This window comes from Balaenoptera ricei, chromosome 1 (genome assembly GCF_028023285.1).
Source record: "Balaenoptera ricei isolate mBalRic1 chromosome 1, mBalRic1.hap2, whole genome shotgun sequence".
Classification (NCBI taxonomy): domain Eukaryota; kingdom Metazoa; phylum Chordata; class Mammalia; order Artiodactyla; family Balaenopteridae; genus Balaenoptera; species Balaenoptera ricei.
The window spans coordinates 116255515-116327603 of NC_082639.1; the positions used below are offsets into that span (position 1 = coordinate 116255515).

The window sequence follows — 72089 nt, forward strand, 5'->3', positions numbered from 1 at the left end:
TGCCGCCGAGCAGCTGGGCCCGTGAACCACAACTACTGAGCCTGCGCGTCTGGAGCCTGTGCTCCGCAACAAGAGAGGCCACGATAGTGAGAGGCCCGCGCACTGCGATGAAGAGTGGCCCCCGCTTGCCGCAACTAGAGAAAGCCCTCGCACAGAAAAGAAGACCCAACACAGCCATAAATAAATAAATGAATAAATAAATAAAAAATAAAAAATAAAAAAAAGAAAAAGAATATGCATGTACCCTTAGCTTAAAACTTCCCAATTTTTGCTGTTCCAGGAGACACTGCTTTGGGAAATATCCCCCGTGTTCTCCTTTTTGCTGCAAGTAATAATAAATCCTTCCTTCTCCCAATCTTTTGGCTTGGTTGTATCTTTTGGCTCGACACCCACCAAGAGGCAAAGCCAGTTTTCAAATAACACAAAGACTAATCTTCCCTCAGTGTACACAATAGTTTCTTCCCTGTAAAATCCAATATATATGAAAAAATGTAAAAATACTTTGCATTATTTGTCAAACAGTCAGATGCAAGGCTCAGATAATTATAAAATATCTGGCTGGACAGTCAAAAGCATTGCAAAGGCAGAACAAGTTCTTTATTATGGAAGCCTGTCCTGGGTATTACAGGACACTGGGCTGCCTTCTAAATGCTAAAAATGTATCCTGCACACCCATTACTGAGACAAGCAACAAGAAACTCCTCCCAGCTTCCAAAAGCTACTTACTAAAATGCAAATATCCTTGGCTGGGCTAAGACCTCTTGTCCTTATCTGCTAACAGCCTAAAAGGGGTTCCTTTAAGAGAAAGTTGTTTCCATTTTTAACTGTGTAATTCTGTAAGGAAGCATAAAATAAATCTAGCCTGCACCGCACATGGTTTGAGGGCTGACTCTGCAAGACTGGGGTTTCTCTGTCTAGAACCACACCTGAGAATGATCTCAGGACCCCCACAGATCAACTCCTCCCCTCCAGCCCCCCAGCCTGTGAGTGCAGATAGGGTCTGCTTGAAGCACAATTGCTCCTGTGTGATCTGGGCTGCACCCTCTGAGGACAGTTTTTGCTTTCTGGACCAGTAGCCTTTCCAAATCTTTTCCCTATGGACAGAAGGAATCTCTTTCTCTGCTGCTCTCAAGTCCAAAGGCTGTAACAAAATGATCATAATAACAGTAATAACTATCATATACAGCATTTACTATCTGCCAGCCTCTCTTCTAAATCTTTCACTATATTAACTCATTTAGTACTCTCAACAAGTGCTGTTACTGTCTCCATTTTACCAGAGAGGATGCTGAGTCACAGAAAGACTGAGTAACTTGACGAGAGTCACAAAGCCAATAAGTGATCTGAGCTGAGAATCAAACTCCAACGCTTGCTCAGAGCCTGGATGCCTAATCAGTCTTACACTTAATCTCTTTAAGATATACCTGGATAATAATTTTTTTCTTTTAATTTTTAAAATTTAATATAATAGTCCAGCATTAAAAAAACAATTTTTTTTTTAAACACCATCATTCTTCCTAGGAATCTTCCTCAGCAGGCTTATAATTCTGTTCTCTCTACTCTGAAGGAAAGATCAGCTCACTTAACGTCTTTTAACTGTTGGAAGGCAGGAAGGCAAGCCGGAGGACCTCTGGGTCTCTTGGCTGGTACATAGTATTTATAAGGCAAAGGTCCCGGTCAATTTGCCTGAGTGCACCTTATGGTTCAGACTGTTTCTTAACTACAAGGCGCTGCAGAGATGCCTCAACTGGAAGGTGAATAGCTGGTTTCACATCTCAAAGACAGGCAGCTTGATACCCCAGCTGCCCACAATATACTCTATAAAACAGTAGGAATTAGGTTCAGTCAGTGGTCCAGGCTGGAGGAATTTTAGGAGACCTACTCAAGGATTTTCTCTGTATTTTATAGGTTTAGGGGATACCTCAGAATTGTATCACTAGTTAGGAAATCTTTTCCCAGTCTATTGCATTTTTATGTTCATTCAGTACATGACCATGAACCTGACCCAGACCCTTTGACTTCTAGGCTTCCACTGACGACCTTTAATTGGCTATCTCATAGACCTGTCTATAACCAATCTGTAGAATATTGTCTATAAATAGTCTGTAAGATATTAGTTCTATCTATATCAATTTGTAATATCCAAATAGTATGATCACTTTTGAATTTGAGCTATAGCATATTTTGTTATTAAAATCAGGTGTCAGGGGACTTCCCTGGTGGTCCAGTTGTTAAGAATCTGCCTTCCAATGCAGGGGATGCGGGTTCGATCCCTGGTCAGGGAACTGAGATCCCACATACCGCGGGGCAACTAAGGCCACATGCCGCAACTAGAGAGAAGCCCGCGTGCCACATCGAAAGGTCCTGCGTGCCACAACTAAGACCCGAAGCAGCCAAAAATAAATAAATAAATATTTTAAAAAATAAAAAGATAAAGTAAAATAAAATCAGGTGTCGGAAGGATATTTTACAACTAGTCTCCATTCAAATCCTTATTTCTGTGAAAAATTCCACCAATTCTGCCTTCCACGATAGACAGAAGTTAGTCTCTAAAAATGCAAGGGAAAGTATCAACCTTGGGATTATTTCCTGAAGTCTCATTTTTCTTTTTCTGGGGGAAGAATCTCTGTCCACACCTAAAGTTTTAGCTTGCATAAACCCTTTCTCCATCTCTTCCTGAGTGCATTTACTTTGGGAGTCCTAGGAGTTTCTATTTATTCCTTGATGATCCACCCAAAGCAGGTAACCATTCAAATCAAGGCATTTTAAAAGTATTAAAGCCACTGATGTTATTGTGAAAATTCACCAGGCAGTCAGCACCAGCTATTCAGAGCTCTTTCCTGAGCAGACTCCTGTTAAAGGTGGCAGGAGCTGGTGTCCTCCTCGCCCTAAGAATCTAGAGTAAAAAGGCAAGAATCTCTCTCTCTTCTCTCTTCTTTTATAGGTACATCAATGAAATATACATAACTAGTATGTCAACAGTGCTCACAGCATTGTGGCTGTGGATTGAAATGTCATTTCCAAAAACAAGAAAAAATTGTAGGACTGCATTTTCTACAATTTCTAGAGGTGGGATTAGATCAATGATTTTCCATCTGTGGGTGGGTCATGGATCCTTGGACTCCATGAAATTTTTGCATGGGGACTATGAACCTATGTCAACTTTAAGGACAATCTGTAGATTGGATGAATAAGGATACATATTATATAGAAGTGGTCATGAGTGTGGACTCTTCAGCTAGATTCCCATTGTAACTTTTCGACTTAGCAGTTGCATGTTCTTGGACAAGTCACTTAACCTCTCTGTGCTTTAGTTTCCTCATTCTTTAACTACATAAAGTTGGTGGGATGAGCAAAGTAGATAAGGCATGTTGCATACTTAGCCTTGTACCCAGTCCTCAGGAAGAAATCAGTATTTATCGGGTACATACACACTGTGAGCAGACAGCTGTTTTGCTGTTTCACCATTTCATATCCAATTTTATATCAACCTTGCCTGATACTGGAAAACACAGAGAGGAAAAAGCCAGTAGATTAGCTTTTCTTCTGCTTCCCAGTTTTGGAAGGCACAAAGGCTCAGACACACTATGGACTGATCCCTCCTTTGCCATCATGTCCCAAATCATCAAAGTTCCTGGCAAAAGTCTTTTACTCTGGACACCTCACAGTGGATAGGCCCTATAGTTCATGCATGGCCAGTTGAGTTTCATTTCCCCACTGCTACAAAGTGAAGAATAGATTAAGCTTTCTGAGAACCAGTAACAGGTCAAAATTTGGGGATAGAGATGCTGTTTATGAGTGTTGAACACATGAGTACCCGGGTTCAAAGTTTGTAGTAAGAAGTGAGGTTAAGACACAATCTATTGATCCCAGCGATCCTGACATTGACAGGTAGGATACAAGAATCAACAGCACATTCCACCCAGACAGTGGATAAAAAATTTGGAGAACTTTTTCTTTTTTTTTTTTTTTATAAGATAAAGGATGTGTGGAATTCAACTGGTGCATCAACCAGTTATGGCAGAGTGGAGTGGAACTATGGTTTAATCTTAAGTGTTGTCCCTTCTGAATTCTCATTTTGTTCCTTTGGGTACCTGGGCTTGTATACTATGGGAATTAGGGTATAGTTTATTCTTTCTGAGGTTGATATTGTTGATTTTGTTGTTGTTGTAGGGGTTGATGGATGCATGGTTTGTTTTGTTTTCTGAGCTTTAATGAACTACTTTTGTTGAATCTGCTGATCTTTAACATTACTGCTACCAAAATACTACCTTAATTTCACTGCTGGACACTGAAGCAAAAAAGGCTTTAGGATGGTGGAGGAAATGAAAGTAATGTCTCAACTCCAAAGCTTATACTCTCCAAACTAGGAAATATTACGTCCTGTTGAATTTCAGTCTACCTCCCATTCAAGCAGGGAATAACTGAAGGAGGAAGCTTTAAAATAGATTATTTGAGTCGCAGTAAAGTGATCGTCTATGAAGGACGATTTTATTGTAGAATCGCTGTCCTAGGGAAAAAGAATATCGGATAACTCCCCTGGATAAACTCAACAAAGTGGTGAAATAGCTTCTGTCTTTGTCTCTTCCAGGATCTTGGTATATTCAAATACGTATTGCCCTCTGACAGTGCCTCAAAAATTGCATATTCCCCATTTCTTTCTCCGCCCCCCCCCCACCAGCAAACAACTTTTTCTTATCATGCTCCCTTCTTCGTGACTATGGAGAGGAGTGAGATTGCTTACATGAATTATACTGGCGTTAAGATACTGGTTATCAAATCAAGCATCCTGTGTATTTGCTGATTGCCTTAACCCTGTTGAAATGCATGTTTCTCCTGAGTCTTTAATAAATAATGGTAATAAAGGAGGGCAAAGGTAGATTTACTGAGCAGCTTTTACATACCAGATGCTGTGTAATGCACTTTACACATTTATTATCTTATTAAACCTCATAATAAAGACATGACCTGGATACCGTTATTGTCCTTATTTTACAGGTAAACCTTAATCACATAAATACTAGGAGTATTTGAATTCAGATCTTTAAATACTTACGCTTTCCAAAATAAATCGCTGCTTTCTTTAAAGATCTGTCACTAAAACATTGCATGACCTGGGACCAGTCACAATCTTTCTTATATGAAACTTTCTATTTATGAATCTGTAACCCCATATTCTCTAATTTCATAGAAGTTGGAAGCTTTGGTTAGATCTTTACGTGCAGTGACTTTATGTTTAATTCATTAGACTTAATTCAAGAGTCTGTGAGGAAAAGCATGGCATGATAGACTGGGGCCTTGCTTACTTTGTACTGCCTCTGCCTACTTCAGAGTTTTGGCAAGGACCAAATAATAATACTGCATATGAAAAATCTTTGTAAAGGGCAAACCATTGTAGATATTTATGGGGTTATTATCTCCAGTATCACTATCAATACCAAATCCTGGAAGAAGGTAACCAACTCTGACCTAGATTTAAAAAACAGAAGAATTAGGCAAAGGTGTCCTGGAGGGAGGAGAACAGATGCGGATTTATAGGAGAAAGGGTGATCGTGCTGGAGATTAGAAAGATAAAAATGGAAAAATGCTGGGAAAGAAAATAAAATAAATTATATGACTGAGATCCCTGTAAGTTAAGGCTTAACGTCCGCCTTCCTGTGTTGTGAGCCCCATCAGGACCCCATGGGAGAGAAGGAGTCTCTGAAAATATCTCTAATTTGGCTGGTTGGATAGTGGATCATCAGGGAAACAAATGAAAATTTGTGGCTTTGTGAACTAATGTTTCAGCAGAAAATTAGGTAACAAGGGGGTTGGTAGCTCTGCAGAACCACAGCAGAATTTCAGCAATTGCTGGCCATACTTGTAGACATGCATAAACAATATATCATCATAATTAAGAGTTTTACTCTGGGGTTAGATTTTTAAAATATTTTGAGCCCCAAATTAGCCATTTAATAGGGAATACCCTAAGACAAGCTACTTCACCTCTCTAAGCTCCAATTTTCTTATCTATAAAACGTCAAAAGACCCCGAATAGCCAAAGCAGTCTTGAGGGGAAAAAATGGAGCTGGAGGAATCAGACTCCCTGACTTCAGACTCTACTACAAAGCTACAGTAATCAAGACAATATGGTACTGGCACAAAAACAGAAACATAGATCAATGGAACAAGATAGAAAGCCCAGAGATTAACCCACGCACCTATGGTCAACTAATCTATGACAAAGGAGGCAAAGATATACAATGGAGAAAAGACAGTCTCTTCAATAAGTGATGCTGGGAAAACTGGACAGCTACAGGTAAAAGAATGAAATTAGAATACTCCCTAACACCATACACAAAAATAAACTCAAAATGGATTAGAGACCTAAATATAAGACTGGACACTATAAAACTCTTAGAGGAAAACATAGGAAGAACACTCTTTGACATAAATCACAGCAAGATCTTTTTTGATCCACCTCCTAGAGTAATGGAAATAAAAACAAAAATAAACAGGTGGGACCTAATGAAACTTCAAAGCTTTTGCACAGCAAAGGAAACCATAAACAAGACGAAAAGACAACCCTCAGAATGGGAGAAAATATTTGCAAATGAATCAATGGGCAAAGGATTAATCTCCAAAATATATAAACAGCTCATTCAGCTCAATATTAAAGAAACAAACACCCCAATCCAAAAATGGGCAGAAGACCTAAATAGACATTTCTCCAAAGAAGACATACAGACGGCCACGAAGCACATGAAAAGATGCTCAACATCACTAATTATTAGAGAAATGCAAATCAAAACTACAATGAGGTATCACCTCACTCCTGTTAGAATGGGCATCATCAGAAAATCTACAAACAACAAATGCTGGAGAGGGTGTGGAGAAAAGGGAAACCTCTTGCACTGTTGGTGGGAATGTAAATTGATACAGCCACTATGGAGAACAATATGGAGTTTCCTTAAAAAACTAAAAATAGAATTACCATATGACCCAGCAATCCCACTACTGGGCATATACCCAGAGAAAACCGTAATTCAAAAAGACACATGCACCCGAATGTTCATTGCAGCACTATTTACAATAGCCAGGTCATGGAAGCAACCTAAATGCCCATCAACAGACGAATGGATAAAGAAGATGTGGTACATATATACAATGGAATATTACTCAGCCATAAAAAGGAACGAAATTGAGTCATTTGTTGAGACGTGGATGGATCTAGAGACTGTCATACAGAGTGAAGTAAGTCAGAAAGAGAAAAACAAATATCGTATATTAATGCATGTATGTGGAACCTAGAGAAATGGTACAGATGAGCCAGTTTGCAGGGCAGAAGTTGAGACACAGATGTAGAGAATGGACATATGGACACCAAGGGGGGAAAACTGCGGTGGGGTGGGGATGGTGGTGTGCTGAATTGGGCGATTGGAATTGACATGTATACACTGATGTGTATAAAATTGATGCCTAATAAGAACCTGCAGTATAAAAAAACAAACAAAACAACTAATACTAAACTTTCATTGGGTTATTTGTATGGAAATATGTTAATAAAAATGTCTCAGACATTACATGAAATTTCTAAAAATCTTATATTTGTATTTGTATGGAAATATGTATGGAAATATGTTAATATAAATGTTTCAGACATTACATGAAATTTCTAAAAATCTTATATTTGTATTTGTATGGAAATATGTATGGAAATATGTTAATATAAATGTTTCAGACATTACATGAAATTTCTAAAAATCTTATATGTTCTGGTATAATGTTACAAGTAATAATCCTAGTTATTACTTTAAAATGTATATCTCAGAAATAACTAATTTTCTTGTCAACTGCATTATTGTAAAGAAAAAAAAATGTCGATAACAATGGTACCTCCTTCATAGGGTTATTGTGAGAAATGAATGAAATACCAGATGTATTTATCATAGTGCCTGGCATATATTAGGTGCTGAATAATTAACTGTTGTTGTTTTATTCTGCTCTCCCTGGCACCCTTTTCTAAGTTTGAAATGACATAGCTGTACATTGACAGTTTAAGAAAGTTCTGTGCCTGTGTGCCTAGCTCTATGCCTCTTTACCACTAGATTCCAGATGTGTACACAGAGGTGGGATGGAGAGTGCAGTATGCGGGTAAATACAAAATTGCCCTATTAGGCACCACCCTGAATATTATCTACAGAGAAGGAAGCAAACCTAGGTGCAGCTGATGGGTTAATGAGATATGAAACAGAGAACATTTCCTTCTCCTTTTTAGTTTCAAGCTTACTCTAAGGCTCTAGGTCTCTCCAGGCCAGTTGGCAGCTGGCAGCCACAGAGGAAATGCCTACTGCCATGGGAACCCCTGCCCTGCTGTGGATAGCTCTGTTGCTCTTCTGTAAGTAGAGATCAGTTACCTGCCCCTGAAGGGGCCAAAATGGATTGAGGGAGCAGCTGGAGTGGGAAAGTTGATCATTTTACTGTGACTTTTTCTAGGCTATGTGCAAACCGTGGGGAATTTCCCAGGGATTCTGTAAGGAAGGCAAGCTGGATAGCAGAGGAAGTGGGGCTGAACGCCATCTAAGGGGGAAGCTGGACTGAAAGTCTGGTCCTTACTATCATGCTGGCATCTTCCAGAGGGCAAGGGAGGAAAGACAGAAGCTCCTTCTTTCCCTGAGTCAGATTCCTGGAAAGATGGTTGGCCCTTAAAACTTCGTGGATGTAGACCTCATCACCATTTCCAGATCCCAGTCTTTAGGTGTCCAGAAGGCTGGGGATAGACACTAACGTATCCTCTCTGGACTTTTTGCAGCTCCAGATGGCATATCAGCAGGTGAGTCCTCTGTCCTTGTTCCCTCAGCATTTCAATGTGTCTGGGACTTGCCCTCCCTTCATTCTTTCCCTTCATCCCATCATCTATTTTCTAATGATTATTAATCTGCTCTTCCCTGTCCAACCCACTTCTACCTTGCATAATCTTCCTTTTTTCCCCCATTCAAAAGTTTCCCACATGCCACTTCATTCTCTCAAGTCACCCTTTCCTCTTTAATGCCAACAATCATGTCTGTTGAGCATCTAAGTGTCTCAGCCACTCCTCCAGCCACTATCATGTAAACTCGTTCAATCCTTTTTTTAATTTATTTTTTAATACAGCAGTTTCTTATTAGTTATCTATTTTATACATATTAGTGTATATATGTCAACCCCAATCTCTCAATTCATCCTACAACCCCCCCCCCGCTTTCCCCCCTTTGTGTCCATACGTTTGTTCTCTACATCTGTGTCTCTATTTCTGCCTTGCAAACCAGTTCAGCTGTACCATTTTTCTAGATTCCACATATATGCATTCATATACGATATTTGTTTTTCTCTTTCTGACTTACTCACTCTGTATGACAGTCTCTAGGTCCATCCACATCTCTACAAATGGCCCAACTTCGCTCCTTTTTATGACTGAGTAATATTCCAATGTATATATGTACCACATCTTCATTATCCATTCGTCTGTCAGTGGGCATTTAGGTTGCTTCCATGACCTGGCTATTGTAAATAGTGCTGCAATGAACATTGGGGGTGCATGTGTCTTTTTGAATTATGGTTTTCTCTGGGTATATGCCCAGTAGTGGGATTGCTGGGTCATATGGTAATTCTATTTTTAGTTTATTAGGGAACCTCCATACTGTTCCCCATAGTGGCTGTATCAATCTACATTCCCACTGACAGTGAAAGAGGGTTCCCTTTTCTCCACACCCTCTCCAGCATTTGTTGTTTGTAGATTTTCTGATGATGCTCACTCTAACTGGTGTGAGTTGATACCTCATTGTAGTTTTGATTTGCATTTCTCTAATAATTAGTGATATTGAGCATCTTTTCATGTGCTTCTTGGCCATCTGTATGTCTTCTTTGGAGAAATGTCTATTTAGGTCTTCTGCCCATTTTTTGATTGGGTTGTTTGTTTTGTTTTTGTTTTTGTTTTTTGTTTTTGTTTTTGTTTTTTTAATATTGAGTTGCATGAGCTGTTTATATATTTTGGAGATTAATCCTTTGTCCGTTGATTCGTTTGCAAATATTTTCTCCCATTCTGAGGGTTGTCTTTTTCATAGTTTCCTTTGCTGTGCAAAAGCTTTTAAGTTTCATTAGGTCCCATTTATTCATTTTTGTTTTTATTTCCATTACTCTAGGATGTGGATCAAAAAATATCTTGCTATGATTTATGTCAAAGAGTGTCCTTCCTATGTCTTCCTCTAAGAGTTTTATAGTGTCCAGTCTTACATGTAGGTCTTTAATCCATTTTGAATTTATTTTTGTGTATGGTGTTAGGGAGTGTTCTAATTTCATTCTTTTACATGTAGCTGTCCAGTTCTCCCCGCAACACTTATTGAAGAGACTGTCTTTTCACCATTGTATATCCTTGCCTCCTTTGTCATAGATTAGTTAACCATAGGTGTGTGGGTTTATCTCTGGGCTTTCTATCCTGTTCCATTGATCTATATTTCTGTTTTGTGCCAGTACCATATTGTCTCAATTACTGTAGCTTTGTAGTATAGTCTGAAGTCAGGGAGCCTGATTCCTCCAGCTCCGTTTTTATTTCTCAAGTTTGCTTTGGCTATTGAGGGTCTTTTGTGTCTCCATACAAATTTTAAGATTTTTTTGTTTTAGTTCTGTAAAAAATGTCATTGGTAATTTGATAGGGATTGCATTGGATCTGTAGATTGCTTTGGGTAGTATAGTCATTTTCACAATATTGATTCTTCCAATCCAAGAACATAGTATATCTCTCCATCTGTTTGTATCATCTATGATTTCTTTCATCAGTGTTTTATAGTTTTCTGCATACAGGTCTTTTGTCTCCTTAGGAAGGTTTATTCCTAGGTATTTTATTCTTTTTGTTGCAATGGTGAATGGGATTGTTTCCTTAATTTCTCTTTCTGATCTTTCATTTTTAGTGTATAGGACTGCAAGAGATTTCTGCTCATTAATTTTGTATCCTGCAACTTTACCAAATTCATTGTTTAGCTCTAGTAGTTTTCTGGTGGCATCTTTAGGGTTCTCTATGTATAGTATCATGTTATCTGCAAACAATGACAGTTTTACTTCTTTTCCAATTTGTATTCCTTTTACTTCTTTTTCTTCTCTGATTGCCATGACTAGGACTTCCAAAACTATGTTGAATAAGAGTGGCGAGAGTGGATATCCTTGTCTCGTTCCTGATCTTAGAGGAAATGCTGTCACTTTTTTCACCATTGAGAATGATGTTTGCTGTGGGTTTGTTGTATATGGCCTTTATTATGTTGAGGTTGGTTACCCCGTGCCCACTTTCTGGAGAGTTTTTATCATAAATCGGTGTTGAATTATGTCAAAAGCCTTTTCTGCATCTATTGAGATGATCGTATGTTTTTCATTCTTCAATTTGTTAATATGGTGTATCACACTGATTGATTTGCATATATTGAAGAACCCTTGCATCCCTGGGATAAGTCCCACTTGATCATGGTGTATGATCTTTTTAAAGTGTTGTTGGATTCTGTTTGCTAGTATTTTGTTGAGGATTTTTGCATCTATATTCATCAGTGATATTGGTCTGTAATTTTCTTTTTTTGTAGTATCTTTGTCTGGTTTTGGTATCAGGGTGATGGTGGCCTTGTAAAATGAGTTTGGGAGTGTTCCTTCCTCTGCAATTTTTTGGAAGAGTTTGAGGAGGATGGGTGTTAGCTCTTCTCTAAATGTTTGATAGAATTCAGCTGTGAAGCCATCTGGTCCTGGACTTTTGTTTGTTGGAAGATTTTAAATCAGTTTCAATTTCATTACTTGTGATTGGCCTGTTCATATTTTCTATTTCTTCCGGGTTCAATCTTGGAAGGTTAAACCTTTCTAAGAATTTGTCCATTTCTTCTAGGTTGTCCATTTTTTTGGCATAGAGTTGCTTGTAGTAGTATCTTATGATGCTTTTTATTTCTGCAGTGTCCGTTGTAACTTCTCTTTTTCATTTCTAATTTTATTGACTTGAGTCCTCTCCCTCTTTTACTTGATGAGTCTGTCTAAAGGTTTATCAATTTTGTTTGTCTTCTCAAAGAACCAGCTTTTAGTTTTACTGATCTTTGCTATTGTTTTCTTTCCAATCCATTTATTTCTGCTCTGATCTTTATAATTTCTTTCCTTCTGCTAACTTGGGGGTTTTGTTTTTTCTTTCCTTAGATCCTTTAAGTGTAAGGTTAAATTGTTTATTTGAGATTTTTCTTGTTTCTTGAGGTAGGATTGTATTGCTATAAACTTCCCTCTTAGGACTGCTTTTGCTGCATCCCATAGGTTTTGGATCGTCATGTTTTCATTGTCATATCTCTCTAGGTATTTTTTGATTTCCTCTTTGATTTCTTCAGTGATCTCTTGGTTATTTAGTAACGTAGTGTTTAGCCTCCATGTGTTTGTGTTTTTTACGTTTTTTCCCCTGTAATTCATTTCTAATATCATAGCACTGTGGTTGGAAAAGATGCTTGATATGATTTCCATTTTCTTTAGTTTACCAAGGTTTGATTTGTGACCCAAGAGGTGATCTATCCTGGAGAATGTGCTGTGCGCACTTGAGAAGAAAGTGTAATCTGCTCTTTTAGGATGGAGTGTCCTATAAATGTCAATTAAATGTATCTGGCCTATTGTGTCATTTTAAGCTTGTCTTTCCTTATTAATTTTCTGTTCGGATAATCTGTTCATTGGTGTGAGGTGTTAAAGTTCTCCACTATTTCTGTGTTACTGTTGATTTCCTCTTTTATAGCTGTTAGCATCTGCCTTATTTATTGAGGTGCTCCTATGTTGTTTGAATATATAATTGTTATATCTTCTTCTTGGATTGATCCCTTGATCATTATGTAGTGTCCTTCCTTGTCTCTTGTAATATTCTTTATTTTAAAGTCTATTTTATCTGATATGAGTATTGCTACTCCAGCTTTCTTATGACTTCCATTTGCTTGGAGTATCTTTTTCCATCTCCTCACTTGCAGTCTGTATGTGTCCCTAGGTCTGAAGTGGGTCTCTTGTAGACAGCATATATATGGGTCTTGTTTTTGTATCCATTCAGTGAGCCTGTGTCTTTTGGTTGGAGCATTTAATCCATTCACATTTAAGGTAATTATTGATATGTATGTTCCTATTACCATTTTCTTAATTGTTTTGGGTTTGTTTTTGTAGGTCCTTTTCTTTTCTTGTGTTTCCCACTTAGAGAAGTTCCCTTAGCATTTTTTGTAAAGCTGGTTTGGTGGTGCTGAATTCTCTTAACTTTTGCTTGTCTGAAAAGCTTTTGATTTCTCCATCGAATCTGAATGAGATCCTTGCTGGGTAGAGTAATCTTGGTTATAGATTCTTCCTTTTCAACACTTTAAATATATCATGCCACTCGCTTCTGGCTTGTAGAGTTTCTGCTGAGAAATCAGCTGTTAACCTTATGGGAGTTCCCTTGTATGTTATTTGCCGTTTTTCCCTTGTTGCTTTTAATAATTTTACTTTTTCTTTAATTTTTGTCAATTTGATTACTATATGTCTTGGTGTGTTTCTCCTTGGGTTTATCCTGCCTGGGACTCTCTACGCTTCCTGGACTTGGGTGGCTATTTCCTTTCCCATGTTAAGGAAGTTTTCAACTATAATCTCTTCAAGTATTTTCTTGGTTTCTTTTTCTCTCTTTTCTCCTTCTGAGACCCTTATAATGAGGATGTTGGTGCATTTAATGTTGTCCCAGAAGTCTCTTAGGCTGTCTTCACTTCTTTTCATTCTTTTTTCTTTATTCTATTCCACAGCAGTGAATTCCACCATCCTGTCTTCAGGTCACTTATCCGTTCTTCTGCTTCAGTTATTCTGCTATTGATTCCTTCTGGTGTATTTTTCATTTCAGTTATTATATTGTTGATCTCTGTTTGGTTGTTCTTTAATTCTTCTAGGTGTTTGTTCTTTAATTCTTCTAGGTCTTTGTTAAACATTTCCTGTATCTTCTTGATCTTTGCCTCCATTCTTTTTCTGAGGTCCTGGATCATTTTCACTATCATTACTCTGAATTCTTTTTCTGGAAGGTTGCCTATCTCCACTTCATTTAGTTGTTTTTCTGGGGTTTTATCTTGTTCCTTCATCTGGTAAATAGTCCTCTGCCTTTTCATTTTGTCTATCTTTCTGTGAATGTGGTTTTTGTTCCACAGGCTGCAGGATTGTAGTTCCTCTTGCTTCTGCTCTGCTTGTGTTGGAGGGTCTCCTGCAGGGGGCTGGGGAGGGGGGGTGGATGGTGGCTGTGTCTCACCACAGGGACAAGGACACTGGCAGCAGAAGTTCTGGGATGCACTCCTTGGCATGAGTCCTCCCAGCATCCACCATTAACCCCACCAAAGAGCCTGTAGTCCTCGTTCATTTCTTACACCATCATCGCTATTATTATTATTGCCATTTTATAATTGAGGATGCTGAAACTCAGATTAAGTGATTTGCTGGAGGTTACACAGCTAACAAAGGACTGGATTGTAACATAAGTCCCTTGAATCCAAGTCTTTCAGCAGCATCATCTCTTCCTCATCACCACCTGGCTGCTTCCGAAGTTTCTGTTCAAATTTGTACCACATCTCTTTGTCCCTGAAAGCCTTTTAAGACTGATCCTCTTGGTGCTTCTCACTACCATCCAGAATTGACATATATTTTTAATTCCATATTCACTCACAATTAAATAGTCATAAAACTTTAAAGCTGGGAGAGATCATGTATTTCATCTAGTCCAATACCTTAATTCATCCATTATTCACTCATTCATCAACTCAATAAATATGTAATGAACACTTACTATGTAATAGTCACTGTGCTGAGTTATGGTTGAACATCACAGACATAATCTCTGCCTGAAGAGACTGCAGCCTTCATTTACAGATATTGGAACTGAAATCTAGAGAATTAGAGGGAGCTATCCTACATCACATAGTAAATTTGCTTGTTTGTTTTTGAATATCCTGAATTTGTGTCTTATGTTTCTCCTTAGGTTGGGAGCTTTGTGGGGTCACAACACCCTTTTCTCCTTCCTTTAATCCTAGGAATCAGGGCAGTTTCTTATTACCAGTGGTATAAGTAAGGGTAGACTGGTCATTGATTGTCTGACTATTGGTATGTCTGTACTTTGGAGGCTGTACAGTTTTCAATGATATTTTCCCCCTTCTATATCTCTTTCCACAATCTGCTCTTCTCAAAGCCATCTGGAAATCTAAGGTATCCTTGAATCCCCCATGGAACAGAGTATTTAGGGGAGAGAATGTGACTCTTACATGTAGAGGGAACAATTCCCTTGAAGATGACTCCACTTTGTGGATCCACAACAAAAATCCTTTGGAAGTAAAAACTTCACGTTGGGACATCGTGAATGCAAGCATCCAGGACAATGGGGAATATAGATGCCAAAACAAAGGAGTTATCATGAGTGAACCTGTGTACCTAGATGTCATCAGTGGTAAGTTCAGGGTTATGGAAATATCAGTTCTCTCATGTGAGGAATGGCCCATCCGAAGATGGGGAGAAAGCAAGTTATTCCAAGGCTTAGGGCACCAAGGTGGGACTCAGGGTCTCTCACCAGACCTGTCCATCTCTCTTCTTCTACCTCTACTCCTTCTGTCTGCCATTCTGCCTTCTTTCAAGATTCTGGCAATCTCCCAGTGTTACTCCTCTACTCTATTTCCCTTCTGACTATCTTTTCTACATAGGTGCAGATGCGTGTTTTATGGTCAAATGGCATGTTGGATATGTGAACATTGCAAAGAGCTGTATATGTTAAATAGGATCAAAAGGTTGATTTAAAGATTTGCTCTGCAATTTCTATGTATCACAACCTGAATATTAAGTTGCAATCTTCATTTTGAAAGATCTCTCTGTACATTCCTCATGTCCTCTGCTTTTACTTCAGAACAAATCTTATGTTTGCTTCATCTTTATCACTCTTCTACTGTCAACAATTAGTGCAGCATGTTCAGGCACATGTGGGTTAGTTCGTAAATGTTGAATGAACAAAGCAATGATTTTATTTGCATGGCTAGCTCATTGTTATATTTTGCTTTATATTTTTAAAGAAAAAAATATTTTAAAGCATAAACATACTTTGTATTTTTCTCTAGTAAAAAGAGATGTTTCAACAGCTGTATACAAATTCCAAATAGAAACTAAAGCAGTGTAAAATATCTTCTTTATTTCTTTGGAGTAGATTCTAGAAAAGTCCTCAAGGATTGCTCCTAAATAAAATATGCTTGTGCAACCTAGCCACATTTCCACTGAAGAGTCTCCTTTGGTGAATACTTTTCAGTTCTTAAAATGACATTAGCCATGCAACCTGACTCATATTTTACTGACTCATTGACAAACGTTGGTTGAGAAACTACCAACTCCTAAGTATTGTGTTAGGCACTGGAAATACGATGTAAGGAACAGACATGCCTCAGACCTCTGAAGTATAGAGCCCAATGAGGAAAAGGACATCCAATCAGTAATTACACAAATAACTAATTAAAAGTGTGATACATGTTCTGAAGAAGTCAGAGGCTAACTGTGACTAATAGAACTGGGAAGCACCTATAAGGTTAGAGAGGACAAAACAGACACTCTCCTAGGCTAAGACTCCCCAGGCAGAGTAGGTTTATTTCCCCCTTACTGACTAAATGCAACAATGGAGCTGAGTGGGATAATGGGTTTCAGACCTTCTACGGGTGGGCTCATTAGAAAGGTCAGCGATGTTGTGGTCCCAGAATTACTTTTCAGGAGGAGAGAGGATTTATCAATAGAGGAGACAGGCTGTAAGCATTATTTTGTGTTTCCTTTTTATTGACCTTATGAGCCAAGAAATGGGTTAATGATAAAAGTTTCTGACACACACTCTCTGCATGACCTCTTTTATCTATTTTTTTTAAATTTTATTTTTATTTATTACTAATTTTATCTATCATTGTTGAATAAATGACATAACAAATGCTCTTCAGACTGGCTGCTCCTTCAGGCCTCTGCTGAGATGGTGTTGGAGGGTGAGCACCTCTTCCTCAGGTGCCACGGCTGGAGGAATCTGAATGTCTACAAGGTGACTTACTTCAAGAATGACAAAGCCCTTAAATACTGGTATGAGAACCACAACATCTCCATTACCAACGCCACAACAGGGGACAGTGGCACCTATTACTGCATGGGCACAATTCAGCAGATACGCTATACTTCTAATCACCTCATCATTAAAATTCAAAAAGGTAAGTTGGTGAAGGAAAAGGAAGGAGTCCATAGAAGGGGAAAGGAGAAAGAATATTTGAGCCTAAAGTGATAGCAGCTGTAGAATGGGGGCCGCTGTGATTCCTTGGAAAGTCTATTAGACTTGCAATGAGGGCACCAGGGGTAGAGTGTATCCCTCAGTCTGTCTTAGATTCCTTACTTGTTCAATGGCAACAGTGATACCTGCTCACATTGAATTTTTATAAATATTAAATGTAATATTTGTGAAATGGATTGTTAAATACTAGCCAAGCAAAGTCATCTGTTGCTCCTGGGGAGAAACTTATATTTATCAAATTGAAAGAGAGTTTCAAAGTTGAAGGAACAAAGGCTATAAAGAGCTTGAAGAGTCTATTCTAGCCTAGGAGGGATGGGAAAGGAAACCAACAAGTCAATAGGTTGTGTGCCTGTGAATTAGGAGATGAGAGAGAGGGCTTGATGAGGAAAGAATAGGCAGGTGGGCTGCCTCTCTAGCCAGTGAAAAAGGCTGCTCTTTCCAAACTTCATATAAAAAAGTGAGCCTTTGAAATATTTGTCTTGCAATGAAGAAATCAGACTTTTGCTTGGTGGACTTTGCCCATGTTAATATCTTAAAAAGCATGAGACCAGAAGCCAGAATTAAGCTCTAATGGTTGCTCTCTGTTAACTAATTTGAGACCTGTTATTTTATTGTTGCTGGGCTTCTAGTACCCTTATTTGTAAACTAAAGGATTTGGACTAGACTCCACTAGAATCACTTGGGGAACTAAAAAAAAAAAAAAAAAATTGGTGTCTGCATATCATCCCTTGAGATTCTGATTTAATTGGTTTGGAATGAGGCCTAGGCATCAGTATTTAAAATCTCTTTCAGGTAATGGTAATATGCAGCCAGTGCTGAGAGCCATCAGTCTAAGTGATCTGTAAGTAATTTCTGGCTGTAATATTCTAGGGTTCTATAATTCTAGAGCAATCACAAAAAATCAATACTTTGCAAATAGGGTAACGGAATCACAAAACAGTGGGATTGGAAGGCAACTTAAATATGATCTAGTCCAATATCTTCATTTCACCCAACAGACATGCAATAAATGATGACTCATTGATTGATTGATTGAGAAATAAGGCACTGGTGACCCCCTGCCCTCATTCTGTCTCCTTTCCACCTCTGAATCATATGTGGATGTTGGTCTTGTCAGCTCCAAGGAAGTGGCCATCTTTCCTATGACCCTTCCCCTTGGGCATACTGGCTAGACAAACCATTAGACAGGGGCTGTGGGGGAAATACTCAGGACTCCCTAGGGCTCCAGGGAGCACAGACTGAGGAACCCAAACTCATGAGTGTTTTCTCTCTCCTCCTGGATGCCATATCATGCTAGAAAATGAAAGACCATGTTGGGTCCTTCTCTTAGGGAGGATGACACCCTTAAACTCATTTTTCAGTTTCTAATATGAGTTATGTTTCTTGTTGCATCTAGATTCCACTCCAGCTCCCCAAAGCAAATATTTCTGGCTACAATTTCTTATCCCATTGTTGGTGAAGATTCTGTTTGTTGTGGACACATGTTTGTTTATCTCGACCCAGCAGCAGTTCACATTTCTCTTGAAGATTAAGAGAACCAGGAAAGGCAACAGACTTATGGACCCACAGCCCAGACCAGAACCCCCAAAGAACTGATGTTACTGCTCAAGAAATATCTGCAATAGCAATTTCTTTCTGGCATTAGCAATTGCTTCTTAATGGTTAAACACAGCTCACAAGGTACCAAGTGCTCAAGGCTTTACAGAACTGCTTCATTAAACCAATCAAAACTGGTCAAGTGACATGTAATAGTAAGTGCTCAATAAACATCAATTAAATAAGTAAAAGAATGAATAGATTCATTTATTAGTATTAAAAGAGACGTACAACTTGAATAAAAGAAGTATGAAACCACGTAACATGACGTTCCTAAGTATTTGAGGCTTGCTAATTTCTTTTCTGCTTCTAGAGGCAAGAACCATGAAGTTCTAGATTAGAAATGTTCTCTCTTCTAATGTTCTCTCCATTGTAAGTCTGAGCTAGGAATGAGAAGACATGGTAGGATGCTGATGAAGTTGATCATTTTTATGCTCTCTCTTCAACTTAGTATCATATGAACTTCTAGTTCTTGGCAGAACCTGGGGCAGGCTTGAGCCGTAGGTCTCTGGGGATGAGGCTCAGTCTAAGATTTCCCTGTGATTGTTTCACTCCTCTAATATCTCCCCAATTTAAATCTTGTATACCCTCTTGCAACACCTGAATTAAGCATCTTAGCGAAATTCTAGCAAATAATAATCATAACTCTCACTCTGAAAACAGTCCAGGACTGAATAAGATCTCAGACAAAGACACAATCTTTGATCTCCCACCCACACCCCACCTCTGCTTATGGAGACAGTTATAGTGGGGGCCTGGGGAAAGCATCAGGGAGGAGAGGCAACATACTATCAGTACTGACCAAGAGTTCACAACAGGCAACGGACGATCAGAGCACCTTTAGTTTACCTGTGTTTTCGAACAATTGATAACGTAACATAAGGAAGAAGTGAAATAGGGGGGAAATTTGTAAATATCCATGAGACTGACAAGGCCCATTTTCTCTGAAGGATGTTTGGGGCCATAAAGCAGAGAATAATTATTAAAGCTTTTTAGAAATATATATAGGTATTTGGTGTTGAGGTGGGGTAAATTTTCCCCTTGACCTCTCTTGAGTTTTTGTGGCTGAACTAATAATAAAATCTACACAAGACAAATTAGCAAGAGAAATAGTAATACTTTTTAATTCATGTGCACAGAGGTCTCATAGAAATGGGACCTAAAAAGGGGTCAAAGTAGGCAGCTTTTATACTTTTTAGACAAAGAAATGATACATTTGAGAGGAATTGACAGGACAAAGAAGCTTAGGTTTGGGGTGCTCAATTCATGAAGAATTTAAACAGAGTTTGGGCTTGAGGTGGTAAATAAAATAAGTAACAAGGTTTGTTTATATAGGCTTCTAAGCCCTGAATTCCCTCTCTCTGGCAATAAGGGTGTCCTTCTACCTCCAGATGCAAGGAGTATACCTCTCATGTGCGAGATTTATTCCTACTTTCAGGAAGACAGAAATATATATGGAAAATGAAAAAATAGGAGGATATATCCTTTTTCATATTCTTTTCCATTATGGTTTATCACAGGATATCGAATATAGTTCCCTGTGCTATACAGTAGGACCTTGTTGTTTATCCATTCTATATATAATAGTTTGCATCTGCTAATCCCAAACTCCCAATCCATCCATCCCTGATTCTTAAGTAACTTTAATTCAAAATAATCGATATGTCATTGTGGCATATTTAGGGGCAGCCCACCCTGAGTCCCAACACTGGTATGAACCTCCTTAACACTGTCCCTTTTTTAAAAATCATTTCAGAGAGACAGGAAATGACCAGATTCTCAGGGAACAGCCTTGGTACTTGGCTTTGTGTAAAGAAGCCTGATGAGTGGAGAAGAGATTTTTCCTGCAACCATAGGCCAGGAAAAGTCCCTACAGGAAGCTCCTTGGTGTTGTTCCTGGACACTTCCCTACCTTTAAGGAAAGACAGGAGGTCTGTTAGATGTTACAGCCTTGAGACCACAGTCTTACAGAACATTCATTAACAACATCTTGCCTCACAGTGTTTTACACACAGTTATGCATCAGGCTAGACAGCAAGTTACTTACTCCTTTATATGGTCTGAGGCCAAGTGACCCAGAGTTAAGAATTGAGAGAGACTGAACATGGATAGAAAGTCGAGGCTTTATAAGCTTCAGATACATCTTCTGAGGGATTTTCTGAGTCTCTGAGTGACTTTTACCTCTATTTTCACTTTTTCACATTTTCACTTTACCTCCAATTCACTTTTACCTCCATTTTCATCCTCACTCCCACCTTGCAAGGGCTATGGACAGAGCACAGACCTGGAAGTTCGAGCTGTTGTTAATCAGCTATGTGACTGGGGCAAGTTCTTGCCAGTCTCTGAGATTCCATTTCTTCTTTGCAACAAGGGGCGTTTGGATTAGGTGGTCTCTAAGCTCCCTTTGAGCCCATTTTGTCCTTCATTACGTGGGAACCCAGTTCTATGTGGTGACCTCCCAGCACAAAGGCTCAGAACACATTCCCAAAAAAGCTCCAGTGTGAATTTCTCCTTCATCCTCTACACACTGGTCTCTCCCTTCATTGTGCTCTCCCATGTATCTAAATTTCAGGTTCATATGAGACTTATGTCTACCATTTATTTCCACCTTTTTTCTTCCTGATATTCATAAATCTGTTCCATAGGGAATGTGGAACACACAGTGAGGTCTTGAGTATTTTGTGGACCCCCAAAATATGGCATTTATAAAAGTGTTTTTTATTTTAATATACATAAAGTCTATCTGTGCCAGAGAGGAAGTATGGATGTTATACAAATGATTAGAATAGAAATAATTCACCCCAGCTTCACCCTTGGGGTTTCCTCTGTTACCTCCAATATCTTACCAGATTGGCCTAGGCCAGTCCATAGAGCAAATTTCTTTCCCATGATTGCTGTTCCAAATTGTCTGCTACAAAATGTCACAAACTCCTAATAATTAGCATTGGTTTTTGGAAATCAAGTTGGTAGCTCCCTACTAGTGGCCAATGGAAGACAAATTTCCTTGGCTACCTCAAGAGTGGAAACTCAGACAAAAGATACACCTTGTATTTTGGGAAATTGAGTACTTGAAGAAGAGCTCTGCTCTTTCTCTCTTCTCATTAAATGGGAAATGGGACAACAAGAGCATCTCCTTGAAGTCAGAGATGGAAGCTTTATGCTGAGAATGGCAGAGGTACTCGCCAGCCTGGGTGACCATAGAAACTCATAGAGTAGTATTGTCTCCCTGCCTTAAGTTGTCTACCCAGCCATGGACAGTTAGTTACCAAGCCAAAGTCCCTATCTGGTGCCTTATCAGAAACTGACACTGGTCATCAGACCATTACCTAACAGCTTTATCTAGACTAAGCAGAACACAACGCAAAAAAAAAAAAAAAAAATTTAACTCTTTTTTGGCTATCCTTGGCTATCCTAACAGAAATAAACTGACTCTATCTTTTCTAGAAATCTGGTCACAAAGGCAAAGATATCTTTTATCTCTGGTCAGATAGCACACACCAGTGTTTCTTGGCAAAGCTAGACATGTTAACTTGACTTAGAAGATTTGTTAATTTCCACTGGCTTGTCCTATCCTCAGCACCCAGCTAACTTCATGACACTCTTACAAGTGAAATCTTGCCTCTGCAGCGTCACCCCATGGGATCAGCTGGATTCTGGAGACTGCAAGAACTGGGTTTGAAACTCAGGTTATACCTGTTCTTCAGTATAGAAGGCCAGAGTGGAGTGGAAGGATGAGGGAGAGAGGACCTTGGCATACGCCTTCACCTTCTGTGATGCTCAAACACGAACTGCTGTTTTTTAACTCAGGTTTTAAGTTGGGAGTATCTAAGAAGAAATTTCTAAAGATTAACCTCTGACAGCTTAGGAACTTACTGAAAAATTTTTTCATTAAGTCAAGCTTCAGATTTCTGCTCATTAATAAATAATTTCAGAAGTTGTAGTTAAAGTGCTTACATTTATAACACTATTTCAAAGATTTAGGTCTACCCTGCAAAAGGAACTATGATTTTGCTTGGCTTCTTCCAGTCTCCATCCTCTTTCACTCCTGCATTGGAGATATGAAAAGCATTGAACTGTTCAGCATGCTCTCCTTTCCAAATTGGAGTTTTCTCACCTAGGCATCTTGGGACTATGGACAACCCACCTCTGTGTGCTAGTAGCTGATGATTGCTTTCCCACATTTGTACTCCTCATTTCCAGGAACGGTCAGTTAGGGCAGTTCTATCCACTTGGAGAGTGTTGGGTTTGTTTGTTTGTTTGTTTGCTTTTTGGCCTTCTGAAGAGTCCTCAGGCTGTGATGAGATATTAATAAGAAGCAAAAACAGATTACAAGAAAACCTTCAACGTCCACAGAAAAGGACATGCATGTGTCTCCACACTTATTTGTTACAATTTTGCATAAATTACTCACACACCCTTAACAACAACAGAGGTTTTTCTGAGGTGGTTTCCAAACACTTTGTTCATTAGCTTTTTAGAACCTTGATGGATTTTGTGCTTTACTGGAGTTGTATAACCCAATATATTCTCAGGGCATATGTAGATGTGTACATGGGTGTGTAGCAGAACATAGGTATGAGTGACCCAGGCAGGTAAATATTTCCCCTCTATTATTAAGTGTATGCTAAGTCATTTTCTATCCTCTCTAAAGGAGGGCACAGAGAACCATGACTAGCTCAAATGGAAGCCTCCAGTTTTAGCACCCAATTCAATTTAGTCTATTCTTCTTGATCCCATACTTAAAGGTATTATTGATAGAGCATTAAAATTAATACATATTTACAAAATGAAAGAAAAGGCCTTCAACAACCTCCTCACTGAGAGGAAGAGGGGCTTTTACCCCTGGCTCTGCACAGAGCATCTTTGACCTTCTTGTTCCTCAGGCTGTACACGACGGGGTTCAGCAGAGGAGTGATGACAGTGTTGGTCACTGAGATGAGTCTGTCCTGCCCCAGGGAACTCTGGGACTTAGGCTTCAGGTAAATGATGGAGGCACAGCCATAGTGGATGATGATCACTGTGAGGTGGGAGGCGCAGGTAGCAAAGGCCTTCTTCTGATCCTCAGCTGAAACAATCTTGAGGATGGTGGAGATGATGAGGACATAGGAGATGAAGACCAGGCCCATGGGTAGAATAAGGACAAAAACACTGACAACAAAGTTAATGATCTCATTGACAGTGGTGTCTGTGCAGGTCAGCTTCAGCAGGGGTCTCATGTCACAGAAGAAGTGAGAGATGACAAAGGCATCACAGAAGGGCAGGCCAAAAAGAGACGTTACCTGGACAATGGCCATACCCAGGCCAATTCCCAGGGACCCAGATGCCAACTGGATACAGGACTCTTTAGCCATGATGACTGAATACTGTAGTGGGTTGCAGATGGCCACATAGCAATCATACCCCATGGCTGTGAGCAGGAAGCAGTTATTGATACCAAAGGTGAGACAGAAGGAGAGTTGAGTGGCACAGCCTTGGATAGAAATGGGCTGATGAGGACTCAGGGGGCCAGAAAGCATACAGGGAATGATAGCCACAGAGTAGCAGGTCTCAGAGATGGACAGCATGCTCAGGAAAAAGTACATGGGAGTATAGAGGTGACGGTCCAGGTGAATAGCAGTCACAATAATGACACTGCCAAAGAGAGTCAGCAGGTACAAAGTTAGAAAGAGAACAAAGAAACCAAGCCTGTGCTGCCAACTAAAGCTGAGGAAACCTTCAAAAAGGAACTCAGTCACAGCAGTGGAGTTTGGCTTTAGCAATGAGGGAGGTCTAGGTTTAAAAGAGCTGGGCAAAGGAAAGAAATGTGTGATGAGTTAATCCTGAAAGACAGTAGGCTGGACCAAGGCCTTCAGTAAAGGGTATGTCCATCCTCTGAGCAATGCCCAAGACCTCAAGGGTCATCAGTGTTCAGCTGTTGGTCACTTGCTCAGAGCCATCACCTTCCCCCCACCCTCTTCTTTGTTACTATGGAAGTGTTACCCCAGGACCCTGGGGTTGATGGCAGAGATAGATCTGAGAAGGAAAGTACAGACACATCAAAAGGCAAATTTGTAGAAATAATTACCTAGCCATTGAAGAGGTGAGTCCAGGTCCATGAAGAAGCCCAGTTCTATAGTTCCTCCTCCAATACTCTTGATTTAGCCCTCTAAGCATCCAGTGAGGAACAGTAACCTAAGTGAAAGACAAAAGATACCTGAGGCTGATAACCTTTCAACACTGTCAAAATGCACTGTCAATATCAAATGTCCCATGAAGGTCCTAGAGTGGCTTCTCCTCCCCAGAACCCTAGGTCCTAGGCTTCACTTCCCTAAGCCCTGCACTAAAATCTACTGTGATCATGAAAGACTCAAAAAGGGAGCACTTCTAGATATTCTAAGGCCATGCAGGTATTTAGCTTATTTCCATGAATTCTAGCCAAAGGCAGGAGAGAGGCTGGAATAAATCTGAGGATATCCCTTCAAGTCGCTTCAAGTAGGGAATGGTATTCCTAGTGTGAGAGCAAAGATAAAGCTCATTTAATCAGTGAAGGGCCAGATGTTCTGTTTTTCACTTTAATTTTGCATATTCCAAGTTGTGATGAAGATAGAATTGAGCTTATTCCACGTGAGCTCAGAATTGGAGACTGTACTGGAACAGAGTTAACCTTGCCCTTAAACCCATATCTACTCCTGATTACCCAACGTGTTTAACCATTACCTCCATTCAGGAAGCTGAGAACCATCCTAACTATCTCCCTTCCCTTTTCCATCCTGAAGACAGTGCTTCCTGAAATTCTCTCCACTCTGCCCCCTCCTCTCCATACTTTCTACCAACACCCAACTTCCGACCACCATCATCATTCTCTATGATGACTGCAATGGTCTCCTAAATAATCCCCCTCATTTCAGTTGACCTTAGTCCAAGTCTTCCTTCCGAATGTTGTCATAAGATTGCTTTATTTTTCTTTTTTTTCCTTTAACATCTTTATTGGACTATAATTGCTTTACAATGCTGTGTTAGTTTCTGCTGTATAACAAAGTGAATCAGCTATATGCATACGTATATCCCCATATTCCCTCCCTCTTGCGTCTCCCTCCCACCTTCCTTGGTGGTTGCAAAGCACTGAGCTGATCTCCCTGTGCTATGCGGCTGCTTCCCACTAGCTATCTATTTTACATTTGGTAGTGTATATATGTCAATGTTACTCTCTCACTTCGTCCCAGCTTCCCCTTCCCCTTCCCTGTGTCCTCAAGTCCATTCTCTACGTCTGTGTCTTTATTCGGGTCCTGCCCCTAGGTTCATCAGTCAGAAAGAGAAAAACAAATACCGTATGCTAACATAACATTCTTTTTAAAAAAAGTCTGCTAATGGAGACTTCTTGCATAAATTCCTTCAGTAGCCCCTCTAAATTTTAAGCATAATATTTAAACTCATTTATAAATTGAATATAGTAATACTCCACAGAGTTGCCATAAGTATTACATGGGTTAATGTATTTGAAGAGTTTGACATGCACTTGATACATAGGAAGCCCTTAATAAATAGTAGTTTTATTTGTACTTCTTCTTTTTTTTTTTTTTTTTGGTCACGCTGCACAGATCTTAGTTCCCCAACCAGGGATTGAACCTGGGCCCTTAGCAGTGAAAGTGCTGAGTCCTAACCACTGGACCACCAGGGAATTCCCTAGTACTTCTTTTTGTTTTCCACATATGAACCAGTTTAAATATTTAAGAGAAGCGGGAGGAGATAGACAGGCTTCAGCTTAGCATTCTAGGATGTGTAAAGAAGTCTGTGATTATCCTAGCCTTGATTTTATAAATTTTATCATTTCCCTTCCAATTGTTCATATGGACTTTTTCATGCTCTTTAAAAATCTTTCTTGAGATACATTGATCAGAACAATGCACTGTTACATGTACTATATCAACACAGGTATGAATCAGGTAGAATAAGACTTTCATTTTTGCTTCTAATCCCCTTCTTGAAGATGCCCAACATTTTACTTCTCCCTTAGATCACAGTAGCCCACCCAGCTAATATATCTAACACTAATCTTCAGTGACTTCTAGATTGCATTTCTGGATTATAAGTAATAGTTTGGAATCCACCACTATAAAATCACAGTTTTCATTATACTTGCACACTTGATTTGAAAGTCATCCAGGTTATTCTTTTTTTTTTTTTTTAATGGAGTTAGCATAGTCTCCTCAGTCCCTTCTAGTCCTGTGACTGATTTTTTTTAAATTTTATTTATTTATTTTTGGCTGTGTTGGGCTTTTGTCGCTGCATGCAGGCTCTCTCTAGTGTCAAGTGGGGGCCACCCTTCGTTGTGGTGCAGGGGCTTGTCATTGCGGTGGCTTCTCTTGTTGCGGAGCACAAGCACTAGGCACGTGGGTTTCAGCAGTTGTGGCTCGTGGGCCCTAGAGCGCAATCTTAGTAGTTGTGGCACACACACTAAGTTGCTCCGCGGCATGTGGGATCTTCCCGGACCAAGGCTCGAACCCATGTCCCCTGCATTGGTAGGCGGATCCTCAACCACTGCACCACCAGGGAAGCCCCCATCCACATTATTCTTATAATTTAATTCCACTTTCTTGGCCAGAAGATCTTACTCATGCTGGTAGCCTACAATATTTCTGTTTCCCTCCTCCTCCAGACCATTAATCAGCTCTAACTGTTGACACCCTAAAAAACTGTACCCCAGCACCATCATGTGGGAGACTCTAACAGACAGAACAATCAGTAAAGGGCTGCAGAGTGGGATGGGGAAATGAGAAACATTGGCAAGGGTAGGATTACTCATCTAGGGTGTAGGAAGGAAACATGAGAGACCAAAAAATAAGGCGAGTACAGATGGACAGAAACCTCAAAATTCATATAATGTCTTTGACTTTAGAATTTTTACTACCTTTTATTTCTTTCAAATAAATGACCCCCCCACCAAAAAAAAAAAAAGTGAAACAAAGCCTGCCCGTGACTTCATCATGGATGAATATACTATTTACATTTTTCCTCCAGTGAAGAGAGCTTATTTATCTCATCATTCTGTTTTTGTTTGTTTGTTTGTTTCCTGTGAATAGTAAAATTTTGCTTCAAATCCAAACAAAACCATTTTTTCAATAGTTCAATGTGTTGAATAGTCACAAAGTATAAGTACTGTGCTAATACTAGGACAACAAAGATGACCAAAGAATGGTCCTTGTCCTCATGGAGCTTAGATTTTTGAACAGCCTTTTGTAAAGGACCCAATTACAGGCCTTTGAAGTCTTATGTCCCTCTTTTCTACGTTAGTTTACACATCCACATTTCCAAAATCATAGAAATCACAATATTCTCTAGGAGAGATCATGTTCCTCCTTGTATAGACTTATCACTGGCTGTGTGATAACTGAATATATACTATAATAAACATTCTGGCATATCAGGAGGTGAAACTCACCAAGTGGCCTAATTCTTGGGTCTTCTAGAGAGCTGTATTCATTCCTGAGAGTCATAATCCCCACTCTGGGAATTTGCCTACAAATTAGATATGGATTTTTACGAATAGTTATGAAATGTTTCCCTGATCATTATCAGTGTCTTTCCTGATAAATATTTAAAACCTATCAGTTATCTAAATTTAGACCACATTGTAAAAATTTGCTATTTTAGCAAATAGTCTACATTTTTTTTTTTTTTAATCTGAAGGCCACTAATGTCTTACTGAGCAGAGCTATGGTTTAATAGGAATTTCCCCTTCACTGGCAAATCTTTAAATACCTCTTGGATGCAATATATAAAAGAACTGGACAGGAAGGAACAATGCCTATCCCAGTCTTCCAGTGTCTGAGATTAGAAGTGAAGGACAAAGTCACATTAATTTCCTCTAGATTCTCACAGCCCCTCCTCCTGGAAGAAGCTCCTCACTGAGTCACAAAGCAGTAACTCTGGCTTAAGGTTTCTTTATAAGGTGCAAATTGTCTGTTCCAGACTCCTGGGTCTCCTTCCCAAAACAGCACTGACTGCTCCCTAGTGATCAATATCAGAAGACACAATCCAAACAGCAGAATATTTGGAGACCCTATTACTCAGGCAGCTCATTTCCTAATCCAGAGATTAATGTTTTGGAGGGAAGAGTTGCCCTGACCATTACCAGGGCTCCTTCCATCCTGCTACCCTTCCTATTCCTATAAAGTTGAAGGAAAGAACTAGTTCTCCTTCATCCCTAGAATGATGTTATAAAGACTGTAAGATGTAGATACAGCTTCTAAGTAAGAGAAGAGTTGAGGGGCAAAGATTCCAGAAAGAAAGAAAGAAAAGATATGTGGAAATGTTAGCCTGACACCCAATTCTTTGTAGTTTCCTTGAGGAACTGTAACTTGTTGTCTGTATTCTTTGGTTAAAAGACTGAAAAAATGGCAGTCTCCATATGCTTAAGGGCTATACCCTAGGCAAAAGGGTAAAGTGGAAATAAGTTAACCCTCACAAACACTGAATCCAGCTCAATTTTACTTAATCTCTATTTGTATTAATTTGCTCTTGCCTTTAGACTAACTACCCAACAGAAGATAAAATAAAACCTTCTCTAGAGGAAGATAATATAATGTACAGCCTCAATTTATTTTTACAATTTACAACTTTTTTTTTCATTTATAACAGAGGTAGGCAAACTACAGCCTACTGGCCCATGAGCCCACCAGTGGTTTTTGCACAGCCTGCAAGCTATATAATGGTTTTTACATCTATAAATGATATAGAGTGTCCAGGATGTGATAAAAATACAACAAACATACCAGGAGAAAAGACCAAAAGGCTAAAGATCAAGAAGAAAAAAAAAAAAAAAAAAAAGCACTCAACAGAAACAGACCCATAACAAAAATCACTGTATTAAAATTATCAGATACAACTTTAAGATAAATAGATTGTAGCAAATTCATCTAAGGTGACCCTCAATGAGTCACACCCATGTATAATACAATCCTCTCCTCTGAACTGTGGGCAGAACTGTGACTTGCCTCTACTACTACTACTTGCCTACTTGCCTCTACTACTTGCCTCTACTCTAAGAACAGTAGAATAAAGCAAAGGTGATGGATGTCACACATAATACATCTATAAAAATTCACCTCAGCAAAGAGGAACAAGAGATAGTTCCTTGCTGGCTCTGAAGAAATAAGCTACCAAGTTTTGAGAGGGCTTATAAGAAGGCCATTTGGCAAGGAATGTGGACAGCCTCTAGGAACAGAGCAATCTCAGTTGGCAACTGGTAAGAAAACACAACCTCTGTCCTATAACCACAAGGAACTAATTCTGCCAACAACCGTGTAAGCTTGGAAGAGTACCTGAGGCATAAGAAACCCAATTAAAAGGTCTAGCATACGTGTAATTGGAGTTGCACATGGATAGGAGAGATAGAATGTATCAGACACAATATATGAAGAAATCATAGCCACATGTTTTCCAAACCTGAGGAAAACATCAGATACGGATTTGAGAATCACTCTGAATTACACACAGGATATATACACATACGCCTACACACAAAAGGCATGTAGGCATATCATGTAAAACAACTAAAAAAATAAAGATAAAAAGTCTTTACAGTAGCTAGAGGAAAAAAGATACATTATTTTCAAGGAATAACAATAAGACTATTATACGACTTCTTGGTAGCGATAATGGAAAACACAAATCAGTGGAATGCCATCTTCAGGGTGCTGAAAGAAAATAACTGTCAAACTAGAATTCTATATTCAGGGAAAATCTCCCTCACTAAAAAAGCAAAACAAAGACATTTTTAGAAATGGAAAAAAAATGAGAGAATTCACCATCAGACCTGCATTAAGGAAATATCAAAAGGAGTTCTTCAGGTAGAAGGAAAATCCATCCTAGATGGAAACAAAAATGAAAAAAAAAACAAAATGAATTTAAAAATAACAGAAAAAGAGAGAGGAGAAGATGGCAGAAGAGTAAGACGTGGAGATCACCTTCCTCCCCACAGATACATCAGAAATACATCTACACGTGGAACTGCTCCTATAGAACACCTACTGAACGCTGGCAGAAGACCTCAGACCTCCCAAAAGGCAAGAAACTCCCCACGTACCTAGGTAGGGTAAAAGAAAGCAGAAAAAACAGAGACAAAGAATAGGAACGGGACCTGCACCAGTGGGAGGGAGCTGTGAAGGAGGAAAGGTCTCCACATACTAGGAAGCCCCTTCGCGGGTGGAGACTGCGGGTGGCAGAGGAGGGAAGCTTCGGATCCACGGAGGAGAGCACAGCAACAGGGGTGCGGAGGGCAAAGCGGAGAGATTCCTGCATGGGGATCAGTGCCAACCAGCACTCACCAGGCCGAGAGGTTTGTCTGCTCACCCGCTGGAGCGTGCGGGGTCTGGGAGCTGAGCCTTGGGCTTCGGTCGGATCCCAGGGAGAGGACAGGGGTTGGCAGCGTGAACACAGCCTGAAGGGGTTAGTGTGCCAAAGCTGGCAGGGAGGGAGTCCGGGAAAAGGTCTGGACCTGCCGAAGAGGCAAGAGACTTTTTTTTGCCTCTTTGTTTCCTGGTGCGTGAGGAGAGGGGATCCAGAGCACCGCCTAAACGAGCTCCAGAGACGGGCGCGAGCCGCGGCTATCAGCGTGGACCCCAGAGACGGGCGTGAGATGCTAAGGCTGCTGCTGCTGCCACCAAGAAGCCTGTGTGCGAGCACAGGTCACTCTCCACACCACCCCTCCCGGGAGTCTGTGCAGCCCACCACTGCCAGGGTCCCGTGATCCAGGGAAAACTTCCCCGGGAGAACGCACGGTGTGCCTCAGGCTGCTGCAACGTCATGCCGGCTTCTGCCGCCGCAGGCTCACCCCGCATCCATACCCCTCCCTCCCCCCGGCCTGAGCGAGCCAGAGCCCCAAAAGCAGCTGCTCCTTTAACCCCCTCCTGTCTGAGCGAAGAACAGATGCCCTCAGGCGACCTACATGCAGAGGCGGGGACAAATCCAAAGCTGAACCCAGGGAGCTGTGTGAACAAAGAAGAGAAAGGGAAATTTCTCCTAGCAGCCTCAGGAGCAGCAGATTAAAGCTCCGCATTCAACTTGATGTACCTGCATCTGTGGAATACCTGAATAGACAACGAATCATCCCAAATTCAGGAGGTGGACTTTGGGAGCAAGATATATTATTTTTTCCCCTTTTCTTCTTTTTGAGAGTGTGTATGTATATGCTTCTGTATGAGATTTTGTCTGTATAGATTTGCTTTCACCATTTGTCCTAGGGTTCTGTCCGTTTTTTTGTTTTACTTTAAAAATTTTTTTTTCTTAATAACTATTTTTTATTTTAATAACTTTATCTTATTTTATCTTACTTTATTTTATTTTATTTTATCCTCTTTCTTTCTTTCTTTCCATTTTTTCTCCCTTTTATTCTGAGCCGTGTGGATGAAAGGCTCTTGGTGCCCCAGGCAGGCACCAGGGTTGTGCCTCTGAGGTGGGAGAGCCAACTTCAGAACACTGACCCACAAGAGACCTCCCAGATGCACGTGATACCAAACGGCGAAAATCTCCCAGAGATCTCCATCTCAACATCAAGACCCAGCTTCACTCAACGACCAGCAAGCTACAGGGCTGGACACCCTATGCCAAACAACTAGCAAGACAGGAACACAGCCCCATCCATTAGCAGGGAGGCTGCCTAAAATCATAAGGCCACAGACACCCCAAAACACACCACCAGACGTGGACGTCCCCACCAGAAAGACAAGATTCAACCTCATCCACCAGAACACAGGCAATAGTCCCCTCCACCAGGAAGCCTACACAACCCACTGAAACAACCTTACCCACTGGGGACAGATACCAAAAACAATGGGAACTACGAACCTGCAGCCTGTGAAAAGGAGACCCCAAACACAGTAAGATAAGCAAAATGAGACGACAGAAAAACACACAGCAGATGAAGGAGCAGGGTCAAAACACACCAGACCTAACAAATGAAGAGGAAATAGGTAGTCTACCTGAAAAAGAATTCAGAATAATGATAGTAAGGATGATCCAAAATCTTGGAAATAGAATAGACAAAATGCAAGAAACATTTAACAAGGACGTAGAAGAACTAAAGAGGAACCAAGCAATGATGAAAAACACAATAAATGAAATTAAAAATACTCTAGATGGGATCAATAGCAGAATAACTGAGGCAGAAGAACGGATAAGTGACCTGGAAGATAAAATAGTGGAAATAACTACTGCAGAGCAGAATAAAGAAAAAAGAATGAAAAGAACTGAGGACAGTCTCAGAGACCTCTGGGACAATATTAAACGCACCAACATTCGAACTATAGGGGTCCCAGAAGAAGAAGAGAAAAAGAAAGGGACTGAGAAAATATTTGAAGAGATTATAGTTGAAAACTTCCCTAATATGGGAAAGGAAATAGTTAATCAAGTCCTGGAAGCACAGAGAGTCCCATACAGGAAAAATCCAAGGAGAAACATGCCAAGACACATATTAATCAAACTATCAAAAATTAAATATAAAGAAAACCTACTAAAAGCAGCAAGGGAAAAACAACAAATAACACACAAGGGAATCCCCATAAGGTGAACATCTGATCTTTCAGCAGAAACTCTGCAAGCCAGAAGGGAGTGGCAGAATATACTTAAAGTGATGAAGGAGAAAAACCTACAACCAAGATTACTCTACCCAGCAAGGATCTCATTCAGATTCGATGGAGAAATTAAAACCTTTACAGACAAGCAAAAGCTGAGAGAGTTCAGCACCACCAAACCAGCTTTACAACAAATGCTAAAGGAACTTCTCTAGGCAAGAAACATAAGAGAAGGAAAACACCTACAATAACAAACCCAAAACATTTAAGAAAATGGGAATGGGAACATACATATCGATAATTACCTTAAATGTAAATGGATTAAATGTTCCAACCAAAAGACACAGACTGGCTGAATGGATACAAAAACAAGACTCATATATATGCTGTCTACAAGAGACCCACTTCAGACCTAGGGACACATACAGACTGAAAGTGAGGGGATGGAAAAAGATATTCCACGAAAATGGAAATCAAAAGAAAGCTGGAGTAGCAGTTCTCATATCAGACAAAATGACTTTAAAATAAAGACTATTACAAGAGACAAAGAGGGACACTACATAATGATCAAGGGATTGATCCAAGAAGAAGATATAACAATTGTAAATATGTATGCACCCAACATAGGAGCACCTCAATACATAAGGAAAATACTAACAGCCATGAAAGGTGAAATCGACAGTAATACAATCATCGTAGGGGACTTTAACACCCCACTTTCACCAATGGACAGATCATCCAAAATAAAAATAAATAAGGAAACACAAGCTTTAAATGATACATTAAACAAGATGGACTTAACTGATATTTATAGGACATTCCACCCAAAAACAACAGAATACACATTTTTCTCAAGTGCTCATGGAACATTCTCCAGGATAGATCATATCTTGGGTCACAAATCAAGCCTTGGTAAATTTAAGAAAATTGAAAACGTGTCAAGTATCTTTTCCGACCACAACGCTATGAGACTAGATATCAATTACAGGAAAAGATCTGTAAAAAATACAAACATATGGAGGCTACACAATACACTACTTAATAACGAAGTGATCACTGAAGAAATCAAAGGGGAAATCAAAAAATACCTAGAAACAAATGACAGTGGAGATATGACGAACAAAAACCTATGGGATGCAGCAAAAGCAGTTCTAAGAGGGAAGTTTATAGCAATAAAATCCTACCTTAAGAAACAGGAAACACCTCAAATAAACAACCTCACCTTGCACCTAAAGCAATTAGAGAAAGAAGAACAAAAAAACCCCAAAGTTAGCAGAAGGCAAGAATTCATAAAGATCAGATCAGAAATAAATGAAAAAGAAAGGAAGGAAACGATAGCAAAGATCAACGAAACTAAAAGCTGGTTCTTCGAGAAGATAAACAAAATTGATAAACTATTAGCCAGACTCATCAAGAGAAAAAGGGAGAAGACTCAAATCAATAGAATTAGAAATGAAAAAGGAGAAGTAACCACTGACACTGCAGAAATACAAACGATCATGAGAGATTACTACAAGCAACTCTATGCCAATAAAATGGACAACCTGGAAGAAATGGACAGATTCTTAGAAATGCACAAACTGCCGAGACTGAACCAGGAAGAAATAGAAAATATGAACAGACCAATCCCAAGCACTGAAATTGAAACTGTGATTAATAATCTTCCAACAAACAAAAGCTCAGGACCAGATGGTTTCACGGGCGAATTCTATCAAACATTTAGAGAAGAGTTAACACCTATCCTTCTCAAACTCTTCCAAAATATTGCAGAGGGAGGAACACTTCCCAACTCATTCTACGAGTCCACCATCACACTGATACCAAAACCAGACAAAGATGTCACAAAGAAAGAAAACTACAGGCCAATATCACTGATGAACATAGTTGCAAAAATCCTCAACAAAATACTAGCAAACAGAATCCAACAGCACATTAAAAGGATCATACACCATGATCAAGTGGGGTTTATCCCAGGAATGCAAGGATTCTTCAATATACGCAAATCAATCAACGTGATACACCATATTAACAAATTGAAGGAGAAAAACCATATGATCATCTCAATAGATGCAGAGAAAGCTTTCAACAAAATTCAACACCCATTTATGATAAAAGCCCTGCAGAAAGTAGGCATAGAGGGAACTTTCCTCAACATAATAAAGGCCATATATGACAAACCCACAGCCAACATTGTCCTCAATGGTGAAAAACTGAAACCATTTCCACTAAGATCAGGAACAAGACAAGGTTGCCCACTCTCACCACTATTATTCAACATAGTTTTGGAAGTTTTAGCCACAGCAATCAGAAAAGAAAAAGAAATAAAAGGAATCCAAATCAGAAAAGAAGAAGTTAAGCTGTCACTCTTTGCAGATGACATGATACTATACATAGAGAATCCTAAAGATGCTACCAGAAAACTACTAGAGTTAATCAATGAATTTGGTAAAGTAGCAGGATACAAAATTAATGCACAGAAATCTCTTGCATTTCTATACACTAATGATGAAAAATCTGAAAGTGAAATTCAGAAAACACTCCCATTTACCATTGCAACAAAAATAATAAAATATCTAGGAATAAACCTACCTAAGGAGACAAAAGACCTGTATGCAGAAAATTATAAGACACTGATGAAAGAAATTAAAGATGATACAAATAGATGGAGAGATATACCATGTTCTTGGATTGTAAGAATCAACATTGTGAAAATGACTCTACTACCCAAAGCAATCTACAGATTCAATGCAATCCCTATCAAACTACCACTGGCATTTTTCACAGAACTAGATCAAAAAATTTCACAATTTGTATGGAAACACAAAAGACCCCAAATAGCCAAAGCAATCTTGAGAAAGAAAAAAACAGCTGGAGGAATCAGGCTCCCTGACTTCAGACTATGCTACAAAGCTACAGTAATCAAGACAGTTTGGTACTGGCACAAAAACAGAAATATAGATCAATGGAACAGGATAGAAAGCCCAGAGATAAACCCATGCATATATGGTCACCTGATCTTTGATAAAGGAGGCAAGCTATACAGTGGAGAAAAGACAGCCTCTTCAACAAGTGGTGCTGGGAAAACTGGACAGGTACATGTAAAACTATGAAATTAGAACACTCCCTAACACCATCCACAAAAATAAACTCAAAATGGATTAAAGACCTAAATGTAAGGCCATACGCTATCAAACTCTTAGAGGAAAACATAGGGAGAACACTCTATGACATAAATCACAGCCAGATCCTTTTTGACCGAGCTCCTAGAGAAATGGAAATAAAAACAAAAATAAACAAATGGGACCTAATGAAACTTAAAAGCTTTTGCACAGCAAAGGAAACCATAAACAAGACCAAAAGACAACCCTCAGAATGGGAGAAAATATTTGCAAATGAAGCAACTGACAAAGGATTAATCTCCAAGATTTACAAGCAGCTCATGCAGCTCAATATCAAAAAAACAAACAACCCAATCCAAAAATGGGCAGAAGACCTAAATAGACATTTCTCCAAAGAAGATATACAGATTGCCAACAAACACATGAAAGAATGCTCAACATCATTAATCATTAGAGAAATGCACATCAAAACTACAATGAGATATCATCTCACACCAGTCAGAATGGCCATCATGAAAATATCTAGAAACAATAAATGCTGTAGACGGTGTGGAGAAAAGGGAACACTCTTGCACTGTTAGTGGGAATGTAAACTGATACAGCCACTATGGAGAACAGTATGGAGGTTCCTTAAAAAACTACAAATAGAACTACCATACCACCCAGCAATCCCACTACAGGGCATATGCCCTGAGAAAACCATAATTCAAAAAGAGTCATGTACCAAAATGTTCATTGCAGCTCTATTTACAATAGCCAGGACATGGAAGCAACCTAAGTGTCCATCATCAGATGAATGGATAAGGAAGATGTGGCACATATATACAAAGGAATATTACTCAGCCATAAAAAGAAACGAAATTGAGTTATTTGTAATGAGGTGGATGGATTTAGAGTCTGTCATACAGAGTGAAGTAAGTCAGAAAGAGAAAAACGAATACAGTATGCTAACACATATATATGGAATCTAAGGGAAAAAAAAAAAAAGGTCATGAAGAACCTAGTGGCAAGACAGGAATAAAGACACAGATCTACTAGAGAATGGACTTGAGGATATGGGGAGGGGGAAGGGTAAGATGTGACAAAGTGAGAGAGTGGCATGGACATATATACACTACCAAATGTAAAATAGATAGCTAGTGGGAAGCAACCGCATAGCACAGGGAGATCAGCTCTGTGCTTTGTGACCACCTGGACGGGTGGGATAGGGAGGGTGGGAGGGAGGGAGATGCAAGAGGGAAGAGATATGGGAACATATGCATATGTATAACTGATTCACTTTGTTATAAAGCAGAAACTAACACACCATTGTAAAGCAATTATAATCCAATAAAGATGTTAAAAAAAATTTAAAAATAAAAATAACAGAAAAGATAAATGCATGGGCAAGTATAAATTAGTATTATACTTAATATTATACAATAATAAATTAATGTGTTATGAATTTTTAAATATTTATAGAGTTAAAATATACAACAATAACATGAAAATGGTAATAAATTAAATTAAGGCTTCATATAGTCTTTGCATTGTCCTTGAAATGTAATTCTCAAATAACCATTAAAATGATGTAAAGGTAACAAATGAAAAAGGCAAGAATTAATAAAAATGCTTGATTACTCCAAAATAAAACAAAAAGATGAGAGGAAAGGTACTCACACAAAAAAACTGGGAAAAAAGAATGTGAATCCTAACATGGTATATTTAAACCCAAATATATCAGTAATTTCATTAAATTTAAAATGTAAATTTCATTAAATGTAAAATAATAATCCAATTAGTAGACATTGATTGTCAGATGGATAGGAAAACAAAGTTTTGTTAACAAGAGGCATACCTTAATTATCAGGATACAGAATGATTGAAAACAAAAGAGTAAAGAAAAAATACAATATAAACAATAACTAAAAGAAAGTAATTGTTTTATGTTCATATCAGCCAAAGATTTCAATTTTTAAAAAAACTTTGACGTCTTTTGTGGCCTGATATACAGTCTAGTCTGGAGAATGTTCTATATACTCTTGAAAAGAAGATGTATTCTGATCTTTTTGTAGGGAGTTTTACATAAATGTCAGTTAGATCAAGCTGGTTAATGACTGTTGTTCAAGTATTCTATATCTTTACAGATCCTCTGTCTAGTTGTTCTATAAAGTACTGAAATTGAATTATTGAGTTCTCCAACTATAATTGTTGAATTACCTATCTCTCTTTTTCATTCTGTCATTTTTGCTTCATGGATTTTGGGGCTCTTTTGTCAGGTATACCTTTATAATTTCATATCTTCCTAACATATTGACCTTTTATCCTAATTAAATATACTTCTCTGTCTCTTGCAATATCCCTTATCTGAAATTCTATGTTGTTTGAAATTAACATAGCCACTTTAGCTCTCTTATGGCTACCGTTTGCATGATAGGTCCATTCACAAGCTTTTACTTTCAAGTATTTGTGTCTTTGATTCTAAAGTGTATCTCCTATAGACAGCACATAGTTGGATCTTGCTTTTTTAAATACAATCTGACAATTTTCCCCTTTAATCAGAGGATTTAATGCATTCACTTTTAATGTAATTAATGATATGACTGAATTAATGTCTTCCATTTTGCTATTTGTTTTCTATGTTTCATGTCTTTTTCATTCTTGTTTCCTTTTACTGCCTTTTCTGTTAAAATATTTTTATTGTACCATAGTAATTCCTCTGTTGATGTTATAGTTAAATGTTTTAGCGACTGTTCTATGCATACTTAAATTATCACAATCTAGTTCAGGTTAATACTGATTTGATTTCAAAGACATATAGCAATTTAACTTCAGTATGACTCCATTTCCTCCTCTCTCTCCTTTGTGCTATTATTGTCATATGAATTATGTCTATTTTTTATAATTCCAAAAATACAGTATTATAATTATATAACTGTTTTAAACAATGTTATGTTTTTTAAAAAGAAACTAAAAGAAGAAAATAGAAATGCAGATATATAAACAGACACACACATACATACAGTCCTTTATAATTACCTACATATGTTACATAGGTAGCATTTCCGGTTTTCTTTGTTCTTCCCTGTGGATATGAGTTACTGTCAATTGTCATTTCCTCTCAGCTTGAAGAACTTCCTCTTGTATTTCTTGTATAGTAAGTCTGCTAGCAACAAATAATGTCAATCTTTGTTTACCTGAGTTCACCTTTATTTTACCTTCATTTTTGAAGGATATTGTTGCTAGATAGAATTTTTTGTTAAAAATGTATATGATGAGTCAATTTTCTCTGGTTGTTTTCAAGATTTTATCTTTGTATTTGGCTTTCAGCAGTTTGAAGTGTCTACATATAATTCTCTGCATTTACCTTAAGATTTCTTGAGCTTACTGAGTCTATTAAGTTAACGTTTTTCATAAAATTTGAGTTTTTAGTCATTATACATTCAAATTTGTTCTGCTCTTTTATTCCTCTTTTTCTGAGAATCCTACTACACTTGTGTTGAAAAGTTTACTTTTTTTTTTTTTTTTTTTACAGGTCTCTGAGGTTCTTCATCTTTCTTCATTCTTCTGTTTTTCTGTTCTTCAGATTGGGTAATTTATATTGATTGATTTTCAAGTTCACTGATCCTGCTTCTGCCATCTCAAATCTGCTGTTTATATCATCATTTTAGTTATTATAGTCTTCATCTCTCAAATTTGCAGTTGCTTCTTTTTTATGGCTTCTACTTCTCTTTTGAGATTTACTACTTGTGGACTCACTACCATATTTTTCTTTTAATTCTTTGAACATAGTTTCCTTTAATTCTTTGAATGTATTTATAAAATAAGTTTTCATCACTCTGTAGCCTTCCCTAAAGGAACCTGCATCTATTTGCCAGGATGACTGAATATAAAGGATATATTTTGGGGAGAATACTGGCCACTATCTCTGAACTGACGTTATCCCCTCGATAGCAAACACAGTTTAGCATGGAAAGTCAAGTAAAAAATGGAATTCAGGCCTGAATTCATTTCACAGTAGGGCCATTGATTCCCAAACACAATCTGGTTTATTTCCCCACTTCCAAATATATTATTAAATAGACATGCTTGGCAACATATTGCACATCTGCCACTTCAATCCATTTTCTGAGTAAGCCATGATGCTGTCAATTTTGAGCGGGCCTAGAACAAGAGAAGGCTCCAAAGTTGGTCCAAGATATAGTGCAAGCAACTCTACCACTAAAGCCTTATGACCCCAAGGATACAATGTACTCAAAGAGAGTCAATTTTTTATAGAGATTGAGATATATGTGTATACAATATTTATTTGTGGCAGTACCACAGAGTCTGTCCTCAAGGGGACATGTCTACCCCCTCATTCAAGGGTTCTAGTTAGAGAACTAGGTGAGAGGCTGTGATGATTCTCCATGATGGTGAACTAAGTCAAGATTCTGTCAGACTCCAACAGGAAGATCACAGTTCAGATTCCTCAGACTTCTATAAAAAGCCATACTTTGTTTCTCTAGATTAGCATTCTTCTGAGAAATGACTTCCGAATCACTTCTGAGTCCTGGTAAAGGCAGGTCACTGGACCATGGGACCTAGGATGCCTATCGTGAATTGGTCTTGTGTGTCTCAGCAAGCTAAAGCATCTCCGTGTCTGCCTCCCAAGTTCTAGCTCCTATGTTTCCACTAGAAAACCTCAGCAGTCTCCTAATTGACCCTTCCGCTTCCAAACTTACTCTTCTCTAATTTATTTTCCACATTTCAACCAGACATTCGGAAATGCACCTCTGATGGTGCTATTCACCTCCTTCAAAGCATTGCCTGGCTCCACGCCAGCCTCACAATAAGCTTGAAGTGGTACAAAACCCTGCACAATCTCCTCCCCATTACCTTCTAACTTCATCTCTCCCTCAGATTCTCTGTGCGCAATTTATCTTTCTTTCAGTTCTTGGAATAAGTTATTATCATGAATGTATCAAGTCCTTCACTCATGTTTTTCCTTCTGCCTTAAATTCTCTTCCCTAACTTCACCTAGTTGACCCATACTCATCTTAAAGATTCCAACTCAAACATCAATCCTCTGAAAAATACTGCAAGACTCCCCAGACTAGCAAAACTTGCCCTCCTTTATTATATGCTCTCATAAGACCGTGCATTTTTCCTTATAGCATTTATTTTTGTTTATAATAATGTATTTATTTCTGAGACTATTTGTTTGAAACCTGCCTAGTGTGCAGGCTAAGCACTGAACAGGGATACCTAATCAAGAGGGAGAGTGAAGGATAAAATTAAGCCCACAGTCCACTTGACAAGTCATATATCCTGGTATGGAGCTCCATCCATCAATTGAAAAGATGCTCTTTTACAAATTACAAAAATATACTGTCTACTCGTCAAGTGGTGTGCACATGGGATGCATCTACCCAAAAGAGGTTTTTTTTTTTCTAATTTGCACAAAGATACCAAATGGATTAGCTACAGCTCTATATGCCTCCCTTCTTGATAAGCTCTATGAGAGCAAACACCATGACTGTTTTTGTCATGCTTGTACCTCCAATATTCAGCATACTACATGGAACACAAGTAGATGTTCATTAATATTTGCTGCTTCATTAAAAGAAGGAATAATCCTCAGGCACAGAATTATTGACATGTATTTTATTTTGCATGTTCCTCCTGGGTTCAATGGTTTTTTAACAAAACATATTTCAGTTTCTACAATGCAAGCTGCTCTTGTGAGTCAGTAACCAAAGGCAGAATTTTGTTCTACTAATTGCCCAAGTTCCTAATCAGGCCCCTGGGATAGAGCCTCAAACTCTTTTTCTGCTGTCCCTTGTGCCCTGGAATGATTCTCAAGGGGGAAGTCCCTAGAGTCCTAGATCAGATGGATCTGGTCCTCTTTCGAGAATAAGCAGAGTTTCTGGATTTGGGATTTCAAGAGGCTTCAACTCTGCAGGAAGATCCTCTCAGGCCAGAGAATGCAATGCTCTGGACCTTAAGTTGGTCCCCACACCCTGAGCTTCCTTCTGACACTCAGGAAATGCTGGACTTCTAAGCCTTGGGGTTTTCAATTTCTCCCTTATAGGCCTCTTGGAAAGAGACTTATCTCTGTTTTTTTTGTTTTTTTTTTTTTAAAGTTCAGATGCACAGCAATTAAAAGAACTTCTCTCATCTCCTTTGCCATCTTTGCAAGAAGTGGTTAATGGTAGAAAAAAAAGGAGAGAAGAACTGTTTTAAAATTTTCTAAGTTTCTTCCTTTTCTCATCCTGGTTTTCTGATGATTTTCTTGAACATTAGAGTTTCATACTTTTCCTGTGTTTTGCATGATGACTTTTTGAGACCAGGTGCCTATAAAGTGAAAAAGAATATCCTCAGAAGTTTCATTTTAATTAATGGAAGAATCTGTTTAAAATCATGGAGGAGAGATAGTAAATTAAAAAACCTTTACAATCCCGGAGTTTTCATCTACCAGTGATACCTCTGTTATCTTCTGAGTGAATAAGGCTGAGCGTCAGGCATTCTTCATACACTTGTTGTCTTCTTCCCCTCTAACCGGAACCTCATTCCTGAATATTCATTCAGTAGAGTTTTGACTCAACGAAAGCATGTAGAATTTGGAGTCACACATACTGTGTTTCACAGCTGGTCTTGTCAATTACTAGATGTGTGAGTCTGACAAGTAGTTTATCCTTCCCAGCTTCAAATTATCCATCTATAAAATGGGAATATGTATTTTATTTCCTTGTAGGGTAATTCTAAATTGTAAGTTATGCAGAGTGTCTTAATAGGCCAGCATATAGTATATTTTAATCAAATGTGCATTAGTAAATGTAAATGCAAAAACTAACTCAGACATTCAGAGTGTAAGGGCCAACTTTATTGTTCCATCAGATTTTGAGGTCTATACGTTGCTTTGACTCCCCTTACTTATTATGCTCAATCCTGGGTCAGGTTCTTTGCCCTGCTCTCATCCAGCAATGTTACATGGGGGCATCCAGATCACTACTTCCAGAGAACTATGCTTGACATAATCTCTATGTGTGTGTATGTATGTGTGTGTGTGTGTTTGTGGAATGTGGGATGTGGATGTGAATGGGGCTGAAGCTGGAGTTTCTAGACAGATAGATGCTAGCCTTGCAGCAGAAGAGAACAAATAAAGGAAATACTGTGTTTTTCTGAGTCTTGCCCTTCCACCAGACAGTAGTAACTATGTTAAGAACTAAAAGGAAATTAGGCAATACGTATCAAACCCATGCCCCTGTCTCTTCACAGAGACATCAAAACAACCCAGAACAAGATAAAGTGATTTCCTCTTTTTTAAAATGTCTTCCTAGAGAAGACTCATCAAATTCTGTGTATCAGTGTTACATGTATCAGTATCTCAGCTGAGACAGAAAGAACATCTTCCCTCCAGTATTGAGATCTTTCAAAAGCAGAGGACTCAGAGTACAAGGTAAAGAGAGCTGGGTACCCAAATTCTCTCTGCCATGAACTAAATATGTGATATTAGGCAACACCTTCATCCTTTTTGGATTAAGCATCCTCACATTTCTACCACATAGTTATTTTTGGGTAGTAGATGTATTATTACTTTGACGAATAAAGGAAACTGTAAAATGCCAAAATTTTGCGTAATTTTCTACCATCTTTTTGGAGAAAAGAGCTGTTCACCAAAAGTCAGATTAAGGATTGGAAAACTAACTCCAGATGCATTATCTATGTCCCTTCTTAATGATAATAGTTTTTCATGTTTTCCTATATTGTTCTTTCATATCTTTTTCTTCTGGTAGTCTCTCAATTTCTGCAACTTAATGGGGTTAAGTCAAGATTCTGACTTCAATACTTTGTCCTGGTTTCCATGTGCCCAAGGCAGCACTGCTGTATATATTTGGCAGAGGTATGGGTCTCCTCCTATAGACTAGAAGTACCTCGAGAGTATTACTTCATTTATTGGTTTGCATAGTTATCAAAAGCTTAAGAAATGGCAAATACTGGGCTAAAGAAATGGCAAATACTGGGCTAGGTTCTGGGTATGTGGAAATGACTAAGTATGATCTCTGTCATCAAAAAGCTTACAATGTAGTTGAAAAGTTAGATAATGAATAATTTCAACTGAATGTGATGTGCCATCATATGAGAATGAAAAATGCCAATAGAACCAAGACTGGAGGGATACTTAGATAGAAAGAAGGTGATAAGAATGACCTCAAGGGAGGCTTAAAAAAAATTAAACCGGAGTAGGGGCAAGATGGTAGAAGAGTAAGATGCGGAGATCACCTTCCTTCCCACAGATACAGTAGAAATACATCTACACGTGGAACTGCTCCTACAAAACACCCACTGAACGCTGGCAGAAGACGTCAGACCTCCCAAAAGGCAAGAAAATCCCCACGTACTTGGGTAGGGTAAAAGAAAAAAGAAATAACAGAGACAAAAGAATAGGGACGGGACCTGCGCCAGTGGGAGGGAGTCGTGAAGGAGGAAAGGTTTCCAGGCACTAGGAAGCCCCTTTGCGGGCAGAGACTGCGGGTGGCAGAGGGGGGAAGCTTCGGAGCCGCGGAGGAGAGCGCAGCCACAGGGGTGCGGAGGGCAAAGCGGAGAGACTCCCGCACAGAGGCTCGGCGCCAACCAGCACTCACCAGCCTGAGAGGCTTGTCTGCTCACCCCCCGGGGCGGGCGGGGGCTGGGAGCTGAGGCTCCGGCTTTGGTGCTAGCCGGGAGGGAGTCCGGGAAAAAGTCTGCAGCTGCCGAAGAGGCAAGAGACTTTTTCTTGCCTCTTTGTTTCGCGGCGCACAAGGAGAGGGGATTCAGAGCGCTGCCTAAACGAAATCCAGAGACAGGTGCGAGCCGCGGCTATCAGCGCAGATCCCACAGCAACAGGGGCGCAGAGGGAAAAACGGAGAGATTCCCGCACAGAGGCTCAGCGCCGAGCAGCGCTCACCAGCCGGAGAGGCTTGTCTGCTCACCTGCTGGGGCAGGCGGGGCTGGGAGCTGAGGCACGGGCTTTGGTCGGATCGCAGGGAGAGGACTGGGGTTGGCGGCGTAAACACAGCCTGAAGGGGTTGGCGTGCCGAGGCGAGCCGGGAGGGAGCCGGAGAGGAGGTCTGCAGGCGCCGAAGAGGCAAGAGACTTTTTCTTGCCTCTTTGTTTCACGGCGCGCAAGGAGAGGGGATTCAGAGCGCCGCCTAGATGAACTCCAGAGGCGGGCGCGAGCCGCGGCTAACAGCACGGACCCCAGAGACGGGCGCGAGCCGCGGCCATCAGCGCGGACCCCAGAGACTGGTAGGAAACGCTAAGGCTGCTGCTGCCGCCACCAAGAAGCCTGTGTGCGAGCACAGGTCACTCTCCACACTGCCCCTCCCGGGAGCCGGTGCAGCTCGCCACTGCCAGGCTCCCGTGATCTGGGGACAACTTCCCTGGGAGAACACACGGCGCACCTCAGGCTGCTGCAATGTCACGACGCCTCTGACGCCGCAGGCTCGCCCCGCCTCCTCCGTACCGCTCCCTCCCCCGGCCTGAGTGAGCCAGAGCCCCCGAAGCAGCTGCTCCTTTAACCCCGTTCTGTCTGGGTGGGGAATGGACGCCCTCAGGCAACGTACATGCAGAGGCGGGTCCAAATCCAAAGCTGAACGCTGGGAGCTGTACGAACAAAGAAGAGAAAGGGAAATCACCCCCAGCAGCCTCAGAAGCAGCGGACTAAAGCTCCACAAACAACTTGATGTGCCTGCATCTGTTGAATACCTGAATAGACAACGAATCATCCCAAATTCAAAAGGTGGACTTTAGGAGCAGGATATATTAATTTCCCCTATTCCTTTTTTTGTGAGTGTATATGTGTATGCTTCTGGGTGAGATTTTGTCTGTATAACTTTGCTTTCACCATCAGTCCTAGGGTTAGGTCCGTCCATTTTTTTTTTTTTTAACATAAAAAAATTTTTTTTTCCTAATATATGTTTTCTTAATAATTTTTTCCGTATTTTCTATATTTAGAAATTTAAAAAATTTTTAATAAGTTTTTTCATATTTTTTATTTTAAAAAATTAAAAATTTTTTTCTTAATAAATTTTTTTCTTAAAAATTTTTTTTCTTATTTTTTAGTATAAAAAATTAATAAATCTATTTTTAAAAATTAAAAAAAATTTTTTTCTGAATACATTTACTCTTAATAATTTTTTTTCTTATTTTTTATTATAATAGCTTTATTTTATTTTATTTTATCCTCTTTTTATCTTTCTATTTTTTTCTCCCTTATATTCTGAGCTGTGTGGATGAAAGGCTCTTGGTGCTCCAGCCAGGCATCAGGGCTGTGCCTCTGAGGTGGGAGAGCCAACTTCAGGACACTGGTTCACAAGAGACCGACCAGCTCCACGTAATACCAAATGGCAAAAATCTCCCAGAGATCTCCATCTCAACATCAAGACCCAGCTTCACTCAACGACCAGCAAGCTACAGGGCTGGACACCCTATGCCAAACAACTAGCAAGACAGGAACACAGCCCCATCCATTAGCAGGGAGGCTGCCTAAAATCATAAGGCCACAGACACCCCAAAACACACCACCAGACGTGGACGTCCCCACCAGAAAGACAAGATTCAACCTCATCCACCAGAACACAGGCAATAGTCCCCTCCACCAGGAAGCCTACACAACCCACTGAAACAACCTTACCCACTGGGGACAGATACCAAAAACAATGGGAACTACGAACCTGCAGCCTGTGAAAAGGAGACCCCAAACACAGTAAGATAAGCAAAATGAGACGACAGAAAAACACACAGCAGATGAAGGAGCAGGGTCAAAACACACCAGACCTAACAAATGAAGAGGAAATAGGTAGTCTACCTGAAAAAGAATTCAGAATAATGATAGTAAGGATGATCCAAAATCTTGGAAATAGAATAGACAAAATGCAAGAAACATTTAACAAGGACGTAGAAGAACTAAAGAGGAAGCAAGCAACGATGAAAAACACAATAAATGAAATTAAAAATACTCTAGATGGGATCAATAGCAGAATAACTGAGGCAGAAGAAAGGATAAGTGACCTGGAAGATAAAATGGTGGAAATAACTACTGCAGAGCAGGATAAAGAAAAAAGAATGAAAAGAACTGAGGACAGTCTCAGAGACCTCTGGGACAACATTAAACGCACCAACATTCGAATTATAGGGGTCCCAGAAAAAGAAGAGAAAAAGAAAGGGACTGAGAAAATATTTGAAGAGATTATAGTTGAAAACTTCCCTAATATGGGAAAGGAGAAACACGCCAAGACACATATTAATCAAACTGTCAAAAATTAAATATAAAGAAAACATATTAAAAGCAGCAAGGGAAAAACAACAAATAACACACAAGGGAATCCCCATAAGGTGAACATCTGATCTTTCAGCAGAAACTGTGCAAGCCAGAAGGGAGTGGCAGGATATACTTAAAGTGATGAAGGAGAAAAACCTACAACCAAGATTACTCTACCCAGAAAGGATCTCATTCAGATTTGATGGAGAAAGTAAAACCTTTACAGACAAGCAAAAGCTGAGAGAGTTCAGCACCACCAAACCAGCTTTACAACAAATGCTAAAGGAACTTCTCTAGGCAAGAAACGCAAGAGAAGGAAAACACCTACAATAACAAACCCAAAACATTTAAGAAAATGGGAATAGGATCATACATATCGATAATTACCTTGAATGTAAATGGATTAAATGCTCCCACCAAAAGACACAGACTGGCTGAATGGATACAAAAACAAGACCCATATATATGCTGTCTACATGAGACCCACTTCAGACCTAGGGACACATACAGACTGAAAGTGAGGGGATGGAAAAACATATTCCATGCAAATGGAAATCAAAAGAAAGCTGGAGTAGCAATTCTCATATCAGACAAAATAGACTTTAAAATAAAGAATATTATAAGAGACAAAGAAGGACACTATATAATGATCAAGGGATCGATCCAAGAGGAAGGTATAACAATTGTAAATATTTATGCACCCAACATAGGAGCACCTCAATACATAAGGCAAATACTAACAGCCATAAAAGGGGAAATTGACAGCAACACAATCATAGTAGGGGACTTTAACACCCCACTTTCACCAATGGACAGATCATCCAAAATGAAAATAAATAAGGAAACACAAGCTTTAAATGATACATTAAACAAGATGGACTTAATTGACATTTATAGGACATTCCACCCAAAAACAACAGAATACACATTTTTCTCAAGTGCGCATGGAACATTCTCCAGGATAGATCATATCTTGGGTCACAAATCAAGCCTTGGTAAATTTAAGAAAATTGAAATCGTATCAAGTATCTTTTCTGACCACAACGCTATGAGACTAGATATCAATTACAGGAAAAGATCTGTAAAAAATACAAACACATGGAGGCTACACAATACACTACTTAATAACGAAGTGATCACTGAAGAAATCAAAGGGGAAATCAAAAAATACCTAGAAACAAATGACAATGGAGATACGACAACCCAAAACCTATGGGACGCAGCAAAAGCAGTGCTAAGAGAGAAGTTTATAGCAATACAAGCCTACCTCAAGAAACAGGAAACATCTCGAATAAACAACCTAACCTTGCACCTAAAGCAATTAGAGAAAGAAGAACAAAAAAACCCCAAAGCTAGCAGAAGGAAAGAAATCATAAAGATCAGAGCAGAAATAAATGAAAAAGAAATGAAGGAAACAATAGCAAAAATCAATAAAACTAAAATCTGGTTCTTTGAGAAGATAAACAAAATTGATAAACCATTAGCCAGACTCATCAAGAGAAAAAGGGAGAAGACTCAAATCAATAGAAGTAGAAATGAAAAAGGAGAAGTAACCACTGACACTGCAGAAATACAAAAGATCATGAGAGATTACTACAAGCAACTCTACGCCAATAAAATGGACAACCTGGAAGAAATGGACAGATTCTTAGAAATGCACAAACTGCCGAGACTGAACCAGGAAGAAATAGAAAATATGAACAGACCAATCCCAAGCACTGAAATTGAAACTGTGATTAAAAACCTTCCAACAAACAAAAGCCCAGGACCAGATGGCTTCACAGGTGAATTCTATCAAACATTTAGAGAAGAGCTAACACCTATCCTTCTCAAACTCTTCCAAAATATTGCAGAGGGAGGAACACTCCCAAACTCATTCTACGAGGCCACCATCACCCTGATACCAAAACCAGACAAAGATGTCACCAAGAAAGAAAACTACAGGCCAATATCACTGATGAACATTGATGCAAAAATCCTCAACAAAATACTAGCAAACAGAATCCAACAGCACATTAAAAGGATCATACACCATGATCAAGTGGGGTTTATCCCAGGAATGCAAGGATTCTTCAATATACGTAAATCAATCAATGTGATACACCATATTAACAAATTGAAGGAGAAAAACCATATGATCATCTCAATAGATGCAGAGAAAGCTTTCGACAAAATTCAACACCCATTTATGATAAAAGCCCTGCAGAAAGTAGGCATAGAGGGAACTTTCCTCAACATAATAAAGGCCATATATGACAAACCCACAGCCAACATCGTCCTCAATGGTGAAAAACTGAAACCATTTCCACTAAGATCAGGAACAAGACAAGGTTGCCCACTCTCACCACTATTATTCAACATAGTTTTGGAAGTGTTAGCCACAGCAATCAGAGAAGAAAAAGAAATAAAAGGAATCCAAATCGGAAAAGAAGAAGTAAAGCTGTCACTGTTTGCAGATGACATGATACTATACATAGAGAATCCTAAAGATGCTACCAGAAAACTCCTAGAGCTAATCAATGAATTTGGTAAAGTAGCAGGATACAAAATTAATGCACAGAAATCTCTTGCATTTCTATACACTAATGATGAAAAATCTGAAAGTGAAATTAAGAAAACACTCCCGTTTACCATTGCAACAAAAAGAATAAAATATCTAGGAATAAACCTACCTAAGGAGACAAAAGACCTGTATGCAGAAAATTATAAGACACTGATGAAAGAAATTAAAGATGATACAAATAGATGGAAAGATATACCATGTTCCTGGATTGGAAGAATCAACATTGTGAAAATGACTCTACTACCCAAAGCAATCTACAGAGTCAATGCAATCCCTATCAAACTACCACTGGCATTTTTCACAGAACTAGAACAAAAAATTTCACAATTTGTATGGAAACACAAAAGACCCCGAATAGCCAAAGCAATCTTGAGAACAAAAAATGGAGCTGGGGGAATCAGGCTCCCTGACTTCAGACTATATTACAAAGCTACAGTAATCAAGACAGTTTGGTACTGCCACAAAAACAGAAATATTGATCAATGGAACGGGATAGAAAGCCCAGAGATAAACCCACGCACATATGGTCACCTTATCTTTGATAAAGGAGGCAAGCATATACAGTGGAGAAAAGACAGCCTCTTCAATAAGTGGTGCTGGGAAAATTGGACAGATACATGTAAAAGTATGAAATTAGAACACTCCCTGACACCATGCACAAAAATAAACTCCAAATGGATTAAAGACCTAAGTGTAAGACCAGACACTATCAAACTCTTAGAGGAAAACATAGGCAGAACACTCTATGACATACATCACAGCAAGATTCTTTTTGACCCAGCTCCCAGAGAAATGGAAATAAGAACACAAATAAACAAATGGGACCTAATGAAACTTAAAAGCTTTTGCACAGCAAAGGAAACCATAAACAAGACCAAAAGACAACCCTCAGAATGGGAGAAAATATTTGCAAATGAAGCAACTGACAAAGGATTAATCTCCAAGATTTACAAGCAGCTCATGCAGCTCAATAACAAAGAAACGAACAACCCAATCCAAAAATGGGCAGAAGACCTAAATAGACATTTCTCCAAAGAAGATATACAGATGGCCTACAGACACATGAAAGAATGCTCAACATCATTAATCATTAGAGAAATGCAAATCAAAACTACAATGAGATATCATCTCACACCGGTCAGAATGGCCATCATCAAAAAATCTAGAAACAATAAATGCTGGAGAGGCTGTGGAGGAAAGGGAACTCTCTTGCACTGTTGGTGGGAATGTAAATTGATACAGCCACTATGGAGAACAGTATGGAGGTTCCTTAAAAAACTACAAATAGAACTACCATACGATCCAGCAATCCCACTACTGGGCATATACCCTGAGAAAACCATAGTTCAAAAAGAGTCATGTACCAAAATGTTCATTGCAGCTCTATTTACAATAGCCAGGAAATGGAAGCAACCTAAATGTCCATCGACAGCTGAATGGATAAAGAAGATGTGGCACATATATACAATGGAATATTACTCAGCCATAAAAAGAAATGAAATGGAGGTATTTGTAATGAGGTGGATGGAGTTAGAATCTGTCATACAGAGTGAAGTAAGTCAGAAAGAGAAAAACAAATACAGTATGCTAACACATATATACGGAATCTAAGGGAAAAAAAAGCCATGAAGAACCTAGTGGCAAGACGGGAATAAAGACACAGACCTACTAGAGAATGGACTTGAGGATATGGGGAGGGGGTGGGGTGAGATGTGACAGGGTGAGAAAGTGTCATGGACATATATACACTACCAAATGTAAAATAGATAGCTAGTGGGAAGCAGCCGCATAGCACAGGGAGATCAGCTCGGTGCTTTGTGACCACCTAGAGGGGTGGGATGGGGAGGGTGGGAGGGAGGGAGATGCAAGAGGGAAGAGATATGGGAACATATTGTATATGTATAATTGATTAACTTTGTTATAAAGCAGAAGCTATCACACCATTGTAAGGCAATTATACTTCAATAAAGATGTTTAAAAAAAAAAAAAAAAAGCTAAAAAAAAAAAAAAAAAAAAATTAAACCTATCCTCCACCCCACTGCCTAAGTAGTACATATTCATCACAGACATTTTGAAAAATTCAGGAGATAGTAGAAATTCACCCAGAGTTATACCATGCAGAATCATGCACTACTAACATTTCGATGATTTCCATTTAGCTTTCTCTGTATTCATACTTTCAATTAGTTGAGATAATTTTGCATATACCATACCATATCCTGCTTTTTAACCTATTATTTTCCATTGAATTAAAAATTTTTCATATGCATCATTTAAAAGCTGAATATATTTTTAAAAAATATTATATTAGTATTAGTCTCTGTTTACAAATGACACATATATTCATTTCTACATTCTTAGTCTTTTTCCTGTACATACATATCCACATTTATGTGGGTATATATCTTGGCTTTTCATTACAATATTGGGATCATATGACCTTTACTATTTTGTAACATTTCTTCCATTTAACAATATCATGAACACTTTTCTTGATGTATAACACTAAAATTTTTATTGTAAAATATGGTGTGCATTTAAATGTTCATTAAAACAAATGCACATTTTAAGAAAAATAACAAAACAAATACCTAGGTACCCTCTGCCAAAACTAAGAAACAGAACATCACCATAAAGCTAGAAGCCTCACATATGCTCCTTTCAAATACTTCAGATACTTTCAAGTACTTCAAATATATGCCAAATAATCACTATCATGAATTTTATGTTACAGAATTTCCATGTTTTTAATTTCCCATGTTTTTAAACAATATACTGCTTTACAGTACATATTTTTTATTTCTAAGCTATATATTATTTAATCTTGCCTTCTTTTGAACATTAAATAAATGGAATACACACACAAACATATGTATACAATCTTTGATTTGCTTCTATTATTCAACATTATGAATTTGAGATTTATCCGTGTTGGTTCATGAAAATGTAATTAGTACCTTTAATGATCTTTAACAGAAGTCAACAAACGTTTTCTGTAAAAGATCAGTTAGTAAATATTTTAGTCTCTGCAGGCCATACAGTCTTTGTTGCCACTATTTAATGCTACTATTTTAGTGCAAAATCGGTCACACATAATACATAAAAAATGGGTGTGACTGTGTTTTAATAAGTCCTTATTTACAAGCGCAGCTGGCCTATAGGGTATAGTTTGCCCACCCCAGCTTTATAATTAATTCATTCAATGTTCTATAATACTTCATTGTAAGAATTTACTTCAATTTAAATATCCTTTCTTCTTCTGAAAAACATGGTTTGTTTAAGTTTTATTTTTCTATAATAAACAAACTTGCTTTAATCTTCTTGCCTGTGATTCTTTAGTTTTTCTGGGTTAAATATCTAATGGTAGAATTGCATAGGATATGTTCATTTTCAGCTCTGACAGGTAATTTCTACCTGTTTTCCAAAAATAATTTTATCAATTTACATTCCCTTCAACAGGGAACTGGAGCTTCCATTACTCTATATCTGTGATAGTTTTGATTTTTTGCAATCTGATAAGTGTGAAGTGGTCTGTGGTCTTAGCTTGTGGTCTGCGGTCTTATTTTTCCCTGGCTATTCATGATGTTAAAAATCTGTTCACATGCCAGTTGTATTTCCTCTCATATAAAATTCCTGTTTTCTTTTCAAACTATCATTATATTAAGCTGATCTTTTTGATATTTAAATGTTCCAGATATTAGTATTTTATCTGTTATTTTATTGTAAATGTTTTTCTGGTTTCTACCTTTTTCTTTTCGTGTGACTTATTTTGAAAAATAGAAGTTAATTTTCATGGAATAAAATTTATCATTATTTTCTTTTATGTTTTGTATCTTCTACTATCTCAAATTTTTAAAATATTCTCATATATTATCTTCTAGACATTTCATAGGACGTTTTGTTCATTTCCTTTTAATACACTTGAAACTGATTTTTTTTTAAATGGTGTAAGTTAATCTAATTTCATTTTTTCCCATATGGATAAACCAACTATTCTAGGACCATTAATTGATGACTCTGTGCTTTCCACCAATCTGCAATGCCAGCTCTGGTGCAAAGAGTTTCCATATACCAGAACTCCATTTTTTCCCCATTGGTGTGACCACTTATCCCTGTGACAATACCACACCTTCTTAATTCCTATAGCCTTATAATAAGTAATGGTATTTGAAAGGCAACCCTCTCTTCTTCTTCTTCTCCTTTTAGAGTGTTTTGGCTTCTCTTGGATCTTTGTACTTCCATATAAATTTTAGAATCAGTTGTCAATCTAACAAACAACCAACCAAAAACAATCCATTTGGAATTCTGATTGAATTGCACAGAATTCATAGAGTATGAATTCATGGATTTTTGATTAATTGGAATCTTCATAATATTAGGTCTTCCAATTCATAAGCATTGTGTATTTCACGATTCATTTCAGTCCTCTTTAGTGTTCATTATTAAGGTTTTATAATTTTCTTAATAAAGGTCTTCATTCCTAGGTATTTTCTACTTTTAAGCTATTATAAATGATAGCCCTTTTAAATTTAATTTGCTATCAATTTGTTTAAGTACAGAAATGTGATGAATTTTAATATATAAATTTTATACCAGAAAGCTTGTTAAACTCTCTTAATAATTCTAATAATTTATCAGTAGCTTCTCTTAGATTTTCTATGTTCACAACAACATCATCTATAAAGAATTTCTTCCTTCTCAATCCTTGTATTTTTAATTCCTTTTTTCTTGCCTTACTGGGTAAGAAATTAGAATATTCTAGAATATTCAGTATTCAATGTTGAAGAGAAGTGGATAAAACAGTTCATCCTTATCTTGTTCTTAATCTTAAAGAGAATCCTTCAGTATCTCACCTCTAGGTATATGTTGGCTGAAGAATTGCTCTACACATGTTTTTATCAGCTTAAAGAAAATCTTTTATTGTTTGTTTACTAAGGGCTCTTATAAGTAGACACTGAACTTTAAAAATGCTTTTTGGCAGCTATTGAAATAATCATGTCTCTTTTCCTTTAAACAATTCACGTGAGGAAATACATAACTGGACTGCTTTAATGTTAAACAAATTTTGCATCCTAAAATAAAACCAACTTGGTCACATACCCATCTTATACATTGTTAGATTTGGTCTGGTGACATTTTGCTTAAGAATTTTGCATCTATTTCTGTGCATGAGATTGGCCTGATAAATTTGGTGTCAAGATAATTCCAGCTGCAAAAAATGAGGTGAGGAGTATTCCCTAGTCAGGAAGGAAGAAAGTTTCCTCTACTCTTCAAGGTCCTTCTGGCTGGTCTAAGAATTAAATTGACCTGAGACATATTAGCGAGAGAAAACCAAACAAAAGTTTAATAATATGTATACATGGGAGAGATTCAGGAAAACTGAGTAACTCACCAAAATGGCTAAAACCCTCATCTTAAATACCATCTGCAGCCAAAGAAAACAGAGAATGTTGGGAGTAGTGGTTTGGGACTTCAAAGGAGAGAAAGGCAATTCACAAGGAGATGGAAAAGCAAATGTTTGGTAAACAAATGCTTGCTGGGCCAGGCAGAAACAATGGGACCCAGAAATTTTAAAAAGCAGACTTTGCTAGGTTCCTCCCTGTCTACAATACCTGGTTCATACCATAGTTATCTATCGTGCTAGCTCCCTTCCTGGAGCAAGTCATCCATCTACATTCTTTTAGTCAGTTAGAGGAAAGGTCAAAGATTCTTCCTGAGTCTTTGGACCTTAAAAATAATCAGCCTAGGGCTTCCCTAGTGGCACAGTGGTTAATAATCTGCCTGCCAATGCAGGGGACACGGGTTCGAGCCCTGGTCCAGGAAGATCCCACATACCATGGAGCAACTAAGCCCGTGTGCCACAACTAGCGAGCCTGCACTCTAGAGCCTATGAACCACAACTGTTGAGCCCACGTGCCACAACTACTGAAGCCCACACACCTAGAGCCCATGTTCTGTAACAAGAGAAGCCACTGCAATGAGAAACCCATGCACTGCAATGAAGAGTAGCCCCCACTCGCAGCAACTAGAGAAAGCCCGCACGCAGCAACGAAGACCCAACGCACTCAAAAATAAATAAATAAAATAAATTTATAAAAAAAAATAATCAGCCTAAATTAATTCTCATGCTAAAGAGACACATTTTGGTCTCTTTTGCTCCCCTATACCCTCTTTTTCTATTACCAAACATAGTTTGTGTAAGACTGAAATTAATTTATCCTTGAATGTTTTATAGCACATATTGGTAAATTGTTCTTGGCCTGGAGGTTTATTTGTAGATTTTTCATTACTGTCTTTATTTCCAATAGTTTTCAAGAATCTTCTTCTTCATTCAATATTGGTAAGTAATTATTTTTCTAGAAATGCATCCATTTCATTGAAGTTTAAAAAAGTATTGATATTAAGTTGTTCATAATGTTGCTTTTCATCTTTTTGTGTCTGAAACTTCTGTTATTGTGCCCCTTTATTAATTCATACTAGAGTTTATGTCCTCCTTTTTTTTTCTTGGTCAGTTTCACTAGCAGTTTACCTAAAGTTTATAAACTTTTACCCTTGTGGACCTTGTCTGTTTTATCTTTCTTTTATATATCATTAACATTGTGTCATTATTAATTTTTCCTTCTACTGTCTTTTTTTATCTTAGTTTTATAACTTCTTAGGATGGATGCTCTACTCATTAATTTTCAGCCTTTAAAAAAAAATTGTAACAAACAAGCATTTTAAACTACAAACTTCCCTCTAATTATGTTCCAAATGCATTATACATGTTTTGGTACATGATTCTTTTATTATTCTTTAATTCTAAATATTTTCTAACTTCCATTATTAGTTCCTCTTTGAACCATTGGTTAGATTATCAACTATTTGTAATTTTTTCAAGTTCCTTTCTGTGACAATTTCTAACTTAATTACACTGTGGCCTGAGACTGTGGTCTACATTTTAAGAAGATCCAGTTTTAAGAAAATTTTGAGACCAATTTCATGGGCCATACATAGGTTGTCATTTTTTACATGACCCAGGAGCACTTGACAAGAATGCTTTACCTCAAACTTTTAAATAGTGTTGCTCGAATTCGCTGTATCTTTTTTTTTTTTTTAATAAATTTATTTATTTATTTTTGGCTGTGTTGGGTCTTCGTTGCTATGTGCGAGCTTTCTCTAGTTGCGGTGAGTGGGGGCTAATCTTCGTTGTGGTGCACAGGCTTCTCATTGCCGTGGCTTCTCTTGTTGAGCATGGGCTCTAGGCACATGGGCTTCAGTAGTTGTGGCATGTGGGCTCTAGAGCGCAGGCTCAGTAGTTGTGGTGCACAGGCTTAGTTGCTCCGCAGCATGTGGGATCTTCCTGGACCAGGGCTTGAACCCGTGTCCCCTGCACTGGCAGGCAGATTCTTAACAACTGTGCCACCAGGGAAGCCCGAATTCTCTGTACCTTTAATTCCAGTTCTAGGACCTAGTCTGCCGTGCCCCTGGAAAAGGCAGTTGATTCATGAAGTTTTGAACTGGGTCTTTGTGGTGTTGAATCTTTGCTCTGGACAGTGTGCTCACCAGAGGGCAGGGCAGTCTCTGGTCCAAAGAGATGGTGCTGACTTTGTCTTTCAGACCTGAGATCTTCAATGAGCACAGCCAACCACACAGAGGTAAGAGAGTTTATTTTCCAAGGTTTCTCCAACTTCCAAGAACATCAGCTCACACTCTTTGTGGCGTTTCTCACCCTGTATATTCTAACTCTGGCTGGCAATGTCATCATTGTGACTGTAATCTGCATTGACCGTCACCTCCACACCCCCATGTACTTCTTTCTAAGTGTCATCTCCTATCAGAGACTTTCTACTCCCTGGTCATCATCCCTCGCATGCTTTCCAGCCTTGTAGGTCTGAGCCAATTCACTTCCCTGGAGGGCTGTGGGACTCAGCTTTTTTTCTTCCTTGGCTTTGCCATCACCAACTGCCTCCTATTGGCAGTAAGGGGGTACGCTTGCTATGCGGCCATCTGCCACCCACTTTATTACTCGATCATCATGAACTGGAGAGTCTGTGCAGGGCTGGCATCCTCAGTCTGTGCCATGGGGTTCTCACTCTCGCTGGTTCAGGCTGTGGCCATTTTCAGACTGCCCTTTTGCAAGGCACTGATTGAGCATTTTTTCTGCGATGTTCAACCTGTGTTGGACCTGGCCTGTGCTACCACAATCATCAATGATATCCTGACCTTAATTATCAGCCTCTTGGTCATTACAGGCCCTGCAACCTTCTTCATCTCCTACGTCCTCATTATTTCCACCATTCTCAAGATCGCCTCCGCCGAGGGCCGGAAGAAGACCTTTGCCATCTGTGCCTCCTACCTCACTGTGGTCATGGTCCACTACAGCTGTGCCTCCACTCCCTTCCCCAAGCCCAAGTCAGAGAACACCAAGGATGATCTCAGTGACCTACACTGTCATCACACCTTTACTAAACCCTGTTGTGTGTAGTCTAAGAAACGAAGAAGTCCAGGAGGCTCTGTGGAGAGTGGTGGGTAGGAAATCCCTTTCCTAAGATGAAATCCCTACCCAAATAGGTGTGCATGCCTTCCAGGAGGAAGCCTATATAGGTGAAGTTACAGAACCAAGATTTCAAATGATTAGTGAAGTCTCATACATCACAGCCAGGGCAAAAGTGGATCTGGGGTCTAGCCTCTAATAATTGATTTTCACTTCCTCAACCTTTTGTTAACATAAATAAAAGCAAAAGTCACTCAAAGACACCCATTGGCCGTATTCCAGTAGATAATTACAAGGTCAGAATGTGATCTAGTGTTTATCTCAAGCTTAAATTTAAAGTGACCAGTCCACTTTTTAATGTGGTATAAACCACGTTAAAATCGCCACTGCACTGAATCTCCTTTTAACATAAATTGGATGCTTGAACAAGTGGTCACTAGGGAGGATATTGTGTAGAAATCTAAGTGCCTTGTGCTTTAATAAGATAAGCAAAGCAAAAATATAGATATCTTTTAGGAAATGGGTTTGCAGTGAGCTAAAATCCTTCTAGAGAGAATATTTTCAAATATGTGGGACTTCAAAGGAAAGGGAACCATGGGGTGAGAAGTGAGGAAGTTAAGTGGAGAGAACTCCTAACTGCATATGATGGGCATGCAGCACACATGACTTGGTCTGATGCTTCGCTTCTCCTGGCTAGAGATGAGCCACATAAAGAAGTCCTTGTGGGGTTGAAAGAAGGGTCTTTCTCATGGACAGGATGCACAGCAGCCTCAGAGGAAGAGAAGACTAACAGCTCAGGGAGCAAATTGTTGAAAGAATGCTGTGAAATTGGCTGAAAAGAAAGAAAAGTTAGAAGCAGATCCAAATTGGAGCTTCCTGTGGTAGGAGAGCAAGAGAAGCCAGAAGTACAAGGGGAGGGTCAGGAGGAGCCAAAGAGAGTTTAGAAAAGGTCCTTCAGATTGGGTCCTCTCCTGCCCTTTATAAGCTAAGTCACAAAGGCAAAGAAAGAGAATTAAACGGAAATATGAAGAGTCAGCATAACACCTTTCTGATAAATTAGGTAATTTCATTAGTCCTGAAAACCTGAAAGGAGTCGACAGTAAAGGATTTTGACATGAAAACTTCCATAAAATTAAAGCAACTGAGTTAGAAATGGAATAATAAAAGGCGATTTACTGCTCCTCACCTTAAAAATATAAAAAAGAGTCAGCGTGAACTTAGGCTTAATTTGTGACACAATATAGGTGTTGAATCAAACTATAATGATCAAAATCAATAATTACTGAGCAAATAAAAATCATTATATGATCTATTTATTAAAAGATACATAAGATTCACATGAGTACACAGTATTCTCATTATAAAATATTTTTGAAATATAAAAATATTAAAATCTGTAAAATGATTGTGCATTTTATAGGCTATGCATGCAAGCACCTAAAAATATAACTTTAAAACAGTTCTGCAGTTCAGTCTACTTTGTAATTCTGAGCTCCCAATCTGCCTGACAGAAAAAAGTCATCTAGTCTTTTTCATGTAAACTGGGGCAATTTAGTAATTAAGTCATTTTATGAGTAAACAATGAAATTCAAGGTCCTGCTCCTGCCCTTTCTTTCCCATTATCCTCTGGGTGAAACAAGTTCTGGTGCAGGTGAGACAGGCTGGACCTGGGACCTGGGACCCTTTGTTGCAGTGCTTGCACCTGGACAAAACTCTCCTCCAGCAACAGAATACAAAGAAACTATAAGGGCCTAAAAGTAACTGCACACATGGCAGTCAGGCAATTACGAACAATAAGATACAAAACGACTGGGACTTCCCTGGTGGTGCAGTGGTTAAGAATCCACCCGCCAATGAAGGGGACATGTGTTCGAGCCCTGGTCTGGGAAGATCCCACATGCCGCGGAGCAACTAAGCCCTTGCGCCACAACTACTGAGCCTGAGCTCTAGAGCTCACAAGCCACAACTACTGAGCCTGTGAGCCACAACTACTGAAGCCCACGCACCTAGAGCCCATGCTCTGCAACAAGAAAAGCCACCAAAATGAGAAGCCAGTGCACTGCAGTGAAGAGTTGCCCCCGCTCGCTGCAACTAGAGAAAGTCCGTGCACAGCAACGAAGACCCAAGGCAGCCAAAAATAAATAATATAAATAAAAATAAATTCATTAAAAAAAAAGATACAAAATGAAAACCCAACTTCCAAAAACCCAACTTCCACTTCTGAGGTGTCAAGCAAAAGCAGGGTCCTGCACATGATCCCTGCACAAAGCACCACCAAGGGGGTGTGCAGACCACCTAAGCCACCCCTCTGGCTTGACCCAAGGGTCCACCCCTACCCTCACCCCATTTAAGGGACCAGCTCACCCCCACTCAGGAGTGAGCAAGGGAACCTGCTACTTGCTTTCACTCCCTTGTGCCACAACACAAGTACCAATAAAGCCTTGCCTGAATTTCTAGTTTGAACTCTTATCAATTTCTATTGATTAAGGAGTCCAAGAACCCTGGGTTGGTAACAAAGCCTTCTAGTTTTCTTAGCATGGAGGAAGAGGAACCTGATCCATAGTCACTTCCACCTGTCCATGTTGGACTTCTATGTAAATACATGACTCCCGTGGTCATCCTTGTTATCTATTGTGATGACTCTGGTCTTATCCTGTTCTTTAATCAATGTGATTCCTGCCCTTCATCTTCCTTGTGACTACTCTATATCCACTGGCCCTTTCTCAACCACTGCTTGAGGGCAATTGGACATACAGTTGCACCCTTGACCCTATAATGGAGTAAATAAGACACAGTGGGGTGTCACCAAGACATCCACTTGGATGTATCACTCAACTGTTTCTGCTCCACCAGGATTCACATGTTTTCTGAGGCTGGGAAGTGAGGGACATATCCCTTCTGCTTTATCAGTTGTCACCCGTCCTTCCTTACAGCAGGGTAAACATGGTATCTGCTGGTAGATCTAAGAGTGGGCCTTCCCCAATATCCAACTAACTCCAGTGTTATCGTCTCCACAAAGCTGGATACCTTTATTTTATTTTGGCAGAAAAACCTAAATGCTTCCTAACTCTGTAGTAGTTTATATTATACATTTCACATACAAAGTACTTTTAGTGCTTAGATTTTTGATATTCAAAATAATTCTTTGTAAACTAAATGTAGCTTTACTCTCTAGAAAAGTTTGCTAAAGTTAAAAACTATTTCAGCTTTTAAGACAAATATTTTAGTTATGAGTTTAAAAAAATCTTTTTGAAATTCAATTGACCTTTTTTTTTCTGGATTCTTTTGGGCTTACCCTTCCCTGGGGCAAATGAAAGTCCTCTGAAACAATGTGAAATATGGAAATAATGTAGAATTTTTATTCTATTGTATTTATATATTTATTTAATGTGTCAACATTAATTATCATAGATTTTTTAAAATGTTTTATCATCTAATAGAGATAGCTACCTGCCATTATTCTTCTTCAGAATATATTTAGGTGTTTTGCCTGTTTAAATTTTTCATATAAATTTTAGAAGCAGCTTGTTTAACTTACACCTCTCCCCAACACACACACATACTCAGCACAGTTACATACATACAAGCGAACCAAACTCTGGTATTATTTTATTGAAATCCTATTGCATTTATTAACTAATTTATGAAAAACCAACATTTTAATGATCTTGAGCCTCCATATGAAAAACATAGTATTATTTTCCATTGGTTTAAGTCTCCTTTTCTTTTTTACTTTTTACATTTCAAAGTGATCAACCATGATAACCCTAGTTACGATGTTACCATACAAAGATGTACATAGTTATGTTCATAACCATGACTCATTTATTTTTTTTTATTTTTTTTATTTTTTTAATGTCTGAAACATTTATATTAACATATTTCCATACATATTTCCATACAAATACAAATATAAGATTTTTAGAAATTTCATGTAATGTCTGAAACATTTATATTAACATATTTCCATACAAATAACCCAATGAAAGTTTAGTATTAGTTGTTTTGTTTGTTTTTTTATACTGCAGGTTCTTATTAGGCATCAGTTTTATACACATCAGTGTATACATGTCAATCCCAATCGCCCAATTCAGCACACCACCATCCCCACCCCACCGCAGTTTTCCCCCCTTGGTGTCCATATGTCCATTCTCTACATCTGTGTCTCAACTTCTGCCCTGCAAACTGGCTCATCTGTACCATTTTTCTAGGTTCCGCATACATGCATTAATATACGATATTTGTTTTTCTCTTTCTGACTTACTTCACTCTGTATGACAGTCTCTAGATCCATCCACGTCTCAACAAATGACTCAATTTCGTTCCTTTTTATGGCTGAGTAATATTCCATTGTATATATGTACCACATCTTCTTTATCCATTCGTCTGTTGATGGGCATTTAGGTTGCTTCCATGACCTGGCTATTGTAAATAGTGCTGCAATGAACATTCGGGTGCATGTGTCTTTTTGAATTACGGTTTTCTCTGGGTATATGCCCAGTAGTGGGATTGCTGGGTCATATGGTAATTCTATTTTTAGTTTTTTAAGGAACCTCCATATTGTTCTCCATAGTGGCTGTATCAATTTACATTCCCACCAACAGTGCAAGAGGGTTCCCTTTTCACCACACCCTCTCCAGCATTTGTTGTTTGTAGATTTTCTGATGATGCCCATTCTAACAGGAGTGAGGTGATACCTCATTGTAGTTTTGATTTGCATTTCTCTAATAATTAGTGATGTTGAGCATCTTTTCATGTGCTTCGTGGCCATCTGTATGTCTTCTTTGGAGAAATGTCTATTTAGGTCTTCTGCCCATTTTTGGATTGGGGTGTTTGTTTCTTTGATATTGAGCTGAATGAGCTGTTTATATATTTTGGAGATTAATCCTTTGTCCGTTGATTCATTTGCAAATATTTTCTCCCATTCTGAGCGTTGTCTTTTCGTCTTGTTTATGGTTTCCTTTGCTGTGCAAAAGCTTTGAAGTTTCATTAGGTCCCACTTGTTTATTTTTGTTTTTATTTCCATTACTCTAGGAGGTGGATCAAAAAAGATCTTGCTGTGATTTATGTCAAAGAGTGTTCTTCCTATGTTTTCCTCTAAGAGTTTTATAGTGTCCAGTCTTATATTTAGGTCTCTAATCCATTTTGAGTTTATTTTTGTGTATGGTGTTAGGGAGTATTCTAATTTCATTCTTTTACATGTAGCTGTCCAGTTTTCCCAGCACCACTTATTGAAGAGACTGTCTTTTCTCCATTGTATATCTTTGCCTCCTTTGTCATAGATTAGTTGACCATAGGTGCGTGGGTTAATGTCTGGGCTTTCTATCTTGTTCCATTGATCTATGTTTCTGTTTTTGTGCCAGTACCATATTGTCTTGATTACTGTAGCTTTGTAGTATAGTCTGAAGTCAGGGAGTCTGATTCCTCCAGCTCCATTTTTTTGCCTCAAGACTGCTTTGCCTATTCGGGGTCTTTTGTGTCTCCATACAAATTTTAAGATGATTTGTTCTAGCTCCGTAAAAAATGCCATTGGTAATTTGATAGGGATTGCATTGAATCTGTAGATTGCTTTGGGTAGTATACTCATTTTCACAATGTTGATTCTTCCAATCCAAGAACATGGTATATCTCTCCATCTGTTGGTATCATCTTTAATTTCTTTCATCAGTGTCTTATAGTTTTCTGCATACAGGTCTTTTGTCTCCCTAGGTAGGTTTATTCCTAGGTATTTTATTCTTTTTGTTGCAATGGTAAATGGGAGTGTTTCCATAATTTCTCTTTCAGATTTTTCATCATTAGTGTATAGGAATGCAAGAGATTTCTGTGCATTAATTTTGTATCCTGCAACTTTACCATATTCATTAATTAGCTCTAGCAGTTTTCTGGTGGCAGTTTTAGGATTCTCTATGTATAGTATCATGTCATCCGCAAACAGTGACAGTTTTACTTCTTCTTTTCCAATTTGTATTCCTTTTATTTCTTTTTCTTCTCTGATTGCCGTGGCTAGGACTTCCAAAACTATGTTGAATAATAGTGGTGAGAGTGGACATCCTTGTCTCGTTCCTGATCTTAGAGGAAATGTTTTCAGTTTTTCACCATTGAGAATGATGTTTGCCGTGGGTTTGTCATATATGGCCTTTATTATGTTGAGGTAGGTTCCCTCTATGCCCACTTTCTGGAGAGTTTTTATCAGAAATGGGTGTTGAATTTTGTCAAAAGCTTTTTCTGCATCTATTGAGATGATCATATGGTTTTTATTCTTCAATTTGTTAATATGGTGTATCACATTGATTGATTTGCGTATATTGAAGAATCCTTGCATCCCTGGGATAAATCCCACTTGATCGTGGTGTATGATCCTTTTAATGTGTTGTTGGATTCTCTTTGCTAGTATTTTGTTGAGGATTTTTGCATCTATATTCATCAGTGATATTGGTCTGTAATTTTCTTTTTTTGTAGTGTCTTTGTCTGGTTTTGGTATCAGGGTGATGGTGGCCTCATAGAATGAGTTTGGGAGTGTTCCTTCCTCTGCAATTTTTTGGAAGAGTTTGAGAAGGATGGGTGTTAGCTCTTCTCTAAATGTTTGATAGAATTCACCTGTGAAGCCGTCTGGTCCTGGACTTTTGTTTGTTGGAAGATTTTTAATCACAGTTTCAATTTCATTACTTGTGATTGGTCTGTTCATATTTTCTATTTCTTCCTGGTTCAGTCTTGGAAGGTTATACCTTTCTAAGAATTTGTCCATTTCTTCCAGGTTGTCCATTTTATTGGCATAAAGTTGCTTGTAGTAGTCTCTTAGGATGCTTTGTATTTCTGCAGTGTCTGTTGTAACTTCTCCTTTTTCATTTCTGATTTTATTGATTTGAGTCCTCTCCCTCTTTTTCTTGATGAGTCTGGCTAATGGCTTATCAATTTTGTTTATCTTCTCAAAGAACCAACTTTTAGTTTTATTGATCTTTGCTATTGTTTTCTTTGTTTCTATTTCATTTATTTCTGCTCTGATCTTTATGATTTCTTTCCTTCTGCTAACTTTGGGTTTTGTTTGTTCTTCTTTCTCTAGTTTCTTTAAGTGTAAGGTTAGATTGTTTACTTGAGCTTTTTCTTGTTTCTTTAGGTAGGCTTGTATAGCTATAAACTTCCCTCTTAGAACTGCTTTTGCTGCATCCCATAGGTTTTGGGTCGTTGTGTTTTCATTGTCATTTGTCTCTAGGTATTTTTTGATTTCCTCTTTGATTTCTTCAGTGATCTCTTGGTTATTTAGTAACGTATTGTTTAGCCTCCATGTGTTTGTCCTTTTTACGTTTTTTTCCCTGTAATTCATTTCTAATCTCATAGCGTTGTGGTCAGAAAAGATGCTTGATATGATTTCAATTTTCTTAAATTTACTGAGGCTTGATTTGTGACCCAAGATGTGATCTATCTTGGAGAATGTTCCGTGCGCACTTGAGAAGAACGTGTAATCTGCTGTTTTTGGATGGAATGTCCGATATATATCAATTAAATCTATCTGGTCTATTGTGTCATTTAAAGCTTCTGTTTCCTTATTTATTTTCATTTTGGATGATCTGTCCATTGGTGTAAGTGAGGTGTTAAAGTCCCCCACTATTATTGTGTTACTGTCGATTTCCTCTTTTATAGCTGTTAGCAGTTGCCTTATGTATTGAGGTGCTCCTATGTTGGGTGCATATATATTTATAATTGTTATATCTTCTTCTTGGATTGATCCCTGGATCATTATGTAGTGTCCTTCCTTGTCTCTTGTAACATTCTTTATTTTAAAGTCTATTTTATCTGATATGAGTATAGCTACTCCAGCTTTCTTTTGATTTCCATTTGCATGGAATATCTTTTTCCATCCCCTCACTTTCAGTCTGTATGTGTCCCTAGGTCTAAAGTGGGTCTCTTGTAGACAGCATATATATGGGTCTTGTTTTTGTATCCATTCAGCCAGTCTATGTCTTTTGGTTGGGGCATTTAATCCATTCACGTTTAAGGTAATAATCGATATGTATGTTCCTATGACCATTTTCTTAATTGTTTTGGGTTTGTTTTTGTAGGTCCTTTTCTTCTCTTGTGTTTCCCACTTAGAGAAGTTCCTTTAGCATTTGTTGTAGAGCTGGTTTGGTGGTGCTGAATTCTCTTAGCTTTTGCTTGTCTGTAAAGCTTTTGATTTCTCCATCAAATCTAAATGAGATCCTTGCCGGGTAGAGTAATCTTGGTTGTAGGTTCTTCCCTTTCATCACTTTAAGTATATCCTGCCACTCCCTTCTGGCTTGCAGAGTTTCTGCTGAGAAATCAGCTGTTAACCTTATGGGAGTTCCCTTGTATGTTATTTGTCGTTTTTCCCTTGCTGCTTTCAATAATTTTTCTTTGTCTTTAATTTTTGCCACTTTGATTACTATGTGTCTCGGCGTGTTTCTCCTTGGGTTTATCCTGTATGGGACTCTCTGCGCTTCCTGGACCTGGGTGGCTATTTCCTTTCCCATGTTAGGGAAGTTTTCGACTATAATCTCTTCAAATATTTTCTCTGGTCCTTTCTCTCTCTCTTCTCCTTCTGGGACCCCTATAATGCGAATGTTGTTGCGTTTAATGTTGTCCCAGAGGTCTCTTAGGCTGTCTTCATTTCTTTTCATTCTTTTTTCTTTAGTCTGTTCTGCAGCAGTGAATTCCATCATTCTGTCTTCCAGGTCACTTATCCGTTCTTCTGCCTCAGTTATTCTGCTATTGATTCCTTCTAGTGTAGTTTTCATTTCAGTTATTGTATTGGTCATCTCTGTTTGTTTGTTCTTTAATTCTTCTAGGTCTTTGTTAATCATTTCTTGCATCTTCTCAATCTTTGCCTCCATTCTTATTCCGAGGTCCTGGATCATCTTCACTATCATTATTCTGAATTCTTTTTCTGGAAGGTTGCCTATCTCCACTTCATTTAGTTGTTTTTCTGGGGTTTTATCTTGTTCCTTCATCTGGGACATAGCCCTCTGCCTTTTCATCTTCTCTATCTTTCTGTAACTGTGGTTTTTGGTCCACAGGCTGCAGGATTATAGTTTTTCTTGCTTCTGTTGTCTGCCCTCTGGTGGTTGAGGCTATCTAAGAGGCTTGATGGGAGGCTCTGCATGACTCATTTATTTTGCAAATGGAAGTTTGTACCTCAATATCCCTCACCTATTTCTTTCCTTCTCCCATCCCTTTCCCCTCTGGCAACCACCTGTTTGTTCTCTATGACTCTGTTTCTGTTTTGTTATGTCTGTTCATTTGTTTTGCTTTCTAGATTCCACATATAAGTGAAATCATACAGTATGTGTTTAACTTCTTTCACTTAGCATAATACCCTCTAGGTCCATCCATGTTGTCACAAATGGCAAGATTTCATTCTTTTTTATGGCTAATATTCCACTGTAAATATTTACCACATCTTCTTTATCCATTCCTCTATTGATGGACACTTAGGTTGCTTCCATATCTTGGCTATTGTAAATAATGCTGTAATGAACACTGGGGGGCATGTAACTTTTCTAATTAGTGTTTTTGTTTTCTTCTGATAAATACTCAGGAGTGGAATTTCTGGGTCAAATGGTAATTCTAATTTTAATTTTTTCAGGAATCTCCATACTGTTTTCCATAGTGGCTCTACCGATTTACATTTCCATCAACAGTGTATGAGGGTTCCCTTTTCTCCACATTCTCACCATCACTTGTTATTTGTTATCTTTTTGATAATAGCCATTCTGACAGGTGCAAGGTAATGTCTCATTGTGGTTTTGATTTGCATTTCCCTGAGGATTAGTGATGTTGAGCATCTTTTGAGCATGTGCCTGTTGGCCATTTGTATGTCTTCTTTGGAAAAAATGTCTATTCAGGTATTCTGTCCATTTTCAATTGGGTTGTTTGGTTTTTATGATGTTGAATTGTATGAGCTTTTTATAAAAATCCCTTACTGGATCTATCATTTGCAAATATCTCCTCTTATTCAGTAGGTGGCTTTTTCATTTTGCTGATAGTTTCTTTCACTGTGCAAAAGCTTTTAAGCTTGATGTGGTCCCATTTATTTATTTTTGTTTTTGTTGCCCTTGCCTGAGGAGACATATCCAAAAAAATATCACTAAGGTAAATGTCAAAGAGTTTACTACCTATGTTTTCCTCTAAAAGTTTTATGGTTTCAGGTCTTACATTTAAGTCTTTAATCCATTTTGAATTTATTTTTGTGCATGGTATGAGAAAGTAGTCTAATTTGATTCATTTGCATGTAGCTGTACTGTTTTCACAAAACCATTTATTGAAGAGGTTGCCCTCTCCCCATTGTACATTGTATATTGTTTTGTTTGTCATAGATTAATTGCCCATATAAGAGTGGGTTGATTTCTGGGCTCTCTATTCTGTTCCACTGATCTATGGGTCTGTTTTGGTGTCAGTACCATACTATTTTGATTATTGTAGCTTTGTAGTATAATTCAAAATCAGGGAGTATGATACCTCAGCTTTACTCTTCTTTCTCAAGATTGCCTTGGCTATTTGGGGTCTTTTGTGTTTCCATATTTTACACATTTTTCTATAATTTTTTTCTAGAAGTTTTACAGTTTTATTTTTTACATTTAAGTCAATGATCCATTGTGAGTTTTTTGGTAATAAGCTGTGAGATTTAGATCAAGGTTAAATTTTTGCCTACAGATATCCAATTGCTTCAGTTTAATTTTTTTTAAGGGCTACCATCCTCCATTTTGCATATTTGTCAAAAATCAGTTAAGCATATTTCTGTGCATCAATTTCTGAGTTTTCCATTTCTGTTCTAGTGATCTATGTGTCTACTGCTCCACCAATACCACAGTATCTTGATTAATGTAGCTGTATAGTAAATCTTAATTTTGGGTAGAGTGATTCCTCTCACGTTATTCTTCTTTATCAGGATTATTTTAGTTTAGGCCTTTAGTCTAAGGCCTGTGTATCTCCATGTCAATTTTAGAATAAGCTTGTCTATGTCTACAAAAATGCTTGCCAGGATTTTTATAGGAATTGCATTAAATCTATAGATCAATTTAATGAAAATTGACAACTTTATAGTGTTGAATCTTCCAGTTCATGACCAAAGTATGTCTCTCCATTTAAGTCTTCTTTGATTTCTTTCACCAGCATTTAGTAATTTTTCAGCATACAAATCTTATACATGTTTTGTTAAGCATATACCTAAGTGTTTCATTTTCTTTGGAGAAACTGTAAATTAGTGGTCCCCAACCTTTTTGGCACCAGGGACTGGTTTCGTGGAAGACAATCTTTCCACAGACCAGGGTGGGGAGTGGATGGTTTTGGGATGATTCAAGCACATTACATTTATTGTGTACTTTATTTATATTATTATTACATTGTAATATATAATGAAATAATTATACAATTCAGCATAATGCAGAATCAGTGGGAGCCCTGAGCTTGTTTTCACTTGCCACTCACTGATCGGGCTTTGATATGAGCCTGCAAGCAGTTGATTTATTATGGTCTCCATGCAGTCAAACCTCTCTGCTGATGATAATCTGTATTTGCAGCTGCTCCCCAGCACTAGCATCACTGCTTCAGCTCCACCTCAGATCATCAGGCATTAGATTCTCATAAGGAGCACTCAACCTAGATCCCTTGCATGCACAGTTCATAGTAGGGTTCGTGCTCCTATGAGATTCTAATGCCACCGTTGATCTGACAGGAGGTGGAGCTCAGGCAGTAATGCAAGCCATGGGGAGTGGCTGTAAATACAGATGAAGCTTTGCTCGCTCTCCCGGTGCTCACCTCCTGCTGAGCAGCCTGGTTCCTAAAAGTCCATGGAGCAGTAGTGGTCCATGGCCCAGGGGTTGGGGACCCCTGTTGTAAATGATATTGTGCTTTTAATCTTGGTTCCCTCATTTTCACTGTTAGTATAGAGAAATGTCATTAATTTTCATATGTTGATACTGTATGTTGTAACTTTACCTAACTCACTAGTTCTAGGAAGTTTTTTTGTTTTATTTTGCTTTTGCAAATACCTTGGGTCTTTCTACATAGATAATTATGTCACCCACATAAATAGGGGCAGTTTTACTTCTTCCTTTCTGATCTATATGCCTTTTATTTCCTCTTTGTGTCTTATTGCAGTGGGCAGAACCTCCATTACCATGTTAAGTAAGAGTGGTGAGAGCAGATATCCTTGCCTTGTCCCTGATTTTAGGGAGGAATCATTCAGTCTTTCACAATTAAGTATGATCCTATTGAATTTTTTTTTTTTGTGGATATGCTCTTTATCAAATTGAGATAATTCCCTTCAATTCTTAACTTACTAAGAGTTTTGTCATATATGGGTGCTGGATTTTGTCAAATGTTTCTCTCTGTCAAGTTGATATAATTATACGATCTTTCATAGGAGTGGCATATTTATTAAAAAAAAAAAAAAAAGAGGAACAGGAAACATCTAAGTGATTACATAACAACAGGAGCTTCTTAGTTGAAAGATCCTTGTTAGAAGAGGGAGCATCAAGAACTCAGCAGTTAGTATCAACCTCTTCCTCCACTGTCAGCTCTTTGCAAAATTACTGAAAGGGGAGAGAAAATTAGCCTTTGAGGCCATGTCGAGTAGTATTTCCTGAAAAGTTTTGTCAGTTCTACCTACAAAACAAATTTATCCATTTCCTTCCATCTCCACTGAAACTGCTCCTATACAGAAACAATCTTCTCTCAGTATCTACTCTCCTTGTTTATTCTTATTCTTTTCCAATCAATTCTCTACACAACAGCCAAAGTTTTCTTTTAAAGATGAAAATCAGATCATGCTCTTCCCCTAATTAAAAATACCCAATGGATTCCCATTGTACTTGGAATATAATTTACTCTCCTCATGATGACCTATAGGCTCTACCTGTCCTTGTCACTCCATGCCATTAAGAATGACCTCATCTCTTATGTCTAACCTCTTACCTACTAGTCCGGTAACAATCAACATAGGTTTATTCCCACTTAGGAACTTTATACTTGCTATTCCTTCAGTCTAGAGTGCTCTTTTTCTACAGATTACCATTCATTCATTTATGCATGTTCATTCTCTGTCATTCAAGCCTCAACTAAAATGAGAAGTAATCTTTAGGGATTCCTTCCTTGATCACTTCATCTACTGTAATGCCCACCAATGTGGGCACTCTATTAGGTGTTTTATGTTTTTGTTTGTTTGTTTGTTTGTTTTAGCACTTATCACTATCTAAAACAAAACAGGAAGGTTGAAAATAAGGG

The 72089-nt window shown here is 38.5% G+C and overlaps 2 protein-coding genes, 1 non-coding gene and 1 pseudogene across 4 annotated transcripts; 2 read left to right on the forward strand and 2 right to left on the reverse strand.

Annotated features, from left to right (window-relative positions):
• Positions 1-8308: 8308 nt before the first annotated feature.
• FCER1A (Fc epsilon receptor Ia) lies at positions 8309-19042 on the forward strand. 2 transcript variants are annotated; one of them, XM_059902606.1, is made up of 6 exons: positions 8309-8377; positions 8792-8812; positions 15185-15439; positions 16953-17210; positions 18080-18128; positions 18684-19042. In XM_059902606.1, exons 1-6 carry the CDS (start codon positions 8323-8325, stop codon positions 18817-18819), a joined length of 774 nt encoding a protein of 257 aa, XP_059758589.1. In that variant the 5' UTR covers positions 8309-8322; the 3' UTR covers positions 18820-19042. The 2 variants fall into 2 exon arrangements, with proteins under 2 accessions (XP_059758589.1, XP_059758578.1); XM_059902595.1 differs by lacking the exon at positions 18080-18128.
• Positions 19043-23664: 4622 nt separating this feature from the next.
• On the reverse strand, positions 23665-24529 carry LOC132352285 (olfactory receptor 10J3-like). Its single transcript, XM_059902669.1, has one exon. The coding sequence runs from the start codon at positions 24463-24465 to the stop codon at positions 23698-23700; it is 768 nt and encodes a 255-aa protein (XP_059758652.1). The 5' UTR covers positions 24466-24529; the 3' UTR covers positions 23665-23697.
• A 1938-nt stretch (positions 24530-26467) lies between these two features.
• TRNAE-UUC (transfer RNA glutamic acid (anticodon UUC)) lies at positions 26468-26540 on the reverse strand. Its single transcript has one exon. It is a non-coding gene; the product is annotated as a tRNA-Glu (tRNA).
• Positions 26541-57990: 31450 nt separating this feature from the next.
• On the forward strand, positions 57991-58908 carry LOC132352264 (olfactory receptor 10J1-like; annotated as a pseudogene).
• Positions 58909-72089: the final 13181 nt, after the last annotated feature.

Excerpts from the sequence above, each read along its gene's own strand:
- FCER1A (XM_059902595.1), top strand. The coding sequence starts at position 8,323 with ATGCCTACTGCCATGGGAACCCCTGCCCTGCTGTGGATAGCTCTGTTG. Across the intron at positions 15,440-16,952 it reads GTACCTAGATGTCATCAGTG|ACTGGCTGCTCCTTCAGGCC; the intron begins GTAAGTTCAGGG and ends AATGCTCTTCAG. Across the intron at positions 17,211-18,683 it reads CATCATTAAAATTCAAAAAG|ATTCCACTCCAGCTCCCCAA; the intron begins GTAAGTTGGTGA and ends TGTTGCATCTAG.
- LOC132352285 (XM_059902669.1), bottom strand. The coding sequence starts at position 24,465 with ATGTACTTTTTCCTGAGCATGCTGTCCATCTCTGAGACCTGCTACTCT.